General features: G+C 41.3%; 2 protein-coding genes across 2 annotated transcripts; both read right to left on the bottom strand.

Annotated features, from left to right (window-relative positions):
* Positions 1-9,049: 9,049 nt before the first annotated feature.
* LOC134622658 (F-box only protein 41-like) lies at positions 9,050-31,929 on the bottom strand. The gene is made up of 3 exons (XM_063468050.1): positions 31,850-31,929; positions 10,207-10,982; positions 9,050-9,283 (listed from the first exon to the last, which is right to left on the bottom strand). The coding sequence occupies exons 2-3, from the start codon at positions 10,753-10,755 to the stop codon at positions 9,050-9,052; spliced, it is 783 nt and encodes a 260-aa protein (XP_063324120.1). The 5' UTR covers positions 10,756-10,982; positions 31,850-31,929.
* A 23,151-nt stretch (positions 31,930-55,080) lies between these two features.
* LOC134622660 (early growth response protein 1-B-like) lies at positions 55,081-56,986 on the bottom strand. Its single transcript, XM_063468052.1, has 2 exons — positions 56,830-56,986; positions 55,081-56,566 (listed from the first exon to the last, which is right to left on the bottom strand). Exons 1-2 carry the CDS (start codon positions 56,984-56,986, stop codon positions 55,236-55,238), a joined length of 1,488 nt encoding a protein of 495 aa, XP_063324122.1. The 3' UTR covers positions 55,081-55,235.
* Between the last annotated feature and the right edge of the window lie 3,082 nt (positions 56,987-60,068).

The following is a 60,068-nucleotide window of genomic DNA, read 5'->3' as shown; positions in this document are numbered from 1 at the left end:
GCCGGACCTCCCTCTCTCCAACCAACTCCTGCAGCTCATCAGGGGGAAACACCAAGGCGTTTCCAGGCCAGCCAAGAGATGCAATCTCCCCAGGATGTCCTCAGTCACAGCACCTCACCGAAGAGGCTACCACCTCAGCTGGCTCCTTTCAATATGGAGGAGTAGAGGCTCCACTCATCTACAGGAGGAAACTAATTTCTGCCGCTTGTATCCAGAATCTCATTCTTTCGCCTTCAAAAAAACTAACAAAAAGAACCACAATACTTGACAGGATCAGGCTTTTTCTACAGCGATGTCAGGGCTGCTGTTCCCTCTGGTGGCAGATGACTGAATAAAATTTAGGACACAACAATTTTCCAGCACTAGCCATCAATTAAAATGTAAAACAATTAGATTAAACAACAAGTACATCTGGTACTGACAACTGTGCTTTACAGATGGCTGTTTTAAATATAGATTCATCATTCAGATCGTGTTTAATTTGGCATACCTCAGCTAAACACCCCCATCATAGAAAAGCCTCTGATGGGGCTGTTTAGCAGATCATAACTGCAGCTTTTAAAATTACCACATTGTACTGTACAACATAAACTGTGAGAATATGTGACTAAAAGCAACTACAGACATTTAAAGTCATCGTGGTGAACACATGGGGTTGAACTCATGTGATTGTGTTCATGCATATCCTAAAACTTGGACAACTTGCATTAAAAAACATTTAAAGAGATGTGTAAATCTAAATGTAATCCACTTTCCTTTCCCAATATCCGAAAAGCAGATGGAAAATCTCACTTTTGTTGCCTCATTTCAAGAAAATCCAGGGTTCAAAACCACCACGTGGGGCCTTTCTGTGTGGCGCTAGAATGTTATCCCTGTGCCTATGTGAGGTTTCTCTGGGTACTCTGGCTTCCTCTAAGAACAAAGACATGAAGTTAGTGGGGTTAGTTTAATGAGTGACTCTAAATTGTCTATGGGTGTGACTGTGTTGTCTGTTTCTGTGTGTTAGCTCTGCGACAGACTGGGGATCTGTCCAGGGTGTACCTCTACGGCAGCAGGGATAAGCTTCATCCCCCCAAGATAGTTGGATGGATCACTTAAGTTTTTATTTGGAGCCCTAAGTAAACTTCTTCTTGATGTGTTTATGGTCTCAGTCACTTGTTCCAAGCCTTCAAAATTGCAATTCACAAACCAGCAGGTGAAGCCACAGCGGCTATATCAATGTCTTTAAAAAACATTTTGACTTTTTTGCTAGGACATCTGTTTTTAGACATAACAACTTGAAAACATCCGAGACAACATTGTCTCAATATAAGGTTTTTTGATGAAAAACAGCCCCCGACACACACTGACAAATATCTACCCTTGATGGATTCTTCAAGTACCTTATACTTGACCACACCATCCATCTTATTGCACAATTGTTAGTCCAACCTTTCATGTCAGTCTCAACATAATGAGAGGAGAGATGTGTCTACTGAAAGACCGGTTGCATCATCCTTCCTGATTCCCTTCTCCTGCCCTCGTGAAATAATTTCACCCAAACTCAAGGACACTCATGTCAGTCTCCTACATCTAATGACAGACATGAAAAGCCCTCTGCCCATAAATCCTGCCCTAAATGAAATCGAATGCACTAGTCTTGATTATTTATCATGCGGAACGATTTCTTGTTAGAAGCCACTTCATCCTCATCTCACTACAGGAAACCTGAAGCAGTGTCTACATACACATGCACTGATTTGTTCTAAGGTTGGATTACCACAACTCTTTTGTGCATTACAGCCCTGATAAATCCAACTGCAGACATTCAGTCCAATTAAATGGGCTTTGTAAGTACGTACCAGTGCAGAACTTCATGTTATTGTTCTTGTTAATGAACAAATTCCCTGAAATTAAAAAAAGAAAAGATCTCTACAGCACAGTATGTGCATGCATTTTTTATAACATAAAAGTGCTTGGAAACAGCACCAGTGTGTTTTCTGTCATTCAAACGATTTGCCTGTTTAAATGACATCCAATCCTCCAGAGTTTGATCAAATATTTCTTGACTGTCTTCAGACACACATCGCACCGATACTTCAACAATTCAAAAATGTGTTTGTTTATAAAAATCAAAACTACCTTTGACTTTGTTTTTTTCATCGTCACAGCAGATGCCCAACTTCTTTATTATTATTCAAATATTCCATCCTCCTAGATATTGTGCGTGTCGTGTTCCCTTTCTGATTCTTTGTCATTAGGGAGCCTTTGGAAGTCTTGCCATGTTTCTTTCTCCGAGACACTGCTGCTAATGAGATGAGTTCTCTTTCTGCCCCGACAGCTTCACTTTGCAGTCGAGATTTCCTGCTCAGTGAAATAGGCTTGTTTTCTGAAGGAGACATGGTGACAGCACATAGCAGGACTCTTCTGTATTTTGTGCTTCCTTCAGAGCCTCTGGGTTTTGAATTCTGCACAGACCAATGTTACTTTATCAAAGCTGGTTGTAGGAATAAATCAAGCCTGCAGGGTTAAGGCCTACTGCAGCAGGCGTGCGTGTGTGTGTGCTGAATATGATATGAAAACCTGGCAGCTCTCAGAGCTCTCTTTTGCTTTTCTATGCAGAGGGTGGACAGAATATTTTGAACACCTACACAGACATTAAAAATGCATCACTGCCTCCCCCCGCTGTTTGTACAGTATGTAAGATGAGTATGATTATGGATGAATGATACATTAGGTTGGTACAAACCAGTTAAGAAGTGACGAAACACAGATAATCTATCTACAACACAGCCTAATAACATAAACAGTACTGTCCAGGCACAAAATTACCATAATAGTAGTACTTTTCTGACACAGTCTCAACACTATAGTGTTTCAGATAATGGATGAATGGTCTATCCTACATGGGATTATATGAGGTCAGGAGAAGATTTACTTCTGCCTTAACCTCCTAGGACCTGGCATCCACATATGTGGACATGACATTTTGGGTTATTTAGACCAAAAAACTCAATTTTGCTCTACAAGCGCCTGATATCCACTTGCGAGGACATTATACTGCCACTGTTCTATCGAAATTTTAAACAAATATCCTCATATGTGGCTCAAATTTTTCTTAGAAACAAAAAAATCAGGTAAAAAAAAAAATTAAAAAAAATCAGGTAATTCTTTGTTTTTACATTCATCGGGCCCCAATATGGCCACATATCAAAGAGAAATTAAAAATGCATGCCGTGCAAGAGTTCGGGTGTTAGGAGGTTAATTAGGACTCAAAATGCAAAAACAAAACGCACTTCATTTCTTGTTCCGATTCATTCACATAACATTACAAAGTCAGTCCTGTTTCCTTCGTCTGCCTCTACATCTTCAAAATCCTTTGTTCAGTATATCCACTATCATCTGCACATGTGCAAACCATCTCAGCCTTGATTCTGTAACTTTGTCTCCAAACCGTTTAACCTGAGCTGTTCCTTTGTTAAAGTCATTACTTGTCTTGTCCATTTCTGGTCACTCCCAGTGAAAACCTCAGGACCTTCAGGTCAACCTCCTCTCAACTTCTTTGTCAATGCCACCATTTCCAAACCATACATACATAGAAATATAAATACCAGGTCTCACTACCATCTTGTAAACCTTCCTTTTCATTCCTGCTGCCAGCCTTCTGTCACAAATCACGTCTGACATTTGTCTCCAACCGCTCCACCCTGCCTGCACACTCTTCTTCTTCATCTGTTGCTTTGAATGGCTGAACCCAGATATTTAATCTCATCCCGCTTCAATATATCTACTCCTTGCATCTTAACTATTACACCTGTTTCCCTCTCATTGACACACATGTATTATTTTTGCTTCTACTGACTTTCATTTGTCTCTCCAGTGCATACCTCTACCTCTCCAGGCTCTCTTCCACCTGATCACTAATCTCACCATAGAAAGAAACGTCATCTGCAAACATCAAAGTCCACGCAAAAAAGTTGACTCTGTTCATCTGGATGTAGCGTTTCCAGTGGGAGAAACATATCGCCACTCATCCAAGTGACTTCCTCAGTCTCTGAAGAAGTCACTTGGTCAGTAAGAATTTGGGCAATAATACAGTTTTTTGTAATTCTGCCGCTGTAAAATCCCCACAGTGGTTTTTTTAATCAATCAACAACAGACTTTTAGACTGATTGAGTCTCAAATGTAATTGGGCAAACTAACATTTCTGGACAGTTTTTAACAACTTTGGATAAAAATCTGTGCAGTCTATGGCTGATTCAAGTCTAGGACCCATGGACATCAGCAAATCAAGCTTAAAGATGAAGTTCAATAAGTAAGATCTGGATTCACTCGTCTGCCTGCATTCTTGGGTGTTTCAGCTGTTGGTCTGTTCTTTACATCACTTTTATTTTCCCACGGTGTCAAATTCAATTCAGTCATCACTCTGGTCCAGTCTTTTTGTTGACTGCTTTCTGTGAACCAATGACGCAAAAAGTGTCTAGACACTGGGGTGGGGGTATTATTTACCACAGGACATTGCTGAGGTCCTGTCCTACTTCCTATCTTCATTGGAGTCCACTCTGCTAAATAGCCCCTGCTAAGCTTATTAGTCAAACTCTGCATTTCAATAAATCATGTTTACTTTCTCCAAATGATCTCTCCTCATTGTAATGCTGCTTTTTCTCCTTTGAGATGCTCTGAAAGGCTTTCGCTGCAGCTGCCTACAGCTACTGTTTGTGTGATCCACTGTGGAGGTGTACACATGCATAATTACAATACCTGTGGCACTGTCCAAGCACTTACGGACTTACCTGGATACATGAGAGAAAACAAGGAAAAGCACAACAGGTTCACTTTTAACCTAAGTTGAGCACTGGACTGTAATATTGCACAGGTCTAATTAATACTGCATTCAGCCCCTTAAAATGCTGCGACTTAAGCATACAGTGTTCGAGAGGCAGGCCATCACATACTTGGCTGTGCATGATCACCATGTATTACAGTCCATTATTAAATATTACAGAAACGTTTGCTCCAAATACCTCTTTAAGACCATCTACTGTAATCATAACAAGATCATTATCATAGCAATGAAATAAACCCACATCATTAAGCAATCACAGATAGTTGGAAATACTCCAATGACATTTCTGAGACAGACACAAAATGGAGCAGTTTTCTCATTTGAGTGATTCTGTAACAGCTGAAATGATGGAGATAACCGTCCCATCATTTTTCATTTCTCCTCGGGCTCCAGTTTCTGCTGATTACAGCTGCTCTCGTTTATTCCAGCTGCTATTAAACCACTTAACAGGCACGCTTCATTCAGCTCTGACCGCTACAGGCTAGCATGCGGCGGGTTTTTTTTCGCTCGTATTGTTTGTGAATGAATTATTCCGCATGCTGAGTAACAAAGTCTAAGCTGAAAGGAACAACTGCACCTGAGGCGTTCTGCGCACTTTTTTTTCTAATTACAGGGATATTAAGTGCAGGAGGAATTATCAAGGTCACTGTCATATTTTTATGCATGGCACTGCTAGAAGCAAAAGAAGGCTCGTAGGAGTTTCTTCTGGTCGCTTAGCAACCTTCGGTTAGGTGACTCGCATTTTTCAGCATTTGACACAGCTGATGTAAAAGCACGATCTCACACATCTCCTTAAAGGGCTTTCACAGAGCCTTTAAAGTCGCTGGATTCTTTTAGAATTAAACTAAAAATCATCTAATAGGCTGTTGGGGAGACGTACGTGAGCCAATAAGTCGCTTTGTATCTGTTGACTACGGCTTTCACATCCACCCTGCTGAACATTCACAGACTGTGATGCTCTTTTTCCACCTCAGACCTGCTCTGTATTTTAGACTCTGAATGAGCTTACTGTTTCGCTGCCAGCTTCTCCTCTGAGAGGCAGAAAGGCACAAGAATTGTGTGTGAGTGTGAGAAAGAGGGAGAGGCTAAGCTGCTGACATAAGTAGGAGGTATTCACACAGCCCAGGCAAGGATTTTAAGCCCACAGCATGACCTTCCCTGTCTGATGTTGCCAGGTTTGAGATACGTGACCACAGCTACTGTAACCTTTACAATAGACGAGCAGAAGTGAGTAAAAGAACAGGACATCTTGTGTGGGGGTTTTTTGTACATTAAACCAGATGAAACACTCACGCTCAAGATCAGCCACATCTGAAAACAAAGCCGTTTGGGTAATAAGACTAACGAAAAGTATGAACGGCTTTTCTTTTTTCAAGCTGAGTGAGAATGAAAACACTTCTGCTAGTCAAAAACCTACGATGTTTGCATTTAGCACTAGAGCACTGCAAAATGAAAGCCAAACAAGGCGATTTTAACAGGTGTGAGGTTTCGGTGTGGTGGATATCTTCAGCGGACAAATTAAGTATGCTGAAGGCATTATCTTGGACACAGGGAAACTGTCAGTACTGACATTTTAAAGATCAAAGATTTCTTTGAAATTATCTTTAAAAGAATTCAACAGATTAATAAATAATGAGTAGTTGAAGTGAATAAATGTAGCTGAAAGCAGCAACGAGGGAGGGCAAACAGTTCATGAGGTGGACAGGTTCGAAAATCTGAGATCTATCCGGTGACTTTTGCAAGGTTGAATTTTAGTGACCACTGAAAAAAAAATGTTCTGCCTGTATTTAAAAAAGAAAACTTTTTCATTAAAGCCAACATTTAATTTTTTTTTTCAATAGAGCTTATGGTTCTGCTTTAGTTCCATTAGTGGTACTTCAGTGTTCAAAGTAAAGCAGTCAGTAAAATTACATTTTTATTTTCACTGCTTAAAGTGAAGAGGTTGTTTTTGTAGTTGCTAGTGCCACAAACTGATCTAAATCAAGTGGACAGAAACTACAGTTTTTAAAAAACACTGTAGATCAAAGAATCCAAGCAATATTTCAACTACATTCTTATGTACTTACTCTGTTTGCAGAGCCTTTTTCCTTTCTAATGCATCCAATCTTCCTTTGTTAACATTTGCAAATATTAAAAAGGAAACTAGATGGCATGCATCCTATAAAAAATTTTAGTTTGACAGCTTCTAGTGTGTCAAACTAAAAACAGCACAAATGTTTGGAGCGCACAATAATTCATCCTGGGACTCATTTCAATAAAAGCTCTAAAAATCTGAAAATTAAAGCCTGATCTTACTCACGCTTTGAGCCATGCTGCGGAAGAGCTCCAAATCATCCTCATCTATCTTCATAAAGCTGTGATTGGCATCCAAGAACTTAGTCTATTTACAGCAGCCGTACTTTAACTAGTTCAAGAAACAGCATGGCAGCTTTATTGAGGGACTGGCAGGATGCTGTAATCTCTACTGCCAATCCAGCTGCTCCCATCCAGCCCTCCATTCAACATGAGCAACTGACCAGCCCTGGAGGACACTGGTAAATCGCATTGACAGTGGGACAGATGCAGAACACATCTGGTGGGGGGGTATGATGGCAAATTACACTATCAACAGAGAGGGAGAGGTGAAGGAGAGGAGGGAAGAGGGTGATAATGTGCTGCCGTGTGCAGTCCAATGACACTTTCCAACTCAGCATGAACTAATCAGAGCGCCTCAGACAATTTCAGAAATTAAGCTAATACTCTGACACTGATGGGAGGTTAAACTAAACACCAGATCTTCATCCAAAATGCAGCACACAAACAAGGAGACTTCATATTAAAGCAACCTTTCCTTATGCGTTTAGCTGGAGGGAAGACAGCTGCAGTACAGTACTGCAGAAATTGCTGACAGGTAGTAAAATGCAATCGTGGAATCACGGGAAAATGTTTTTCCAAGGACTCCTGCAGGTACTTCAACACCCACTTTTTTTGTTCCTTATGCAGAGCTTCAAGGAACAGATGAGGCACGTGCCCATATAGACCCCATGTGGTGCTCAGGCACCTGTCCTTTTAACTTCTTACTTGATAAATGCCCTTTTTGCAGGTTACTTTTTTTCTGTCATCTATTTCACAATTTTGTATGACATTAATTTCAAATTAGAAGCATATGAAGGCCAACAATTATATTTTTATAATTCTGCTAGATCACACAAGCCACATATCCTCTTTTGATTTTTGCTGTCAGCCATATGCCTGCATGCCATCAGAGCGCCCTGAGGAACAGCATGATGTCTCTGACCTGCCATTACCCTGCCAAAGCAAGGTTATGATAGCGTTTGGCCAGCAAATATTCAGATGTCAGAAACACCTGCTCGGCATATCCATCTAGAGTCATTCATATCAACTTGTATGGAACTGATGTTAATCTTACAGATTTGTCATCGTATTTATTGGTTATAGGTGCAGTCAAAAATTATGGATTCAGTGTTGGATAAAAACAAAGTACAGTAGCAGTGTGCGTGCAAATCTGGAGCTGTGGGAGCTCCACGAAGAAGAACTTACTGCTTGAGTGGAGGTCAAAGTTTGTGTGCGAGTCCGTGGGACATAAGTATCAGCATCTTGTTTGTGTGTGTGTGTGTGTGTGTGTGTGTGTGTGTGTGTGTGTGTGTGTGTGTGTGTGTGTGTGTGTGTGTGTGTGTGTGTGTGTGTGTGTGTGTGTGAGACCTGCTACAGAGGGAAAAAGTAGCTTGTATAATTATTTCTCAACTACTTTGCACACTTAGTTAGCTCCAAGAGCCTTTGCCTTAAATATTATTTTAATACATATCTAATCCTTAATTATGATGTGTAATATTTATTCAATATGTAGCACAACAGCAAGAAAGGACGGGTTAAGAAAATAGAAATAAAGATAACTACAGCAGGGCAGCAGCTCTCTTCTGTCCTGGATCAGACCATCTAGCAGTGAAGTCGATGAGGGAGATCAATAAATAAGTATGTAAGCAGGTAAAAGCTGTGCTATTGTGTGCAGATGTCTTTTAACATATATATTCTTATGTGACCTGTTTTTGGCTTTAGCACCTCCACACACTTTAAAATGTTTTTTTTCCAAATTTTTGGTTGGACTGCTGTTTGTACTTAGCAGGATGTTTAAGTGCACTTAATTACACTTCTGTATACACCAACCCATTCAGATGTGTTATAAAACTGGAATGTGTCAAACAGCAGAGAACCAGTATATTTCACTTACTGCTGTTTGTGGTTCAGCTCTGCCTCCTTGTTCACCAGGTCCTGCTTGAGATTGGCTAGCATCTCCACGGAGACGTCCACCTGCCGAGAAAGCTCCGAGGCCTTGTCCTCCAGGTCTTGTTTCTCCTGGCTCAGCCGTTCACTCTCCTGCTTGGCCCGCTCCAACTCTGAGCTCTTCCTCTCCAGCTCCGCCTGAAGACGGCCTACACGGGCCGCTATTTTCTGCTCCACCTACAGTTGAGGAGAAAGTTTTTACCCCCCTGTGTAAAATTTAAAATGTTTTTTTTAACAGAGAATTTCTAAGCATACTAGTTTTCTTTAGAAAATCAGATCAGAGAACAAAATCATGAAAAAGCATGCCAAAAACAAAAGAAGTCAGTTTAGACTGGAGAAAAAGACTTGTTGATTCTCACAAAGCAAGAGATGGATATACAAAGTCATCACAGTGTATCAAAATGTCAATAATTGGAGTGAGAATTATCATCAAGAGTTATACAGTACAGAACAAGCATTGCAGAGGTAGAAAGTGAAAGATTTTGAAGACTGGTTAAAAAAAAATACAGTGTCTAAAGACCCCAGATCAACTTCCATGACACTAGTGAATGACTTAGCCAAGTCAGGAATTATAGTCTCAAAGAAGGCAATCACTAGAACCCTGCACAGGAATGGACTGTGAGGTTGCAGACCAAGAAAAACTTCACTTCTGCAGAAGAGACACTTTCAAGCCACACAGAAATATACTAATTACATACTACTTATGCATATTGGAAGTGCATCCTCTGGTCAGAAGAAAAGAAACTACAGCTCTTTGGCCGGGGAGATGCTGCTTATGTTTGGAGAAAGAAGGGAGAGGCGTGCAACCCAAAGAACACTGTCCCCTCAGTGAAGCACGGTGGTGGGAGTATAATGCTGTGGGGATGCTCAATCTCATCAAGGTAAGAGGAATCATGAAGAAAGAAGGAAATGTGAAGAAGTGGACTAAAAATTAGTGAAAAAGCAGCCAATGTCCAAGGGCTACTTAAATAATTCCAAGAAAGTCTGGCTCCTTGGAAGCAAAATATAGAGAAATGAGAGGTGAGTTGTTGCACAGGACTGTTTATGGACACAATTTCCTGATAAAGTTTATTCTGATTTTGTTGGCTTAGTGTATTTACCTCTTCAGACAGCTTCTCCAGCCTTTCATCCAGCTCCAGCCGTTCAAACGCCCGCGCCTTCAGCCTGGCCAGGCCTTCCTCATACGCTGCTTCGACTGCACTGGCTGCTACATTAGCTGCCACCGCTACAGCTGTGCTGGGGTTTCCATGGGGACCTGGATCTGTGGATGTCATGGCTTTTTTCATAAAAATCTCCCCCAGGGGAAACTCCACATTAGGAATATACCGGGCTGCAGTGTTGGAGTTAGCTGGGGTCAAACTCAGGTCGTCTGCACAAGGAAGCTCACGGCAAGGAAAGCGCCGCTCCTTTAAAGCTGAAGGCCGAAGTGGCTCAAAAGGGTCGTTATTATTGGCGGGTGCGAGCAGAGCTCCCTCGGCCACTAGGGGTAGCAGAGCAGCAGCGTCACATACACTGTTGGATTTGGAGAGGACGTAAAGGGTCTCGTACGTGTGGTTGTACTCCAGGTGGGCACGCAACGACGACAGGCTTCGGAAGCGCTTGTGCTCCCCGCAGCGAGGACAGCGGTATGGCAGGTCCAAAGATGCCATTCCGTGCAGTAACTGCCGGAGGAGGGGGGGGCGCTCACGCAGCACAACGGTAGCGCCAGTCTGAGGGCACTGAGCTCGAGCACCTGGCGGATCCTCTCATGGTGAGAACAGGGCAACTACCGGACATCAGCAGGAGAGAAGAGCCAGGTCAGTCACATGACCGCACTGGGTGGCAACATTCAGCTGGTCGTCTCACTTCATCTGCCATGGTTGCCTTTCCTAAGGTCCTAAAGAGAGGGCGAAAATACAAGTTAAAGTTTGTTGGTTTCATACAAGTATAATTCTAACATATACTGAGATAAAGTCACTCAAAGGCAAAAATCAAGTCAACTAAATAGATGCCAAGAAGCAGAGGACAAAGCTAAAACTAAACCACCTGCCAAAATACACAAGGGAAAAAAAACAATGTGCCTTTTCCAGCAACACTACACAGCTTTTCCCTGCAACAGGGCCACATAAAACTCCCATTTGAAAAAACAAACAAACATATTTTATTCACAATAGAGAAGTGAATACAAATCAGTTGTTTAAACTGAGACATTTTCCTGAGACATGAAAAATACTGGCTCATTTTGAATTTGATGATAGCAACACATCTCTAGGAAGACAGGGATGGGGCAACATAGTAGGTGATGCTAAAAAGAAACCGCTGGAAGAAGATTTTGCAAGTAATTAGGTTAACTGGCAACAGGTTAGTAACATGACAGAGCATCTTTTCTCAGCAGCAGAGGTGGGCCGAGATGTAAAATACTATGTCTACAAGAAGAAGAAGAATTTTAATATCTCATCATCTACAGTACATAATACAAACAACAGACTGAGAGAATCTGGAGAAATCTCTGTGAGCAAAGCAGGCTTGAAAATCAAATATTGGATGTCTGTGATCTTTGGGCCCTCAAGTGGCACTGCATTAACAATATGCATGATTCTGTCATGGAAATCACTGCATGGGATGAGCAAGACTTCCAGAAACCACCATCTATGAACACAGTTCACTGTGCCACTCACAAATGCAGGCAAAAGCAAAGAAGCAGCTATGTGTGAACATGATTTATCTTCTGCAGACCAAAGCTAGTTTAAAGCAGACTGAGGCAAAGTGGAAATGTTTTCTGTGGTCAGACAATTCAAAACTTCAAAATTTTTTGGGAAAACATGGACGCTGTGTCCTCCAGACCAAAGAAGACAGAGATCATCCGGCTAGTTAACAGTGCTCAGTTCAAAAGCATCTCTGGAGATATGGGGAGCATCGGTGTTTATGAAATTGGCATCTGGAAAGGTGCCATCAGTGCTTTAAGGTATATATAGGTTTTATAGCAACATACACTCCCATCCAGACAACATCACTTTCAGGGAAGGCCTTGTATATTTTAGAGAGAAGATGTTAAACTACATACTGCATCTATTACAACAGCATGACTTTATAATAGAAGAGCCCGGGTGCTGAACTGGCCTGCTGGCAGTCCAGACCTTTCACTGAAAGCAGAAAACATTTGGAGAATCTTAAAATTTAAAGAAAATACCACAAAGAAGACCCAGGACTGTTGAGCAGCTAGATTCCTCTATCAGACAAGAGCAGGACAATATTCCTCTCCTGGAGGCCCCCCGAAACTGGCTTTCTTCAGTTCCAAGATGTTTACAGACAGATGTCACACAGTGGTAAATATGGCCGTTTCTCTTCATTTTTTTAATGTCCTAATGTGAATAAAATATGGGGTTATGAGATCTGCAAAACATTACATTCTGTTTTTATTTATATTTTACCCAACTTCTCTGGAATTGGGGTTGCAAATCCTGGTTATTGTTACATTTACCTAATCTTTATTACAATATTAGAGAACAGTTTTCCTAATGTCCTCACTGCAGGCCTCTCAATATTTACTACTCCAGCTGTCTGAACACTGAAGAAATCAAAGCCTGTCTCTCTCAGCTGGAATCATAATCCATGAGTTTAGTGGTCAAGAAACATGAAACCTTTACTTCACCAAGGATTAAAAAGCAAGCTCTTGCACTTGTACTCGGGAATGGTGGGGAATTGGAAATGGATCCATTAGTGAGAGTGCTTATTAGTGCCAAGGTCATTTTCCAGTCTTAGTCTAAGAGGTCAGACTGGATAAGGCTAAATCCTTTACAAAGGGATCTGGTAACCCACAGTAGTAAAGAAAAAAAAAACCCTGATATCTTTTTTCAGAGTAACAGCCCTCATAGATAATGAAGACAAGACTAGAACATGTAAATGCATAGTAAAACTTTTCCTTGGATGCATTTCTGGGTAAAAAACCCCAAAACAAAACAAACACAGTTGCATTCAGAAACTGAAGTTAACTTAAGATATTCAAAATTATTTTTTGATTACTTTTTCCCATTTGCTATTCAGATGCAGAGCTGTGTGGGTCACTGCAAGAACACTGAATTAGTTTTTTTATCCAATTACCCAGAACTTGAAGCCCCTGATGAAATAAAAATTCAGCACACCATCCTTTTCTGGTTTCCCTGAATCAGCTTCTCTAATTACTGTAAAGCTCAGTGTTCTGTAAGTCTTAGACACCAGTGCACTGACAAAAAAATACTGAGCTCTTCACTCTGAGCCTACACAGCTACTAAATAACATCTGTAGCAAGGTCTCATTTAGAGTCAAGTCCTGCTGTGATTCATTGTCTTAATAACAAATTCAGTAAACTCATGTTCTTGGATGTATTTGTTTGCTACATTTTATTTTATAAAACTTGTTTTAAAAAAACAGTGCTTAAGACTTCAGTCACATAGAGCCTAGCAACCACCAGTTGCTAGGAAAAAATTAATATTCCCTGAGCAGTTGGTGAGTAGTTGCTGAAGGTTGCCAACAGTCACTGTGGTTGCTAAAGTCAGGCCAGGGATCCCCTAGTAACCACCGGTTAACTTCCACTCTTTGATTTGCTGCTTTCTGTTGCTAGGTGAAGCTCCTCACAAAGAGGTATGCAGTGTTGTACTAAAAACCTCCTCACGACTGCAGACTGCCACAAGCACGCACAAATATGCACGCAACTCAGCAACTTGAAAAAGTGCGACAGAAAACCAGAAACAGAGACCGTTTGCAATCAAAGTCAAAGGTGCACCTTTTAAAACATGGGCGAGGGAACGCCAGGCCTCGAGGGCCAGTTTCCTGCAGGTTTTAGACGTATCCTTGATCCAACACAGCTGATTCAAATTGCTAAATTACCTCCTCAACATGTCTTGAAGTTCTCCAGAGACCTGGTAATGAGCTAATTACTTGATTCAGGTGTGTTGACCCAGGGTGATATCTAAAGCCTGCAGGACACTGGCCCTTGAGGCCTGGAGTTGCCCACCCCTGTTTTAAAACATGTCCGTTTCACCAGTATGGCACACTCTTTACTTTGACAGCAATCACTTCTTATTTTGCTAAGTTTTACTATCGCTATGTGGTTAGTCAGTGAGTATTTGCAGACAAGTTGGCATCTTCCATGCAAATCACAGGCAAACACAACAACCTACGAGCAAGCAAAGCAATCAAAAGTTTTTTTTGATCCCTCTCTGTGATCAATTTACAACTGCCAGCAACTTCCAGTAGCCACTCGTCAACCAGTCAGGAATACATTTTTCCCTAGCAACCAGAGATAACCAGGGTCTCTAGACCCCTGTGACTGAGGCCTAAGCCCGATGCTTCCTTACATATAAAAGAATTATTCCCAGCTTTTTCAATTTAAGACTGTTTAAATGGATCTGTATCAGACTGCTGCATCCCATTTGCTGCTGCACTGAACACCACTCCCCTCAGCCACACAAAGCCCACTGGAGACACGGCGGTGGGCGATGCCTTTTTCGGTCACACTTGCCAAATCATTACCAATCTGTAAATTTGCAGTCTAGAAATAAACCAGTCATAGTTCCAATCCCAATCATTACAGAGCATATCTTTATTAGGAGTTTTGCTCATCCAAAGGTGAACATTTCCAGGCAGACTGTGATTTATAAATATAATACTGTATATTGTGTGTTGGTGTTTTTGGCTTTAGCGTGTACTCACATGGGTACTTTTAGTAACGATCCTGAGGAATCTCCATAAATCACACCCAAGGGTATTTTTTAGGAAATGTTTCCCTATTGACAAGAAAATCAAACTAGCATCATTACATGTGGACTTTATTAATGGTATCAGTTTAAATACTGGGTAGTGTATTATCTGCATTTTCAACATAGCACAAGCTACTTTCTGCTATAAGGCAAGAACCATTTTACAATGACTGTAGAGTAGTGTTTCAAAGCCATAGAAAGCTCATGCTTGAAGCAGGGATTGTTTTACCAGGTAGTTCCCACCAAACCAGCCTGTTCTCATTCCCAGGAGTCACGTATTTCCAGTCTGTCAAAGGCAGTGGGGTCTCACAGATTTGACAATGTGTCCTCTGGGACTGGTGCCATAACACAGTCGTTTATGCATCGTCACACACCGATGGTTGTAAAGGAGTTATATTTAAACACTTGCCAGCAACACGAAGGGTTAATGTTGTGAAGAGGCACATTTTAACCCAAACCACAATGTTTTCCTAAACCTTGCCAAGTAGTTTTTAGCTCCTAAATCTAACTAACAAGTGAGAGTAAAAACCAACACTGGCACTTGAACTGGAACCAACTCTCAGAGATCTCCTATCTCTCAGAAGCTTCTACAACAGCTATTAATGAGTGAAGCAGCAGGCACTGGAAGCACAATCACAAATCCCAGATGCAGACCATTCTTCACAGTGGGCTCATACACTGGAAATCCCCAGAAGTCGCACAGACTGTTATTAGACGTCTGGTAAGGCTGGATCAGGGAGTGTACTGGCAACGCGTCCCCATTTATTAAAGGAGGAGGATTTCACAGACACAGTCACTGCACTGCAGTGAGCAGGCATTCCCATCTGCTTAAAATTACTCAGTGAGGTATTTAAACAGGCAGGAAAAGGAAGGAAGCGAAGCTGCTTTTAGCCACATGTCACATCCTGTCAGTGGAGCTCAGCTGAAATATTGAAAAGAAATGCATTTAATTTTCTTTATTGTGGACTATTGAATAGCAGACATTAGAAATACAAAATAGAAACTATTAGGAAGATGATGTATGATTTACTTTACTTCATATGCACAGAAAGCATATTCAGGCCTCAATAAATGGACATCATTGAAGAAACACAGTCGCTATATGACATCAAACAGAGTAAAGATATAAAATTTTATTTGTTTGCTTTAAAGTAGGTGGTAGCAGTTCAGATGATGAATAATTTCACCATCTCGTCTCAATCACTTTTATGCTATGCTCTTTTTTTAACTCATCAACTCCACTTCAGTGACCATCAGTAACAACAAAAAGCCATCGGTCCCATCAGATCAGCTATCCCATCTGCCTCAAACATTTTGCAACCTTTAACTGCCAACTGAAAGGCTGTGTGGCCAAACACAGATCAGCTTTACAAGCTGTCCTTTAAAACTGAGTAGAAGCACTAGAAATGTGAGGGAACGCTTTATGATAGCTTACGTTCTCGTAACTGCACTGATCACATCTGCAAAAACCTCAAAGCTACAATTGTATTTCAGTACTATTTTGGGATTCGAGCATATTCAGAATGGCTCCATAATAATGATCCCACAGAGCAGCCACGCAGTGCAGTGGCAAAATATCGCTGAGAGAGTGCACTACTCAGCATCAAGCAGCACAGTAAGCTTGTGTACGGTATTTACAATACAACAATCATATTTACAGTCATACTTTCACAAAATCTTTGGTTTTACCCTCACAAAGGGTAGCGAGACATATAGACAGATCACACATCCTAAACAGCAATTAATTCCTAATAAAGTTAATAATGTAGAAATTTAAAAAAAAAAAAAAACTGCCAATATGCAAATGTGGTTAAATTCATCTTATTATTGTGCATTTAGACAGTTCATTAAACAGTTGAGTTAAATGCAAAGGCTCCAAGCCTAAATGTACTTCCAGAAGGGTTAGTTTTCACAACTATATTACTGATATTGATAGTTATAGTCACTGATAGCTCAGGCACAGTGCGGTTGCCTGCTGTTGTGTCCCATCTGCTTCAAGGTTTGACGTATTGTGGGTTCAGAAATGCTCTTCTACATACCTTGAGTAGAATGGCACTATACCAAGTCCAGTCCATTTACCATTTATATTATAAATATATATTTCAATTCAACAGTCACTTCAAGGCACTTTATACTGTAAGGCCTAGAGACTACAATAAACAGAGAGAAAACCCCAAAAGTCAGACAATGATCAATCACTTGGTGACAGTGGGAAGGAAAAACTCCTTTTTAACAGGAAGAAACCTCTGGCAGAACAAGGCCAATTTTAATTTAGCGAGGCATCATTTCCACAAGCTTATGCAGCGTCACAACATTTATTTCTGTCTGTCTGATCTTGTCACAGTCATGAGAGAGTCGCTCAATTTTTATAAATTAAATTCTTCGAGTTGGTGACTTTTCTTTTGGCCAGGCATTGTATTTACAGTTTACTTAGTCAAATATAATAAGTTCTAATAAGTTCAGTTATTCCATATTTACAGTACATAATAACGTACAAATATCAGTAAAAAACTAAAAATCAATTCAAGTTACAACCAACATTTTTACTGGTGCGATGGGACCACAAATATACCCTTTACTGGCAGTTTTGTAATTCTTTATTGAGTAATTCAAATGGAGAGATTTAATGAAAAGCTACTTTTTAAAGGGTTTTTTGCTGGGAAACAGTAACAATCTCATTGTTAAACCCACAGAAGCTTTCAGACAGTCAAACAAGACGCAAAATAAGTCCAGTCAACAATCTATAAACCTATGACCTATTTGAGTGTAAGAGGGAGGGCTTCATTTTGTGGTCCTGTACAACAAGGTCAAAGACTGAAAGTTATGGTATTAGGCATAAATGACTCTTTATTCATTGCTGTTTGCATTGGGGTGGTAATCTGAAGTCAGGGTTTGTTTAAAAGTGAAACGTGGTCTACCCTCCCACGGGGATTCTGCACATCAAGCAAGATGTCAAAGGTGAAAAGAGTCCAATTCAAAGAGAAGATAGAGATAGATATAAAGATATAGAAAAGTAATAATAAAGAATAAGAAATCTATCAGGACACACAGAGGTGTGAGGGTGGGTGAGAACAGGGCAGATAGAGGGAGTGAAAGTGTTTCTCAGCAGAAGAGGTAATAACAGGTTTTAATACTGAAGTAATCTGCAGACTAGAGAGAAAAGCAACCGGGAGGTGTCAATTTTGAGCTTTGATTAGAAGGGGTTGTTTTTAATCGCAGGATTGATAACGTATAGTGCTTAAGAAATCTATTAGACCACCATTCAATGTAAGGTTTTGGACACAGCTATCCCAAAATTAACAGTATTGGTAATTACTAAAATCATTTGTTATGTTTCTGTAATGCTTAACCAGCCAGTATGTTCAAGTTCTTTGAGCAAAACGGGATATTTTGAATATTATGTTGTTATCCATGAATTTTCAAATTCATATTTTACACGAAAAGAAAAAAATATGAAAGCAGAACATCATTTTTTGATAAAAACGTCAAATTAAATTTATTTAATTAAATTCCTGAATAAAAAATAAAATGCATTAGTGGCTGAATGTTATCCTTGATTCATTTCTGACCACTGTGCTCAAATTTGGATATAAAACCATGAATTCAACTGTTATTTTCCTAATAAATAAAACAATTATTTTTAGTTTTAAACACATTTTCAGTATAAATTGTTACGTGACATAAAACTGTCATATCGTGATATTATTTTTTGTTTATTTTTTTTGTCTGTCCCATTTGGTTCTTTAGCCGTCAGAATTGTTGTCTGAAGACCAACAAGGATACCAAATGGATTTATTTTGCCAAATGGATCATCATGGCATTGCCGTATTGGTCCATTTGATCAAACTTTGTTGTTATTATTTATTTTATTTTCAGTTGTTACAGATGGGACAGACATGACTGGGGGATAGGAAAGGGAGAAAGAAAGAGAGGAAGGAAAAGAAAAACAGAAGGGAAAAGGGACAGTGAGAAAGGGCACTTACAAAGACAAAGAGAGAAAAAAAAATCTCCTGGATCACCTGTTGAGAGAAAAAGAAGAGAAAACAAGCAAAAAAAAACCAAAACAAAGCAACATACTAAACACAACACCATCACGTTAATCTAGCTAAGTGTGAACAGCAGTAAATACTAAATATTGAATGTTGTTGTGCAGCACGCAGGACAGACAGCGCACAATGTGCTTTGAAGTAGCGGCTAAGAAAGGTGTAGTTTATGTCTACGAACAGTGAACACCCGTGTGCAAACCTGTGTGGATCAGCGCGCTTGTATACAAAAGGTTTCCCCATGTAACGGTCTGCTAGAGGGTGTGGAGGGCCATAGCCCCGTCCCCCAGGGCATGAAGCAGGCATGGAGGAGATCCAGGCTCCAGACATCCAGAGGCCCCAGAGTGCGAGAGCCAAAGGAGTACCACCGGAGGGGCATCCGTGCCACCCTCCTGGGAAGGGCTGAGGAGATCCCCAGACGAGGGGTCACCCAGTAGCCACGGAGTAGAAGCCAGAGGGGGCTGCACCGGCGTGCCCGCCGGCACTGCCGGCAGCCAGCTGTGCCAGAGTGAACCAAGTCGCAGGCCCCGAGGCCGGAGGCCCGAGGGCCCCCTTTGCCCCGGAAGAGGCCTGACCGAGCGACAGGCACCGGGAGTGAGCTGGTGCATACCTGAGCGCCCAGCCCCGGACACCAAGAACCACCAATGCACCAACCCCTGAGGGCATCAGTTACCGGCACGGAGTGTGGTGAGGGGAGATAGGCCTCCACACTTTGGAGGGCCTGGGAGTTCCCAGGGAGGTGGAGTCTAAGACCTGACATATAGACACAGACAAACAGGCACACACAGACACAAACATGCTTTCCCACCCTCATGCACACATATACAAACACTCAGCACTCACCCAACGTAGGGATAGACATACATGGACATGTACACACAATCATACTCCCCAAACATACTCTATATCCCGGGTCCAGGTACCCTCACCCCCAGAGGGGGAAACGGCACCCAGACCCAAGAGAAGTGACCCTTTCCCCCGGGGTGGAGGCAAGCAGACTGCCCCAGGCTCCGCAGCAGCAGGGAGGCCAATCGGACAGCCAACACCACCTCCCAGTCCCCCGCCCCGATGGCTAGTAGAGAACGGGGGTGTGTGAAGACCCCATACCTCCCTCCTCCCGCTCATGTGTAGTGTTGCTGCGTGTTGTTCTAAAGTGCATTTAAAACAAGGGAGGGCATGGTGCTGCTGCCAGAGAGCAGCAGGTGTTAGCACGGCCCCTCCTGTGATATTATTGCTATAGCAACACCAAGTGTTTACATTCCATAGTGCACACAAGCTCGGGCATGTCTGAGAGAGCTGCAAGAGCCACGTGTCAGCCTTGTATGACAATTTAGTATCTGAAAATAGAGCTGCTTTAACAACCTCCAACAAGTACTTATATACGCAAGAAAACTTGCCGTTAAAGGTGGAAACAACAAACCTGTTTCACCACTTGAGGCAAAAAATACATCATCAAGTATAACCAGGCTAAAAAGGAGAAGATAACATCCCAGTAGAGCTGGGCGATATAAGATTTTTTCATTTCACGATATGTTTTTTTCATTTCTGGCGATAACGATATATATCACGATATAAGCCAAATAACTACATTTGTAAGATTTAAATGTGCCGTTGCTCACAAGTAAAATGTGAAATAATCTGCAGCTTGTTTTAATTTAAATATTTATTTCCCATAATAAGTTCAACAGGGTAGATGTACTTAAGGAACATGAGACTTCAGTTTCAGATAAATAAAGGCAAATATTGCAAACTAGAGCTGGGCGATATAAGATTTTTTCATATCACGATATGTTTTTTTCATTTCAGGCGATAACGATACATATCACGATATAAGCCAAATAACTATATTTGTAAGATTTAAATGTGCCGTTGCTCACAAGTAAAATGTGAAATAATCAGCAGCTTGTCTTGATTTTACTATTTATTTCCCATAATAAGTTCAACAGGGTAGATGTACTTAAGGAAAATGAGACTTTTTCAGATAAATAAAGGCAAATATTGCAAACTACACAAAAGGCAGCCGCTAAAGCGTTTAAGTTTCAAAATAGAACAAACAAAACAAACTACTAAATTGTCAATTCCACTTAGAAACAAAATATTAATTCTAAAAATAAATCTTAGTTTGTTTTACAGAAGAACAGACAAAATTGACTAACTTTTGTCAATATCAAATAAACTGAGAACTAAAAGGAAATTTTCAATCTCTCCTTGTTGTATAGCTTAGCTTTTCAAACAGTTTTAACAGTTACTTTAGTCTGACAAAAGCCGAATGACGAATTAGCGCTTTCAGTCAGAGATTGAGCATGCACCGGTTTATTGTCTTTCCAGACTTGCTTTCGGCACAATTTACAGTGCACGCTACTCTGTTTTTTGTCAGACTTGAAATAGCCGAAATACCTTCACACTACGGAACTTCTATGGCCCTTCCGTTGGAACCATCATCGGGTTTTTCTTCGGTAACCTTCGGTCACGCTCTCGGTTGATTTTTCTCTAGTCGGCACACTCATTTCCTTCATTACCTGGGCAGCCCGGCTAGCTGCTTCCCAAACAAATACACATGTGCGCCTTGGCACTTGTGCTGCACGTGACAAGTCACGTGACGTGACGCTGCGGCTGTGATTGGTTCGGCTCTGCGCTACTTAATTTGGATTGGCTGTTCTTTTTTTTTTTTTTTTTTTAAGAGGACAAGAGAGATGAGGCCTATCGCAATAGTTTAATTTTTCTATCGAGAAAAAGTTATTTCGCAATACATATCGTTATCGTTCTATCGCCCAGCTCTACATCCCAGGTATAGTTATTGCAGGTTTGCTTGAAATATCGAGATATAATTTTGAGGCTATGTCATCCATGTCTAATTCCAATGTGTTTTCATATTATCCTTTACTTGAATGATCTTCTTTTAACTATCTATCATGCTTTAAGTGGGTTCCATGTGGCTAATTAACATATCATTACATAAGCAAATTTTTATAATAATGATGGTTATGATAAGAGATAATTATTGTAACCACTTATTTTTATGTTTAGGGAAGAGCAACCTGAATTATTTTCTGTAGCTACAATTTCAATGTTCACATCCTTGCAGTTATGCAATTCAGGGCTGTGGTTGGACTGGAGGCGATCCCAGTTGTCGTGGGACGAGAGGTGGGCATACCCTGGGCCAGGCTTTTGAAAGGCTAACACAGAGGGATTTGTTTAAACCAACAGCCAACTGGAATCACTAATTAACCTAACACACTAGTTGCTGGACTGTGTGAGGATGCCGGAGGGAACCCACGCAGGCCTGGGGATAACGTGCACACAGACAGGCCCCAGCTAGCTGATGGATTCAAACCCAGGATTTTCTCGCTGTGAGATGACAGTGGTACCAAATGCACAACCATACAGCCATACAGCCAAACAGCTGCTGTGAGCACTAAGAGACATGTAAAAGTACTTCTTTGAAATGACAGATCTTTAAGGACACAACAACTTAAAGGATTAGTCTTTGCTAATTAATATAAAACAGATGAAGTGAGCCTGAAAGGTAAAGCTAACAAAGGAAGTTGCTAAATAATGAAATATAAACTAGCAATTAACTAGCCTGCCACAAGATAACCAGGTTGACCTAAGTAGTGTGAGGTGAACTCTAACTTTTTGGAGCTACACCCAAATTTCTCTGCAGCATTTCCCCCTTGCTCAAAATGTATTTTTGGGGGGTGAGTGTAATCACTACAATTTACCAGGGTTCCCTAAATGCCTCACATGCAGGCAATCGGTAGCTGTCGTGTGAAATGTCTACAACCTCAATGCTGCAGAACAGATAAAGAGCAGACATGCATGCATTTGTTTAGAGAGATAACAAATGTTAATGCTATTTTTCAAAATCTAACAATAATTGAACAGGAGGGGATAACTGCTGAAAATAGTCCAGATTGGCTAAACCATCTCTGCCACTGACGAGACCTGAGAAACAAAGAAACTGATTGGCATCAGCTGCTGCATTCAGGCCTCACAATAATTGCCTTATTCACATCAGCAAATCGTTTCTAAGCAGGTGTACACACTTCTCACTCTGCTCTATCCAAAGCCACAACATCCTGTTTATGTGCTATATTTTTGTTATTGTTGATCAAGCTCAGGTTTAAACACCTGTTTATGTGTTTATTACTGAGGATATTGTTCCAACTGTACAACTACTTTCTATTAATGCTCATTATGGTCCTTGTAAGTGATTTTAAGAGTCTCTGACTGAACTGTGTTTAGCGTAGCTGGAGTTTCAAACTCCTTACATTACCTGCATGAGGACAATGAACACTGCTGCAGCGACTGCAACAGAAAGCTCAATCTCTGCACCATGTGCATAAATCATGAGCTGGCCCTCAGGCTGCATTAATGATATGCCTATTAAAGGTTCAGCTCTAAAGGATAAACACCAAATGATGGTCTGAATTCATTTATAAATAATAAAAGCGACCAGTCACAAGCGAAATACCCCCTCAGTCTCGCAGTCTTTGTTTCACAGGCTGTCACTGGGGTTCTATCACGCAGTCACTTCAGATTTATTTCTGTGTGCTCGCGCTCGCCGACAAAGATTTGTTTCTCTCGGAGGTGCGAGGAGGAGAATGACTCAAGGTGTATCACAGCCTTCATGCCAGTCCTCTGCAAAGCATCACTTGGAGATGCTGTAGCGCTGAGCTCGAGCTGGTGCAAGCCTCTCGGAGAGGTGCGACACGATCATCCTCCTCGACCCACGCTTTAACAATGGAGCCGTTATCCCTGCTGGTATTTCTCCTTTGGAAAATGTGCTCCTCCCACTACAGTTAATACCATGATAAAAACGCAGAGCAAAATAAACAAAGTGCGACAAAATGTTTCACATCACCCCGCCCCAGTGCTCTGCGTGGCTTCCAGTTGTATCAAGAATAATTAAAGGGGACACGGATGAGAATCCTTCAGAGTTTTGACACGTTACAGTACACTATAGGCTCCTTTATAAACTTAATGAGAGGTTTAGTGAAAGCTCCTAAAGCCTTTTGGGCTACATGACTACATCAAAGTATGTTAGCCCTGAGTAAGCCATGGGACTCCCCTGACAGGACAACCTCATAGCCTTGGGCCTATTACCTGACAACAAAGGACAAGCCTAATCGCTTATGTCGAAAAAGACTTGGTACACTTCAGTTATTACTCGTCTGAAGCATTTCATCTCATGTCACAGTATTACTCAAAAACCCTTTCATTTTTGTTTTTAAACTCTTTCTGGATATCTGGTCAAAAACAAACAAGCAGATACATGACATTTTACATCTCTGTAGCATCAGAATCAATTAAAACAAAACAGGACATCAAATCAAACTTTTTTTCCTATTTTAGCATCTAAGACCAAGTATGTCTATGAAGTTTCTCAGTCATCCAAGTCATCGTAGTCTAAGGAGCTTGGAAAGAAAAGCATCTGGACTTCTTTAAGTTGCTTGAAGACGTGTCACCTCTCATCCGAGAAGCTTCTTCAGTTCTAAGAGTCAAATGGTGGAGAGTCCCAGACTTAAACCCAGTGGGAGTATTGAGATGGGAGTTTTGAGATCCCTTCCCAGACGCCTTAACACCCACTCACACCCTGGGCCATCTGACCTCAGGAAATCACTTGATAGGGTGGGGCCAGGTTTCACAATGAGCTCACCCGAAACCCTGGCTGATTGTGACCCACACCCGTCTTCACGTCTTGGCTCATGTGATTAGGTAGAGGATCATCAGGGGGTCCTTTGTCCCTCTTTGGGGGGATACTCCCACTGGGTTTAAGTCTGGGACTCTCCACCATTTGACTCTTAGAACTGAAGAAGCTTCTCGGATGAGAGGTGAAACGTCTTCAAGCAACTTAAAGAAGTCCAGACGCTTTTCTTTCCAAGCTCCTTAGACTAAGACCAAGTACTAACCACTGCTGTGGTAAGCAACAAGCCCTAATAAAGGATGTTTATAAGCAAGCTAATAGTAAGAGTGATGTTAACTATAGGTTTGTGGTTTCCATCTGGTGCTAAACTACAAGCTAGCAAGGTGGATCTATTGACTGTATTTATGCCTTGTATATACTCTATATACTTGGCCACTTTAATTTTTAGTACTTTTTATATTTACTGTGCATAAAAAATAATGCTAAGATTTTACACTGATCAAAATAACTGGCAACAGTTCTGGCAGGGAATACAGGATATCACCAACTACACATTTTACAACAAAAATCCGTGGACAATATGAGACATCACAACAGAACTCAGTCTTTTCTTCTCAGCCCCCTCTGGGCTCCAGAGCCCAGACGCTAACCCCACAGGAACATCAAGGTAGAGGAGTGTTCAGGTCAGTGAACATGAGGAATCCTGCTGCTTCCAGGTAAAAGCATGTGAATACTACCTGTCACATGTATATATCGGTATATTCTACTACTCCCTGAGACAAGCCCTCATCCCTCTCCGTCTGAAATCTGTAGCAATCATGATCCACCGAAAAGCCATGACTCTCCATCCGCACTGTGCTGATCCACCTAGAATACCAAGGGAGCAATGTGAAGATGCTTTTTATTTACTGTAGCTCAGCCTTCAGCGCAATCATCCTGCAGATTCTAGTGAGCAAGATGTCCAATTTAGGTTTGACTGGATAAAGGACTTTCTCACAAATCAGCCTCAAACAGTGAAACCTGTTCCCCACTTCTCCGCCACTCACTGAGCACTGGTTCTCCCACAGGCTGTGTGTTGAGTCTACTGCTATTTGGCCTCTACACCCAAGACTACAGTGGACCCCAGTAACACCATCATCAAATTTGCAGATGATACCACCTCATTTCAGAGTGGTATGTCTACCTAGATGAGATGCTGAAAACATCTTCATCTCTGCTGACCTATCCTGGACTGCGAATACCCCAGCAGATAACCAAAAGGCACAGCAGCGACTTTACTTCCTGGGAGGACTCAGGAAGAACAATCTGGGCCAAAAGCTGCTTGTGACCTTTTACGGCTCCTCCATAGAGAGTGTACTGACATATTGTATCACAGTGTGGTACAGGAACTGCACAGAAGCAGAGAGAAGGCTTCAGAAGATCATGAACACAGCTCAGAGGTGCCTGCAGGACTTGTTTACCTCCAGCTGCCTCAAAGGATCTCGCGCATCCTAGTTCTCACCTGTTTGACCTGTTGCCCTCTGCCAGGCACTGGCAGTCCCTCAAATCAAGGACAAACAGACTCAGAAACAGTTTCAAGTGCCATAACAACACTGAACCTCAATATGCAGACTCTCCACCGTCACTACCACCTCCTCTTCCTGCAAGAATTTCTTTCCCGTGTAATATCACATCGAACAGCAAAACTTGCTCAATGAGCATATCTCAAAGACTTATAAACATTTACTCTGCAAATGACTGTTCCCCTTTGCATTGTATATTGTCAATGAAAGCCTGTGTTAAACACCACACAAACCAGCTCCTAATAATATCTGACAGCTAACTGCATTAATAAATTCTCAAAAAAGGACCAACAGTTGAAAGGGCCAAATTAATGACTTAGCAAACAGCAGTCTACTAGCACGTGTGTGTTACTCACATATGGGCCACACTCTTTATTGTTATATCCATAAGAGGGGGGAACTAGCTAACACCAAAACACTTTTTGTACGAGTAATCTTGTTTATTTCTGCTCTCACATTAACCATGTGGCAGTGTGCATGAACTGATTAGCTTTTGCTTGTTTTTTTTTTTTTGTTTTTTTTAACCATCTTGTAAAGTTTCTTTTCTGTTTCAGAAAAGACCATTATGCAGGATATGCTCTGTGGCTAGCACCTTGTGATTGACAAGACAGATATCTGATTTGAAAACAGATGGTGACAGCGAAAACGCTCATCAAGAAACTTCAAAACAGGACTAACAGAACTTATGGTGATACGGTAGTGACGTCCATATGTTATACTGTCTGTTGTTTCATTGGCTACATTTATCGTAGGTATTAGGGTCAATATTGAAGCTGAGGCTGGCTTTGTAGAGAATTTCTTTTCACCGTTTGCCATCCAGACCAGAGCTTTACCATTTATGCTCAGTGCAATCCTTCACCACCTCTGAAACGTCTCTTTTAGCAGCAATGACAAAAAAGCCCTATAGGCATCCCTGTGAGCAGCGTACACTGAAGACACACAGACAGACATGCACCAGTTGCTTGGAGAGCATAATGACCATTTAGTAGCTAAAGAGTCAGCTCTTTAATGCAAGAGCTGATAGAGACCAAAGACAGCTACTTGTTGTGCTAACACCTTGATTCCACTGATCCTAAAAACTGCCAAAGACATCTGATTTTGTGGGTTTAAAGTGTATATATATATATATATACTTACATGTTCTAAACACAGAGCTTTAAAAAAGCTAAAACTAATAAAACTATACCTTCTACTGCAGTGACTGAATAGCTGCCATTGCACTGCAGCTCAGGCGTGTCCCCTGGGAAAAAATTGCTTTTAGTACCCCATTATAGATGATAGCTTCACTGTTATTTCAGTCCTCTAGAGATCTGTGCAAACTTAGAAAACTGATCAGTTTTTAAGCAATAATGCCAAAAAGGCTCTGTTAGCATCTCCTCAAATGTAAATATTTCAAAACATTCCTGATTTTCAATTACCAAAAAAACTAAAAACAAATAACCACCCAACTATAAAACGCTGTAGTTCACACAAAACCAAATAATTTTAATATGTTAATTTGTGAATAAATATTTCTGTATTTCTGATAACTGGTAAAAAAAAAAACAACAACAAAAAAAAAAAAAAACCTACGCATCAGATTGCATTAATAAAGGAAAGTCATTTATAGTAGTACTCCTGTGATGGAATAATACCACTTTGCTTGAAGTTCCTTGTGCGTTTACTACAGTGCACACAAAAAAAGTGGTAAGGAAATGTAATAAAGTTCAACAGATGTGTTCAGTATTAAGATTTTGACACATCGGTCCTTTTTACAACTGGAGGATAGGATGTATTAATCAGAACTTTTCTTCTGGTGTCTGGGCAGTTGCCCACTTTACTCTGATGAGCATCGAGCTCGGGACAGGACAAGGCTGCGACAGTGCATGAGATGAGAAGCCTCTCGCCGATCTGAGCTTATGAACAGACTCATCCTCTGGCTCGCCGCTGTCTGCTATTGATCCAGACAGCTGTTCACTGAAGCAATTACTTCAAGAATACATGTGTACATACAAGCATGCCAAGAGGATGTTGTTAGGCACACTAACGCCACAAGTCCATGCTCATTATGTGGGCAAATCTGTGCACTGTACAAATTCAATACTGACAATGTAGGCACATTTCTATTCTGCTTGTTCGTTTCCCCAGAAAATAGAGGGGTTTTACAATAAATGTGGGTATGCTAATGAGGGAATATACAAAAATGAATTATTTCTGCAAATTCTTAACAATTAATAAGATCAATTTATACGTCATACGCTTTTTTTTCAGCAATTAGTTCATTTAAACAGCTGCCTATGCAGATAACACATCTGTCACCTCCACTCAGGGATGTTACAGTATCCTGCTTTCTCTCCACTGCGCATCTTCTCTAAAGACAGCAAGCTTCTTACTGTATGTTTGCACATTAAGCCCCTCCATGCCTGCCTAAACAATAATGGGGACGAAGCTCCTATAGAGGACGTCAGGAGGAAATGATGCAGAAAATGGTCTCTGTGATTTGTGGCTGCATTTGGACTGTCTCTGAAGTCCTCTTATACTCATTAATCCTGGGCTTGTGGTGGCATAACATGCAAGTTGCAGGTGAAGAAGTGAGGGTTAAATATTTAAACAGTGTTCATAACATTTTTAGATGTCACTTTTTGATGTTTTAAGTTTAAAAACCTTAAAACAACAAATGAAGATAAGTAAATATGGCACAAGAATCATTTCTACATTAGGGTCAATACACTCGTTGATAGTCACAAGCCGTCAGAATGCTTAAATGCCCTGGGACAGAGCCATGAGTCTGATATTCGATCTGTACTTGATGGCCAGACAAGTACTTTGTCCAGCAATGCAACTTCAACTCCAGTGTTTACAACACTCTCAGTGCTGTCTGTAGCACGCGTAGCAGGATTTACAGTCCTGTGAAAAACTGCTTCAATAGGAATTAATCAAATGCACTTGTATGACCACCTCTATGAAAGTAGATGTTTTGGTAGTTTGCTGGTCTGGAGCATACAGGTGTGTGTGTGTGTTAACAAAAGGCCAATCTTCCCAGGAATGGACTTCCCAGTAAATTCACCCAAAGGTCAGACCATGAGTACTCAGAGAAACTGCAAGAAACCCAAGAGCTACATCTTAGACTCTAACAGGCCTCAGAATGTCAAATGTTAAAGTTCATGATAGCACAATTAGAGAAAGACTGAACAAATATGGCTTGTTTGGTAGGTTACCAGGGGAAAGTCTATTCTCTCTAAGTGTCTTGCAGCACTGCTTAGGCGGTGCATTTAACAAAAACAGAGCATATCAGCACTGCTGGCACCGTGTTGGACGGGTGATGATTTGGTCTTGCTTTGCAACCATAGGACCTGGGCACCTTGCAGTCATTAACTCGACCATGAACTCCTCTGTATACCAAAGTATTCTTGAGTCAAATGTAAGGCTATCTGCCCAACAGCTAAAGTTTGGCCCAATCTGGGTCACGCACCGGACAATGATCCCAAGCACAGCAGCACATCTACAACAGATTGGCTGAAAAGGAAAAGAATTAAAATGTTGCAATGACCCAGTTAATGTCCAGACCTCAAGACGATTGAAAAGCCCTGGCAAGATCTTAAAAGAGTCGAACTGAAGCAACACTGTAAGGAAGAGCAGGCCAAAATTCCCCCACAATGATGTGAAAGACTGATAATGTCATACAGAAAACAGTTGGCTGGCTGTACCTGATAACTGTACATCTGCAGAAATAAATAAAAATAACTAAATAATCTACGTTAAATTCTAGAAATAAAGTACATAACAAAACACAGCCAGGAGAACATGTTGAGCTCCAGCACCAAAAAAAAAAAAAAAAAGTGTGTGTGTGTGTGTGTGTGTGTGTGTGTGTGTGTGTGTGTGTGTGTGTGTGTGTGTGTGTGTCTGTCTGTCTGTCTTTCAAGCCACCTTAGGCATGGCTCAACCCACACCTCATGGCTGCTACTCCAAAAAACTAGCAGACATGCTAAAATCTTACTTTGTTAATGTCTTTAGCGCCAAAACACCTATTTAACTAAATTTGTTCTTTCTCATTATTAAAACATCTCAGTTTGACTAAAGCAGATGTCACCAAGACAGCCCCAGCAAACACTTGTTTATTTCCCTTACAAGAAGCTACTTCATTCAGCTTTACATCACATTTTTCAGTTTGTTGCTCATAGTGACTCTGTCCCACCAGTGGGACCCCACCCCTCAGTTTGAGAACTGCAGACTGAAAGGATGCAGATTAAAATCTTTGGGAAAACAGCAAAGACGGTGGCAGAAGTGTAACTTCTGTGGTAGTTGGGGGACCTTTTTAAAAACTTTGATGAAACTTGGGGCAAAGTCAATGAACATTTTTAAGCAGTTTTTACCTGGACATGTCCATTTTTAATGTCCAAATAATCAATGAGATTTGAGTTAAAGATTAATTTAAGTTTAGATAATCCTTCAAAAAATATTTTCCAGAGGAGTGCCTGGAGGTGTCACCATGGCAAGACCTGCATCAAAGGATCCTACCAGATAGATAGCAGTACAGACAGTAAGTATTGTGCATCTGTATAAATACTTGCCTCACATGTGATCAGTCAGAAAACCATCTGTCTGCACTGACATTTGCATGACAAATGGAAACTGATGACCGACTATGCTATAAACTTGACATACTGTCTGCACACAAGCATGTTGTATATAACTGCATTGCAGATAAAGGACACAGCTCTTCCTTATATAAAATGAGCACTCACAGGCCCTGACAGCTCTGTTTTCAAAAGAGTTAAATCTACTTCCACCCTGTACAAACTCAGCTCTAATCTTGCAGCCATCCCTCTTTTTTCAGCATGACTGCCCCAACTTTTGTCACATCAGATTTCTACAAACACAGCAGCAACATAAAGGCTAAGGCCCACTGACTCTGAGATTTCTCCAGCTCTGTAGTCATATGACAGTTTCCCAAACTCTAGCAGCATGCTGCCTTAAGAGCTGAGGGTACATCAGGGGAGTTTGAGGAGTCCTTCGGGTATATTATTATTATTAGACCATGCATACAGAGTCATGACTTCCTTTGACACTTTCCTCATGAATCCAAGTGTGCTCAGAGGAACAGCACAAATCTGTGCAGTGAACACTGTATAGGCTATAAGGGGGGGAAACATGCAGATTTATGCTCAAGCTGTGTGAGCACATTCAATAAGCAAACACATGCAACTTATAACAGATAGCATCCTAATATTTCTACATACAACCTGTCCAGTTCCTACAGGCCAAGGCCGGCCAAAGTCTCAGAGCGATTCCTGAAAAGCTGCATGTAGCTGTCGCCTGACAGCCGCCAGCGACGTGACAGCAACCACTGGATCATCCGGCGCTGACGATCTTTGATCCTCACATTTTGCACCGCACATGGATCAACCACAAGCAGCCGATCAAGTGGGTGTGGACGAGCGGCACCACCAAATGTTATCTCACAGCCACGAACGCCTCTGCAAGCGCGCACACATATACACACAAGCCTAGGCCCGGAGTCCAGCTTAATTCACACCGATGCTCGTGACAGCAGCCGTGCACAACGGGGAGGGGACAACCTGGCGTGTACCCGATTTTCTCCTGTGTTTTCACGGCAGCACTGGCTCCTTGCTGGACCCGGACTCCCGACGTTGCATAAAATTCGTTGCACGGGAAGAGCGGAGCGGCAGCAGTGAAGCGACAAAGCATGCACACACACACACACACTGACACAAACGTGATCGGAAGACAGAGGGACGTTGGAAAAAGCAAAAGAAACGTGCGGTCTCACTCACCTCCTAATCTTCTCCCCATTTTTCTCCCCCTCCTGCTCCAATCAAGGGACCGCTCCAGCCTTCAGTGACGTCACGCAGCCCGTCTCTGCAGCAGAGAGCAGCAGCAGGCCTGCAGAGGACGAGCAGGGAGGAGAGGAAGAGTGAGGAGGGAGGAGAGAAGGAGAAAGAGAGAGGGGGGAGAGGAGCAGATGCAAAAATGTGAATCATTAAGAAAAAAAAAAAGCCCTTCTGTCCTCAGGATAGGGAGAGGATATTGTACCAACTCAGGCTGTGGATGTGGAAACTGATTAGACATCATATTCATCCAGCTCAGCAGCTCTCCATCACAAACTGAAAAGACAGTTTTGTCCTACCAGCTGCCTGTTTGCCTATTAATTAACATCAAGTAAACATGGGTAAGGTAACATCTCTGTCATCCAGGCAGCATGTTCACGTGTCTTTGGTCAGAAGAAGACGGAAAGGGTCTTTTAATTCAACATATGCTGAGATATATTTCTCCCATACTGGTTTCTCTTCATTGGCTTCCTGTGAAATCCAGAATCAGATTTAAAATTATTCTCCTCACATACGAGGTCTTGAATAATCAGGCTCCCTCTTATGTTAAAGACCTCATAGTACCGCATCACCCCAGTGGAGCACTTTGCTTACTTGTAGTTCCTAGGATACTTAAAAGTAAAATGGGAGACATTTTACAGATTTTCAGAAACCAGCTCCCAGTTTGGATTCAGATGATAGACACCCTCTCTACTTTTAAGACTAGGCTTAAAACATTTATTTCTGATCAAGCATACTGTTAGGGCTGGATCAGGTGACCCTAAATCCTCCTTAGTCAGGCTGCTAGAGAGGTCTAGTCTGCTAGAGGCTTCCCATGATGCATTGAGGTTCTTCACTCACCTTTTTCACTCTCTGTGTGTTTATACACCACTCAGCATTTAATAATTAGTTATTATTCATCTTTGGCTCTTTTCCACAGCATGTCTGCCTCTCTCCCTTCAACCCCAACTGTACTTGGCAGATCACCGCTCCTCTCTGAGTCTGGTTATGTAAGAAGTTTGAAGGTAGTTTTTCCTTCCCACTGTCGCCAAGTCCTTGCTGATAGGGCTGACTAATGATAAATCTAACAGTATTTTGTTTGTTGCCAATCATTAGTCAATCCACATAACAATTAATTATCAGCTGTTTTGATAACTGCTTCTCAATTCAGTTCAACTCAATTAATTTATATAGCGCTTCTTATATTGCTCTATGAGCAAGAATTTGGCGACAGTGGGAAGGAAAAACACCCTTTTAACTGAAAAAACCTCCAACATTTGAAGAGACAGCCATCTGCCATGACTGGTTGTTTTATTGTTTTGTTCTCTTTTTTTACACAACTCTGCATCACCCAGATGTCAACACAGGTCCCAAAAGTGCCAGTAAATTAATAACAGCTAATTTCTTTGAGTTTTTATAGAATAAAAGTATATGTGTTTAAGTTCACCTGCGATATAAAAAATTGAAGATGCTTGGTTTCAAAGATAATCTATACATTTTTACAGCAAAACACATAATTTGTAACAGTTTCAGACAAGATGTGTATCTCCACCTGATAAATGTATCAGTGGCAATGTGTTTAAAGTTAGGAATTAGGATTCATGCAAGCTAGAGATAGAATCTGTGAGAAATACAATTTATCAATTCAATTAGGATAATGTAAATTCAAATAATATGACTAATGGATAATTTTGGTACATTTTCTTTGAGAGACTTAGAGAGAGAACATAAGGATTTTGGATGGGCTGCAGTCACACAAGTGTTTCTTAGACATGCTTTATAGATGTAACGACTAAGGGCCGAGCAGCCAGTTCAAAGATTTAGGGACTGTTCATGTTTAAGTGAATGCATTAAATTTACAGTGTAGTAACAGTTATTGGAGCTATGATGTGTTTGTCCTCCATTGTTGTTAATTTATGATGGGATAGCTGGTGTATTTATGGCTCAAGGTGGTGCTGAGTTTGGTTAGTGACTGGCCAGCATGAGCCCCACACCACCATGGTAATCAGTCACTTCTGGCTATTGTTCCCATTTAGCATATTAATGCTAATAAAACTGTGTTACTGGGGCAGAGTAGTGTATAGATCACAGGAATAACAACTGGAAACTGAGATCTTTGTATCATGATTATTTCATCCATTTGGATTTGCCACCATTTCTCTGCAGCTGTCTTCCCAACCATCTCAAGGATTTCACAAAAACTCAAAAAGATTCAGCCTTCAGGCCCGCTGTGTCACAAACAGTCTGTCTCAGGATCTGAGGGACTTGCTTAATGCAGTTCACCATTCACTGGCTTTTGTTTTAGCTTTGATCATAACTTTTATGATAAAGATTAGATTTCTTTTCTTTGAAATTATGTCAAGGTTTTCACAAAACACTGCTTCTTGTTGGGTTTTTTTTTTTTTTTTTTTTTTATCTTTTTGGCTGTGCTGTTTTAATCTTGCTGAGATACATTTTGGGCTGCATGTGGACAGCAGCACGCAGAACTAAACTCGGCAGATTTCACTTTCTTTTGTGCTCATTTCTCCAGCTCTGATGGTTTCTTGCTGTTTACTACAGGCAGTCGTGGTAAACAAATCACATTTTTTATGGGTGGTTCTTTGATAACACAGAGTTAAAGAATGTTCTGGACCTTTGAATGCAGTGTGTTTGTGTGTGTTATAATGGGGGTCATAACTCTTCTGCTAATCATACAGTAGGCTTCTTTGTGGTGACAGAAAAGAGAAAAAACATAATACACAAGCAGAAATCAGATTCCAGGGATTTATTCACCAGCTGATGTTTGTCCCATGCTTCACAGCCTGTGGCTATATTCTGTACTAATGGGTTAGAAGTAGCAATCTGCAAACATGAATTTGTCTTTGTCATCCACACGTTATAGCTTTCTTTACTTTACATGCGTTGCTTATATACATTTGATACAAAAACACAAGCATCCGTCTTGATTTTGACTGGTTCTCCTACAGAACAGGACTCGCTCAGTAACATTAACAACCAGAAGGGCTAAAACTGTCTTTGTGGACACTCACTGGCCAGTGTATTAGGGACATTTTGGTGTGTTTTGCTGCTGGAAGCAACCATCTGAAGTTAGGTACACAAGATGGGTATGATCAGCAACAAAACTCAGGTAGGCTGTGGCATTTAAGAAAATATCCCCCACACCACTACACCACCACCAGCCAGAACTGCTCATACAAGGCAGGATGGATCCATGTTTTTATGTTGTTTACACCAAATTCTGACCCTACCATCTGAATTTTGCAGCAAAAGCTGAGACTTATCAGACCACGTAATGTATTTCCAGTCTTTTTATTTCCCGGTTTAAGTGAAACTCTGTTAATTGTTATGATCTTTTGCATATCTTGGTTTTAATGAGTGGTTGTTTCAGTTAATGTTGTCTTACCATCAGCTGGAAGCAGGTCTGTCCATTCTTCTCTGACCTCTGACATCAACGAGGCATTTTCTCACTGGATATTGTCGCTTTTCTCTCTTATTTTCTTTTTCTCTGTTAACCCTAGAGGCGAAAAATCGCAGTAGACCAGCAGTTTCTGAAAAAAATCAGACCAGTCCGTCTGGCCAACAGTCATGCCATGTTCAAATCACTTAAATCACCTTTCTTCTTTCAACACGTGTCTATACGCCTGAATGCACGGAGTTGGCTAATTAAATATTTGGGTTAAGAAAGAGTTGACCAGTTATATGTAATAAAATGGCCGGTGAAAGAGAATAGTACTTTAACAGAAATGGAGGTATCATTACACAGATTTAAATCAGTGTAAAGCAAACAATGATGTTTTCATCCAGTCGGTGCTACAATAATAAAAGCTGTTGTGTTTTAAAGGCTGTGAAATCCTAAATCTCACGCTGTTGTAACTCTGTGTTCCTGATATTAAACACATAATCACACAATGATGCAAATTGATCCACTTGAATGATATCATTCAGTGTTTGCATGAATATGTGTTATTCGAGGCACATGCAAACACACTCTTTCTGATAATAGCTGACTAAAAGGGTGCATTTAATTAAAGGAGGTCATTAAAACCTCAGCATCAACTCAATCAATATCCTTTTGGTGTGGAAGAGGCTGAATGCCTCTTTATGTGGTGAAATTTTCAGCTTTCACAAGCTGAAGCTGCAGACCTCAGAGTGAATGCACTGCCTGGTGTTTTGATTTGATTTCACCGTAGCTTAAAATGAACACAGCCACAACCAGAGGTGCTCTTATGTGTTTGCGCCTGTACGCTTGACTGTGAGAGAGAGAAGACTTTAGGAGTGACTGAACGTGACGCACACAGCACATGTATTCATACAAACACACACGATATAGCGCAAAGTCAGTATGTGAATATATTTCAATCTTAACATTAACATTTAACAGAGAGAGAGAGATGCATAAGGTCCATTCAGGAACTTAAGCACCACTCCCTGGTGAAAGATGAGAAATGCACTATGTGCAGGCTGAGAATACAATAAAATCAAAGACAATATATTTTTAAATATACTGCATCTAAATAAAACTGATAGACTATCGGAAATACATTTTTTTGTTTAAAAAGCAGTTTGTTCTGGACATTTTTTTTAAATTCAGATGTAATTTTTTTGTTGACAGAGACTGAAATGGTGGTGTATCATACAATCTCAAAGTTATCATCAAAATGAAAAAAATGTAAAGATTCACAAACAAAAAAGAGAAAGAATCTCTTCACCTTTAAAAACAGAAAAATAAAACTTTTATTGTGGGGTCTGATGAGGAGTAACTTGCTTTTATTCGACATTGATTTACTGCATGTGGAACCACTATGTAAATATATATAGATATGTAAGTACAGTGATTGATGAAAACCTGTCATGGGACTAAAAATACTGGTGTAATGTACTTTTTTTTTTTTTTTAAAGGATTGCAACATTTATACTTTATGCGGAAGCTGAGACAGTTTGCCGTAGATAGACATATACTGATTTTTCTGTTGAAAGCCTTCTGACTTTTTTTTTATTGACTGGTATTTTTCACTCTCTGTGGTTAATAATAACAAACTCAATACTATTATAAACATAGGCAGGAGCATTTCAAGTCACCCAACTTATGAGAGGTGGCAAAGGGACAACACATACACCTTACATCTTGTGCTCAGAGGTCTTTGATACCTTGTAGTATACCTCTGCTAAACAGTTAATATATATGATGGTATGTTGGTACGTTATGGTGTAACATGGTTGCAATGAGTTTTTGTGAGTTTTTGTGGTAGCTGTAGTTATGATATCTTTACCGTTTTGATTTTCTGATTGTCACAATAAGGCACAAATGGAAATTCCAAAAGAATGATAACAAATTTAATCTAATATGATCTAATATACACTCACTGGTCATTTCATCAGGCTCACCTGATCAGCTGTTCATTAATGCAAATTTCTAACCAGCAAAATGCATGGCAGCAACTCAGTCTATTTAGACACGTGACTGAATGTGGCATGGCTGTTCATGGTTCTGAGTATTTCAGAAACTGCTGATCTGCTGGGATTTTCCCACACAAGCATCTCTATGGTTTACAGAGAATGGTCTGAAAATGAGATTATATCTAGTGAGCGTCAGTTCTCTGAGAGAAAATGCTTTGTTGATGCCCGAGGTGAGAGAATGACCAAACTACTTTAAGCTGAAGGCAACAGTAACTCAAACAACCCACTCATTGGAAACCAGGTATGCATCTCTGAATGCAGATGAGCAGCAGAAGACCACACTGGGTGCCACTCCTGTCACAAACAAGAAACCGAGACTACCATTTCCATGGGCTCATCAAAATCAGACAATAGATTAGAAAAATGTTATCTGGCCTAATGAGTCTCACTTTCTGCTGCAGCACTCGGATGTTAGGATCATAATTTGATGTAAACACCAAAGCATGGATCCATTCTTTGCCTCGTATCAATGGTTCAAGATGCTGGTGGTGGGAGACATTTGGCACATGTTTGACCCCCTGAGTACCAACTGAGCATCTTCTGATGGCTGCTTCCAGCAGGGTAGCACACCATTTCCAAAGCTTAAATCATCTCAAACTGGTTTGTTAAACATGAAAACTGGTTCACTGTAGTCATATGGCCGCCACAGTCAGCCGATCTCAATCCAGTAGAGCACCTTTGAGATGTGGTGGAATTGGATGTTGGTATTATTGGATGTACAGTTAAAAGAAAATCTGGAGCAACTGTGTGATGCTGTCATATCAATATGGACCAGAATCTCTGAGGAATATTTCCAGCACCTTGATGAATCTGTGCCATGAAAAATTAAGGCAAAAGGTATATCTAAGAGTGTCCATTAGTGTAAATATACCAACTACTGTAATGTATAACACATGAATTAATATTGAAAAGCAAAGGCTCTAACCTTTTTTGATGTCTTTTGTCTTTTCACTAATTTCAATTTGAATTTGGCCCACTCAACTTTGGATTATTCTGAGCAAGCATGCAGAACATTAAAGTGTCAAATGGGCCATAATTCAACACTTTCCCGCAACTGTCAAATTATTCATGCCAAATGTTAACATTTCCCTCACCAGTCTTTCTCGCTGACTTTCTCAGTATAACTCGAAGGAGATCAAAGCCTAGTGAATTCTCTGTGGCCAGTAAAAATGCACTTTTAAAGCTGATGTTACAGCAATGAATAGATAGAAACACAGCGCAGAAATGTGATTATCGTTGAATTGATATGTCACGAAGGGAATATTTAAGATTATTATCATTGATGTGCTTCTCTGCAGTATGACAGCGACCCATAGGAGTCACAGTAACAGAGATCTATCTGTAGTTATGAAAGAATGAAGGTGTCTGCACCACATTATGTGGCCCCTGAATGTAAATTTTCAAAGACTTAGGTGATTGGATATAAAGCTAAAACAATCAGCTTACTCCTTATGTCATATGTGGGTGCAGAAAAGGATCCAAATACACAGTTCTTGAACAAAAATCCATCTTTTCAGGTAGAAACTTCAAAACAACAAAACAAATGTTTTTCCTTTGGTCTGTAGCGCCATTTATCCGTCCACATTGTTTTTGGAATGACTTGCCTATTTTTTGGGAGATATTGTCCACCTTCTCTTGAATATAATAGAACTAAATGGACCTCCACCCCCGACCATACCTTGTTGTGGTAGCTATTTTCTTACCGAACAACACCCACCAACCGCATTCCTTCTCAGAAGTAAGCCTGCATCTACCTGCGATGAGAGGCTCGTGACAGGGTGACAGGATGTAAAGATTAATGGTGTCTCGCCTCAGCTGAGCTGTGCTGTCAGCCAGCTGCACAGTCGCTTTGACCTGGTGGATGCAGTTCAGTAGAAAGAAAATACAGACTTCGTGGTTTGTTTATTTATTTATTGTTTTTCAGAGTAACCAGGTCATGATTTCTAGAACCAGATATTGCTGCCGGGTCTTTCTAAGATAATTTTTGGTGCTTTTTGACCACCACAAGGCACATGCTATCTGATTCCATTACATTCAAGAGAAGGTGGGCGATATCTTCAAAACTGAGCATCTCACACCCAAAAAGGGTTTAGGTAGGATTACAGGAAGACTGAAAATATGTAGCTTTAATAGGGGGATGAACTGTCCCGTTAAACACAGATGCAGGTACATGCATTCTGAGGAAGAGGAAGCTATTTATTTGACTACGATAAAGATTAATCAATTAATAAAATTCCTGCTTTGCATTGTTAATCTGAGGTGGTCTGGGATCAAGTCTGCTTTGATGACACTACAAGTGCACTCTTGATGAGTGTTAAGTAAAGAATATGTAACAGTGAGAGTGGTAATTGGAATATAACTCTGAATATTTAAGGAAAAAATACCCCTCAGATATCTGTTTCCCTTTGATTTAGCTGTTCTGTCAGCTATATCTTTCCCTGCATCTCACAGTAACAGCTGACACCTTCTGGCTATTTCTTAAAGCATGTAACCCTTTTCATTATTTAAAAAAAAAAAAAAACACAGTAAAAACCCAAACCTGTTACATCAATCTCTACCCCTCTACGCCCTCTACATGCCGCACTCATCCAGTCATGACAGGGAAAGACTGACACACAAAAGCTTAAAAACTCTCTCCCTCAGGAGATTTTGATAGGATGAATATGATGCTGGGCCGTTTTCTCGTTCTCACGTCAAAAACCGTGGCAAATTTAGACCGAACACCTTTATCCATCCCTCCTTATTCATATTTATGAGAAGTGACTGACAAACTCATTGTTGGGTAATTACAGTGTGGTGAACCTTCATTGTCTTTAGATTGGTAGAGACTGAGACATGCTGTGCTTTGGCTTGCTGCACTAATGCAAACCTCTCCCATGTAGATATTATTAGTCGCTGTTTGCTTAGCAACCACAACACATGTCTGACATTTTTGTACGATGAAAACGCTTCGCCTGGAGTTTATTTTATTTTGGCTGTGAGAATGCTTTTTTGTTTTGTTTTTTTAATATATACAAAAAAGGTGACAAAGAAGAAGATGGCTAAGAAAACAAAGGCAAAGTCTCACATTATAATAATTATTATTAACAATATGATTATTATACCTACGCGTTAAAGCCAGAGATTAAGCATGTTGACGTTATTTAACACTTGTGTTTTTAACTAATGCCAACACCACATGGGAAATCAGTGGAGGAGGCAACACCTACAAATAGCAGTGGTAAATAATTCATCCTAATGTAATACCTACAATATATTTATGGAACAGGTGTGATTATAGTCCGAAAACAAATCTAACTCTCTTTGTGATCTTAAGATAGTTAAGCTGAATTTTACAGGTCACCTTAGAATAAATATGCCATACCTAAACAGATCAGTAAGCCAACAAAACAGGGGGGGAAATGAAGGCAGAGAAGGTAGTATGATCTGCAAACAGCAGGGGGCACCAGTAATATGCCTGGATTGACTGAAGTGCTACTGACAGAGAAAAATACTTTTTAATCATCAGAATGAGATCAAATCAAATATTTAAACTGTTTACAGACGCACTGTCTTGATGTGTCTTGATGCTAATTATTCCCTTTCTGGCAATTCAAATCAACGTAATCTTTATAGATAACTAGTCAGATGATAAGAGTATGGAATACAGAATGATATAAAAGCTTAAGTGTGTGTGTGTCTGAGAGAGTGAGCTGCCATATTATCCCTCTGTAAATGTTCACCAGATTTTTTTCTTCTTCTTCTTCTTTTACAAATCAGTTTACTCACTGACCAGCGACCACACGCTGTGCAAAATGACAGCCAGCCTGGCTTTCATGAAGCATGAGAAATTCCTGCTAAATCAGTAAGTCAAATGGTCTTTTGCTGTCTGTTAACACTCAGGGTAACACAACGGAGCAACGCACGAGCCCGTGGGAGCTCGGCCAATATCAATATATCACCTCGAGTGCCAATTATACTCATTAAAGGGATAAAATGAGATGGAACTGCAGGCGAGCAGCTTGAAATTCATCATCACGTTCCCCGCGCAACAATGCAACTCCACTGCAAAGTGTGCAGTTTATTGTCGAGCAGTCCGGCCACGACAATGAACAATCTGGAGCAAGAGGCCAAATAACAGGCAAATACAAAAACATTTGGAAATCACTCGAAGACAAATTATTCATTTTGGCAAACGCTGCTGTTATTACTTGCACTGGCTCTTAACACATCTGAGCACTTCACATCCAAAAACAACAGAAAAAAATAGCGAGAGCTCAGGGATGTCATAACAGCTCAGTTACTGAGGAATTATAGTTTCATTTCTCTTCTAATACAAATATATGTTTTGAATTTTATCAGCTGTGTGACTTAGATCAAGAGCCATTAAGTGATTGTAGGGTGGCGGGGGGGAGAGAGAACACAGTGCCATCTTTTGTTTTCACTAAAATAACAAGAGTGGAAAGTGATGTTGTTTTGGCTCAGCACTTGTCAAATTAGAATGCACTGTACACGCAAACATGAGCAGAGCGAGGTTTTAGCCACCTCCTCAGAAGGAAAATCCCCTCCTCTTTATCACGCTGTGATAAAATTATTGTTTTGTAATAGGTTTTGTTCTTTTTCTTCATTTGGGGTGGTTGGGGGGGGATTGCTTTTACAGTACCCAGCGATCATGCTCGCCCCTGTGCACAGCTACAGCCCAGCGGCCCTTACTGAACCAGGACGCACCGTGCATGATCTGATGAAACACTCAGGTTTACAGTGTGGGCCGTTGTGCACTGTCGCACCCCAATAAATCTCCAACTAACGCCGATCGTTGTCAGGAAAAATGAAAAAAATATCTGCAGAACAGAACGATTTTTCAAAAGAGTCATATTCTCGTGTACAAACTGCCACTGCACAGTCATTTCAGTTCAGTACAATGCCTGTATTGAAGGAGGGCAGTACATACATAGCAGTGATAGGTGGAGGCTTTTCGTGTTGCGGGCTGCTCAGCATATGCCTGCACAGTCATTGTTAAAATGCTTTCTGAATGGAAACCAGTGTAAGTCTGCAAACACATGTACGTCCTCATATAGTGATACACGGATTTTAAAGCGGGGTGTGGTGTGGGGGTGGTGGTGATGGTGGGGAATCTGTGTATCACAATGACAACGATTATCCAGATCTCTGCATCCTTAGCTTGAGCCATGGATGTTGCCATAGTAACACGAGTATGTCTTATCAAGTACAGCCCTTGTGATTTTTTTCTTTTTTCTTTTTTTCCCACTGCAACTTATTTAGGCTGTTCACTGTAGGTATGACAACAGGCTATTGAGTTGTTGCATTCATTTCCATGTTAATAGAGTTAACAGCCATTGTGTGTTAGCTTAACCTTTGATCTTGCCTTGTCAAATTGTTGTCAGCTAATATTAAATTAGGCTCGTAATAGAGGGTTTTTATGTAAATGATGTAAAAATGCTGCAAAACTATAAATAGGCGTAATTCAGCCGAGAGCTAATGTGACGGTCTCTGTGATATCAAAACATTTTTTTGCTGCGCTTTAATGATCGGAATCTGAAAAGCCATTTGCGATCCAGAGTGTTCAGAGGCGCAGAGGTTGAACGTTTAATCCCATTCAGCGCAATCACGGTATATCCTGGCTGCAGGAGTAGGACGGCTGCGTGCATCAAGGAGGAGTTTTGGGTTCCTTAAGAAGCTGAGCTTTCTTGTTTAAACATTAAAAGCTTCTAATTTCGCGCAATTTGCATCAAACCCTGTGTAAATAATCGTGAAACCGGTGCCAGTCTGGGGGCTTGCAGCACTTTGATCCCTGCAGCGTTTCTGCTTACAGGGAACAACCGCAAAGTGCAGATTTTATTTGAACTTGGGAGCCACTTTGCAGCTCCAGCTCGTCGCATACTTGCGCTTCCTCCCTCGTTGAAAATAATGAGGCTGTTTGATGTGAGGCCACTATGGGCCGTAATGAGAGGAGTAGACTGTTCAGGACACATGAAAGCTCTTCAGTCCATTTGGACCGTGAGCGGCCATTACGGTCGCGGGACCGAGAAACCGGGGAGGTCTGCTGACTTTAAGGGGGGGGGGGGGGGATTTAATGATCGAGGCAACAGCCAAATCTGTCACCCTTTTAACATCTCGCGGAAGGAGGCAGGAAAATGTTTCAGAGGTGTTAAACACAGGGAGACCCGCGACATCTGAGGGCACGGTGAATGGGCCATACGAACAGAAACGCGGTCACATTCTACAAAAAAAGGACTGAGTGCAGCCCAGCTACTGTAGGAGATCACAAATGAAGAGAATGTGCAACATAAATGAAAGTCCTTGATTGTGCCGGCTCTGTGACTGTTTAAGTGATTGTTCAACTTCAATCACACTTCTGGATTCGCTCACAATGATAATTTCTTTGAGGGTTATTCTTTCTGGTTTTTTTTCCTTTTGAAAGCCTGTTTTTTAATGACCCGCAGAGTGATGAGTCCATAAATTATCCGTTTCTCATCTAAAACAGGCAGGAAGCAGCTCATCTACCTCTCATCATATCAATCTCTTCCTCCTTTACTAGACACCGCTGTCAGTAGTGCCCAGAAGAGACGCAAACACAAGTGAGTGGATGAGTAGGAGGAAGGAGAAGCTGATGGTGATGGAGGGATCAGCAGCTCTTCATTTATCTGCAGGACCTGGAGGAAGAGCTCCAGCTGAGATGGGGTTAATATTTCCCCCTGTCCTCAGAACTTCTACAGGACATTGTGATTTGTCACCTGAGCAGTAAGCTCGCCCCACCTCCTGTCAAGAATATAGTTAATGGTTAGACACAGCATACAGCATCCTGCCACTTCCTAACAAAGGAAGGCCTGCCTCAGCCTCGGAGAGCTTTGGACCCCGTCACTCTCTTGTCTCCACCGAAGATGGCACTTCCCCGTCAGTTAATGGTTAACAGACATGTGGATGTATCAATCTTGAGGAGTGACAAGGAGTATAAATGCACAAATACACAGACGGTGGGAGCTCAATGCTGATGCTGTAAACATATCTTGTTAACAGGAAGCAGACCCTATGTCGCAACAGCATTGAGTGACAGGATCACAGATGACTAACAGCAACAGCACTCACTCTTTTTTCTTCTTCTTCTTCTTCTTCTTTTTCCCTCTCCTGTTTTCTAACCTAGCATTTTTGCTGCTCAATCTTCAAAGCATAAATTAGCATCATTTTCTTGATCAAGTCTTTGCCGCAAACCTGTTTTAAGAAAGAATATTTACTGACCAAAAGAATGTTCAGTCAGAGAATAGGCGAAATGTACATAGATCATTCAGCAAATTGTGCCTTTCGTAAATTTAAATCCTCCAAAGCTGCTCATTTTCCAGTCTTGCCTAGCCATAAGCTCTCTAAAGCAGTTACAAAAACTACAAAAATCACACGACAAGTGAATTCTACAGAGAGAGAAAGTGTTTTGATTTTTAAATGAGCGCTGCTGATCTGACTCATACATATGAAAGCCCCCATTTAAAGCACCGAGAATCAGAGGAAAGGGACAAAACATGTCTCTTTAGGTTTCCAACACCCTACAGGTTTGAGATCAGAGACAGCTCCTGTCTGATATGTGGCTGGCTCTTTTATGCCTGGGAAAGCATACTGTATCGCATACGCCCCTGTGTGACCCCGGCATGGCTCCTACACACTCAGACAAGGAGAGACGTCACTCTCTGAGCGCTCTCCTCTGGTAAAAGTGACAGTCAATCACCACCTTAAAGGCACAGAGAGGGGGAGAAAGAGGGGCAGAGCTAGCTATTATGCACTGCTGGGGAGAAAGCAGGGAAAAGGGATAAGGAGGTGAGGGGACTATAAGTGACGCTACATGCACCTCTACTATGTGGCTAACGGGAGGACAGCACAGTGGCCTGTGGAAGCAGAGCAGGCTGGAGAGAAAAGTATGTTTATATTTTGCTACCTTTCAAAAGAAAATGACCGTGCAGCTTTTATATTAAAAAGCTACAGTTACTAGATAAAGTTTAAATACTATGTGTGTAAAGAATTTACAGCAGAATGTAAGATGCCAACCTACGTTTTTGAGGAGGCCTTTGCATATTTAAATACGTCTTCTTTTTAAGTGAGACCAAAAGCCTTAAATGCAGCAAGAGCCCTTTTTGTTTGCCTCAATCCTATTCATTCATTTAGTATGGAATTTATTTAATGTCATTATTTTTACTCAAATAAATGACACTAATGGAAATGTGCAGGTGGTGCAACAAAAAGGAAATGTGCTCTTCTTGACTATTCTAGATGAGATGATTGCAGACATACTGCTACAGGTATAAACACTGAGTAAAGAGTGTCAGACCTCTTCTAAAGGTGACCTTTTACATAAAACATCAGCAAGGCTCATGCATGACAGCACGAAAGAGGCACATGGAAAGATCAGCTCAAGAATGCTGACATAGATTCAGTTCAAATCTGTTTTATTTATACAGCACCAAGTCACAACAAGGCACTTTATACTGTAAGGTAAAGACCCTACAATAACACAGAGAAAACCCCCAAAACCAAACAGCACAGTTTTGAGGAGGCACTTGGCGACAGTGGGAATAAAAAACTCCTTCTTAACAAGAAGAAACCTCCATCAGAACCAGGATGAGGGAGGAGCAGCCACCTGCTACGACTGGTTGAGGGTGAGGGGAGAAAGACAAGACAAAAGACAGTGGTGATGTAAAGATGGATAAATGTTTAAATATATAGATTACATACATCAATAACGAGACTTTGCAAAACACTAAGAGACTGGGTGCCAACTTTTACATAACTAAGCATTAAAAAAAATAAGCACGAGAGTTGTCACAGATTGATTTTTGGCCTAAATGTGACCACAACATGTTCAATTCAGACTTCAAATACAGTTTTATTTATTTCACTTCTCTCTATTTGGTGAGGTCTCACTAATTTGAGGAGGCCTGCATTGCTCAGGCAGAGTGGAGTCTTTTGGAGAATGACAGCCTGCCTCCTTTCTGTTTGCTGCTGTCTGTTTTGCCTCTACAAAGAGGCCTCAAGGACAGCCTGGCTGCTTGTTGACAGTGCAGACACTCAGTGAGTTCCCTCAACTGGCGGGAGGCTATAAAGAAAACCGTGTGGACGGATAAACTTCAAAACCAGATGACCGTGCTCGCTCTAGCATGCACTCATCTCTCGTCTCCTTGATATCAAGTTGTTCCATAATAAATGTATCTATATTTCAAGCTATTCATCTGCATGGTTAAAAAAAAGCACCTCTTTATGATTTAGGGCACTTATGTGGCTGACAGAAAGTAATGGGCCTTTCTGTTTTCAGTTATTCTTCCCTTAATGGCTCCAATCCACAACTGTCAGAATTCAGCAGGTATTAAAACAACGGTGGCGGCGGCAGTGGCAGAGAAAGCAAAAGCTGCTAATGCTGAAGTATCGACATTTTGCATACATTTCATGGAGCTCCTGAGAGCCGCGCTTGATTTCGCTGGTTAATTTAGATGCAGAATACGTAGTGTAGTTGGCGTTGCGGCTGGGTGTGCACATGCAAATCGTCGCCCTGCTTGACGGGAGGGTGCACTGTGTGAGCATGTTCAGCCACTCATTTTTTTTTTCATTTTTTTTTTCCACTACTAGTCTTCATGTCCCAGCCCAGCCTCCTCTCTCTCCCAGTCTCTGATTCCATCTTGGCAATGACAGGCATGTATACATACACACACACACACATACACACACACACACAAACACACACTTCAAACTCAATCGGCCTTTCCCCACTCACTTCTTCTCTCTTACTGAACCACACATGCGCACAGTTTTCTCAGACTTCGACACGTTCCCTCCGCTTCTTCTCTATGGGTGAGCCATCATTATCTAGAAAGAGTGCCAGTGTTTGGCCACAGTGTGCCTTCTTCCCAGCGTTGAACTGAACAGCTGAGACATCGGCTGCTGGTAGTGACACGGCTGTCAGAGGACATGCCTCATTACTGCTGCTGCAAATGTCAAAGCACCAAAAGTAATCGCTCGCAGCTCAACTGGACACATGGACATACGATAAATTATTTCCAAGGGAAGAAGGGGTTAACCGTTGTGTGCGTGCGTGGTGTGTGTGTGTGTGTGTGTGTCTGCATATATAAATGCTGAGGGTGCAGAGATTTTAGAGATCTTTTTACGTTTGAGGTAATTCCCACATGCCCTCATGCTAATGTGACAGCAGATTTCTGGTTATTTGCAACAAGTAATAGCATGGTGGAGGGTTTTTTTTTTCACAAACTTCCTTCAGAGTTATTACTGCCAATCCAGGGATGCTTTCAGCTACTTTATATATGCACCTTAAGTTGATTTCCTCCACACATAGTCGCAGTAAGCATTTGTGCTGGGTACTTCATATTCCCAGCTTTTGTTGGGATGTCCTTCAGGTGCTCACCAGCCTCAGCGTGAGCACCTGAAGGACCAGCCATCGGCTGATCAGATTAATGATTATGGAGGAAAAGCTAATCATGTTGGAAAACATGCAGTTAATCTGAAATAACTGATTTTTAGGGACTTTTAGGGAGTGGAGTTGAAAGTTGCTGACACGACATCGGCAAATCATCGCTTTATACAGTTGCAATCAGAAATGTGAACCTCCTTTAACTGATGAGATATTCTAGTGATGTGAATAAAAGGTAATCAAAGCATATCAACTTCAATCTGGTAAACAGCCAAAGAACGCTCCAAAGTACATATTAGAGGGATTTTTGGAGAACAAAGGGTTAAGCTTAGTAATGCTGCTACAAATAAAGAACAGTTCTCCAAAAAAAGCCCAAAAGCCAAATTACTCACCACCCGAAGTCAGTATTTAATAACAATATCCTCTTTTTTTATGACCGCTGATTAATGTTTCCAGTAGTTTCTCACAAGCTCTCTTTGTGAGGATTTAACCAGGTCCTAGTGTTCCCAGCTTCCTTTGCTGCCACAGCTTTCTTTATATCCCACTAAGGATTCAATTCCAGACCACTCAAGGACATTTGAGGAATGCTTCCTGAACCAAGCTTGGGTTGATGCTTCAGGGTTGCTGTCCAGTGATTACCAGTTTTCTGTTTACGCACTGAGGGCATCGCATTCCTTTAGATGCATGGCCTTGGTATTTTAAATCCAAGGTGCCAGTCACATGGTCAACTTTTTTAATTTACTGCAACAGCAAAGCATCATTCTTCTTGCTTTAATGTTCTACTACTGGTCCATGACTCCAAACAGCTCCAGTTTAGTCTTGTCACATCATAAATGATCTCGCAAGTTGATTTTTTCATGTTTTTGGGCACAAATTCTGTGCCTGTGTACGTCTTGTAGTCTGTACTGATAGTTAATCACATCCTCAATGTGTCTGCTCCTAGCAGTTGTTTTCAAATTTCCGATTTGAGAAATATTCCTCTTTCTTTCACACCCCGTGCTGCTGCACCATGAGGTCTTAGCTTACATTAGATGCTGCCAACTACAGTGCTGTGTAAAAGTCTGAAATATGTAGAAGCATAAATGGAAATACACAATATGAGGCAAAAAGAGAGTTTGTACAATTGTAAGAAGCTTGAAAGTCAATATTTGGTATGACCACATTTATTCTTCAACACAGCCTGAACTCTGTCAGTCAATCTTTCTTCTGATTTATTTAGACAGTCTTCAGGAATAGTTCTCCAGGCTTATTGAGGGACATTAAAAGGTCTTATTTGGATGTTGGCTGCCTTTTGTTCTGTCCTCTGTCAGGAGGGTCCCACACTGCTTCAGTAATGCTGGGGCTCTGGGGAGATTGTCAATGACTGTTTATGTTTCTCCATCCATTGAATCCATTGGCACTGTGTTTGGGATCATTATCACACTCAAACATTGAGCCATTTCTAGATGGTATTGTATGGCAGATCAAACCTGATTTTACTTTTCTGTGTTTTAAGAAGGTCCCCAACACCACTGACTGAATTGCAGCTTCACACCGTGACAGAGCTTCCACCATGTTTTATAGATGCCTGTAGAAACTCACTGTTGTACCTCTCCTTACGTCTTCGCTACAGTCTGATGAATTGAACCAAAAGTTTCAAATTTGGTTTCATCACTCCATCACAGATTTTCAGTCCAATTCTTGTTTAATTTAGCGTACCTCAGGCTTTTCTCCCTGTTTCCCTTCCCTAAGAATGGCTTCTTGAAGCCACCCTGAAACTGAGACCATTTCTGATAAACAGATGGATGTGCTGAAGGGCCAGATGCATCTCTCAAGTCCTCTATCAGGTCTTTGCTGGATTGTTTTCCTGTTTCTTAAGGACATGACTGTTCATCTGCTGTAGATAGTTTTTAGGCCTGACACTTCTTCTTTTGTCCTCCACTTGTCCACTTTCCTCAAATGTTTTAAGGACAAACTGCATACTTCACTGAGAAATCCCATGTATTGCCAGTTTTCAGCTTTTTGGGACTCACCTCCTTGGTGGAAAATTACATTTTATGTCTGTCACATTGTGTTATCTTTGGCATTTTTCATGGATTCAACTAAAAAAAATGGGAACAAATAATGCGTTTTTGTGACAGGCTGCCAGTAACAAAATGCCTAAAGGTACAATTTAAAATTGGTTCTTTGCTGTTTACTGTTATGTGTAAACACAACACTGGTTCATCCCTTGAGTTAGGAGCCTTTTTTATACTTGAATGAGTCACAGGTAAGTGTTAAAGCATTCCTCTGAAAATGGTCAGGTACAAGGACTCGACTGAAAATGAAGTGAAAAAGCAGCCCAATGTCTAAAGAAATGATTTGAATGCCCTTCAGAAAGCCTCAATAACCTGCTCAAGACTGTCTGCTTGGAGTTAAAATATAAAGAAGTCTTATACTAGATATATCAAGATTATGTCATCTTAAACAAGTATAGCACCACCTGTTTTACATACTCACAGGTAGAGATAAACATCAACATTTACATCATATCTCTGGCCATCGTTCTCCTTTTAGCTCTGCTTTTGGTCTCCACCTGTTCTCAAGGTAAATGCCTCCCTTTAGCTGTTTAATATTCCACTGCTGTTTATCAGCCAGCTGCTTTTTAGCTGTCTGCTTTTTTATGCCAAGCTGGGAAGGTACAGTGGGCTTTCATAGGTTTACTGCAGAAAACAGCTGGATGTTGCTTCTGTAAAAATTACTGCGAGTGTGGCGATAGCGGATAGAAACAGCTGCAGCCACAATCCAAACAGTGAGCTGAAAGATGTTTCACTGACCTATAGAGAAACTCACTACACAGTATCATTTGTTACTCATTAAAGCTTTTTTTTTTTTTTAAATAGATCATTATTTATATTCCCTAACTCAGCTAAGGTGAAGCAAAACACATCTAAACCATAAGGTTCAAAAGATTTTGCTATGTAGTTATGAATATGTTTGCATGCTCTGAAAATATCATTTACACTGACTTTCCAGATTTCCCCGAGGTTGTCACAGTAAACACGCAGCAGTGCCACAGCAGCATTGTAAGGCCTAAAACTGGAATGTTCCGAGGGCAGCTGTAAATTTCCCACGTAATTGAACAACTATAAAGTCATTCATCTAACCTGGACGCATTCACCGCTTTCCATTCACCTCAGGTGCAGCATAACGCCTTTGATGTAGATATGTTGCTCACTGGATAAAAGTGCTAGACTGAACTCCTTGACCCAGAGTTGACTTACCAGTTATGAAGGAGCAAGGAAAGAAAAGTTCTTTTTTTCTTCCCCTCACTTTTCTGCTTCGCCTGATCAGTAATACAAATGAAGAATTTCGGAGCCAGAGCAAGGGAAAAGAATTGGGCACTTTAAAATGTTTGCATAACAAGCACCTTCTCACTGCAAAGGTTCTCTTCTTTTTAATCACCTGCACTCTCCAGACCACCTACACCCTTCTTCATGATCAGATACAGGACTGACTGGCTGATGTACGATCCGAGGAATTAATCTGCTAAGCCTGATTGCCATTACCGCCATGCGATTATGCACCTTGATTACCGAGCCCACCCCAAGGACCGTGACGTGCCCCGGTGCACATTTTAAAGGTGCGCATAAAATTATGTGGTGATTACCCCACAATAGATCAATCCACAAGCGAATGAGACTGTGTGGCCATATAGACCGTCTCAAGTAGGACTGTGATTATTAATAGGTACTTGAGGTGACCTGATACCTGAAGCTTGAACCAATGAAACTGCTTCTGAACCTTCATATACGCAAATAAATTCCTTTTCATACATTCTGAAAGTCATTATTGGATTATTGTTGTAGAGGCAGAATTGTTTGGAGTTCAAGCATGGATAAAAGGGATGTTGGACTCTTCAGAGACAACTAGAACTGTACTTATCCCTCTCAAGATAGGCTTCAGACATTCAATGGCAGTACAGCTTTGGAAGGGCTTCACACTCAGGAGGGTGGTGGGATGCTTATTAGTCTATGTCATCATATAGAACTAATGGAGGTCAGTGTGTTGTTGCATGATGAAAAAGACTATGAAGAACAAATGATGTACATAAAACAAACTGCTATGTGCCAATTGGGGAAAAAAGAGAAAGCTGGTGATTACAAGTAATGAACATGTAAGTACAAATCATCCTGTAGTGACACTTATCCTCAGAATTTGGGCCTATCTAATCCTTCGCTGTCATTTTTTAGGATTTTTTTTTATCCTGAGCCAAAGTACTCATTTGGTGCAGCAGATAAATAGTACCATTGACTTATCCAGAAGCAATCCTACATCAAGCGATTAATTGGATGAGACAATAAGGCAGTAAAATCACATCAGTTCATGGTTTTCTCCTTGGTCACATATGGAATATGTTAGTCACACAGACGTGCTACCTTGGATAAACTAACCCCCCCTCTACACAGTGCAACAGTTTTTGTTAACATGTTTGCATTAGTAATGCCCTGGCAAGGATTTAATGGACTTGATGTGCTACAATTCACAGTGGTCCACGTTCTTAGAAAGCATGGTACTCTGTGGCGGTCATGTGCCCTCCCTGCACAATTACTTAATGGCTTCAGCAATTATGCATATCTACAGGAGTTTTTAAAAAAAAAAACAACAACACACACCCATCAGTCAGGGGAAAAGAACTGATTTACGTCTTTTGTTAGGAAGACTTACAACATACTAAACATATTCAATAAAGGCACCGCTGCTGAGACCGGGCTCACATGCTGCAGATACATCAGCCATTTACAGTATGCAAATGTGAATTTGAGCTTACAAACGCACAATTGCAGAAATTCCATCACTGGCCACAGTTCAATAACTCTTCAATCTTCAAGTGTCTGGATAATGGTCACCGTGACTGCACATCGCCGCAATTCAAAAACCTCAACCATCCATCACTGGACAATGTTTGCCACTAAAACAACACGGACAAGCGGGTGCGTGCCGATGCCGGTTGGGCCACGCGCTATTGTAAGCAAGGATGAGTGATAGACAGGAGAGGATGGGTACATACTATTCACAGTGCTCTGTGTGGCAGCTTGCATTTCCACACTGCTACAGTATGTTTGTCAACCACAGACAATGCAGGCACTTGCGCACTGCCGTGGGCATGCAAAGTAATGATCTGCCAGCCAACTGCGTCACGGGCAGTGTACCACCGCGGAGACCCTCATACATGGATGGCTCCACGGTTTGCGGTGACAGATTGTGAGATTTTGACATGTTGAAAAATGCCTCTGAAAATCGTATGCATGTACACAGTAGAGCAAATCAGTGTTGTAGTTGCTTTTACTTTAAGCATTGCTCGTACGATGCTCTCTTCTTTACAGAGTGCTGCTTTAAAAAAAAAACACTCTAAAGATTACAAAAAGAAGAAATGGCTTTCACCACAGCTTTGAGTCACTCTTTCCTTTTTCTTGTAGAAAGGTCTGAAGGCACAAAGATTATTACCTGCACTTACAGGAATGCAATGGGAAGTTTTGACAAGAGGAGGCTAAAGTTCCAGCGTTATTCAAAAAGAAACAAAATCACGATAATAGAATATGATCGTGTTCAGTGCCTGGGTTGAAATTAATATCCTTCTGTAGCCCCAAAAAAAGAGGAAAAAGGGGCGAGTGAATGAACAAAGGAATGAATGAACACAGGGCTTGAGATCATCTCATTGACATGGCAAGAAAATGTCCTTTTTAACAAGATTACCGTGGCACACGTGGTGTTCACATCACGAGAAAATCTTTTGAAGTCAACAGGGATTCGGGGTGAGGTATTCACTGTAATGTGTTTGAGCCCCGTGAGTCACAGGGCAGAACTGCAATGTCTAATGTTAGGGCTACAGTGTGGTGCCACAGGGGGCCCGTTATAATGTTTATTTTGGGTAAGACACACACTCATCTGAATGCTCCGACGGGGGGTCTCGACAGCGCACGATACCATTGAGCAAAGTGAGATCATTCCAAACCACACACACGAGAAACTTGCTGCTTCCAGAAAATTTTATTTTTGTTCATAAACTTTTCATAAAAATAACAACATCGATATTAATTTAAAGTATTGTAGAAACTGTATATGTACAAAATCTTTACTTGAACAGTTAATATAACTTAAGGCGAGTTAAATTACTTTTTGCAGTACCCTGTTGGTGACAGTTTCACCAAACTCTGAACATTTTTTTTGTTTTGTTTTGTTTTTTTTACATTTTTTTGCTAAAGTGTGAACATTTTCAGCATACAGTATCTCCAGCAAAAGATACGAGGAGTCAAAAACCCTTTCATCGCCAAGGTAAAGTCTACAGAAACTCGCAGCAATGTGTGCTACCTGATTACTTAAAAGCAATGTTTTTTTTGTTCTTTTTAAATATGATTTGCTAGGTTTTTTCCCCTAGCGCGAATAAACATACCTCTGTACATACTGTAAAATGGCTTGAATTGAAAAGCCGTACCACAACTAGAGTACATTCCCTTTTTTTAAAATCTAGATCAACAATTCAATGAAATAACTCTCATCGTACCAACAATGGGATGAAGTGCGAAAAGGTTTCCGATATCAAATTGTAACATTTAAAATATTGTATTACTAAACAATAGCCCTCAAAAACCAAGACATTAGTTATGATTTAGAATACAATTCACCTTAAAAAGGACGCTCAAATATACTTGTAAAATATACAGTTGGCTATAAAAATACAAAGAAAGTACAGTAATACAAATATATTTATTTCCCATTTATGATATATCTTTCACAACTGTAATAATCCAAACAATTGTAACACAACACAAAGACCAGTGACAAAAAACACTGACAGCATAATGATAAGAAGATAAACAAACACTAAATCTGATCAAAGGTGGGCAGCTTTATGGTGAGAACCATAAATATGTTAGTCTACATTCATGTCAATAACCCCTCACTGTGGAGTGAACGAGTACCTTGACAGTGGTTGATATTCCAGCCAAAGGAAAAGAAAAAAAAACACTGACATAAACATGCAAGAATTTTTAAGAAACATAGTCCAAACAATTGCTCTAAGAATGCTAAAAGCAGAAAATAAGAATCTTAAATGGAGATATTAATAATCTGTAAGTGCAATCCATTCAGTGTGAGAGGCGAATGGAGGTTGGAGCTGTCCAGGTGAAGGAGGTGCTGAACAGCAGTCATGCAATTCAGGGCGGAGAGGTTTGGCTTTACTGACAGTAACAGCAACAAGTTAATTGTTGATCTGTTTACCGACTCTTACAACTTATGCACTTTTTTTTTTTTTTTTTTGCATAATAGTCAGCAGCATCGGCAGCCTGCAATAAGGCCGAAGCAGCAGTCCTCTTCCCCTTCTCTGCTCCTCAAAAACTCGTAATATTCGCAAAAACCTCTTACGTTAGGTATTGGCTCACCAGTCAGACCAACTCAGACATCAACTTGTAGTCAGCTGGTTTATCTTCCAAGACGGAAAGATCCTAACATGTTATGTGTGCACACGCGGCCTGGTCTTCAGATCCCCTCGGGAAGAGTGAACGGCCACGCGCCGGTGGTCACCTGTGGCTTAATTTCCATTTTCTCCTTTTGTTTCAGATGTACGCGTCCGTGCCGTTTTCTCTCGTCGCTGCGGGCAAAGCGTTTGCCGCACACGTCGCAGGAGAACGGCTTCTCCCCGGTGTGAGTCCTGGTGTGGGTGGTGAGGTGATCGCTACGGCTGAAACTGCGCAAACAAATGCGACACTGGAAAGGTTTGTGGCCTGTGTGGATGCGGATGTGCCGGTTTAACTCGTCCGAGCGAGAGAAGCGCCGGTCGCAGCTCTCCATGGGGCAGGTGAAGGGCTTCTCTTTGGCGGGGCCATGAGAGGCGGCAGGGCTCTTTCTGGCCCTGGGGGGCTTCGCAGCGCGGGTGGTGTAACTTTGGGCAAATGAATCTGGCAGCAAGGAAGAGTACAGGATGGAGTCTATGGTGCTCGGTAAAGCTGGTGTTGTGTATAAGGAATCGCACTGATTAGATGGCTGTGGAGGTTCGGGGAAGGGTTTCAGGTTAGAGGAGAGGCCCATCGGCGGGGGTGGTAGGTAATTATTGTACATGGGGCTGGAGTAGCTCTGAGAGCAGGTGTCAGAGAAACACGGCTCCTGTTTGATGCCCTCCTCCACTTTAAACTCCATCTCCGGGTTGGGACAAATTGGGGGGAACGTGTCTAAAAGTTCCTTTACATCCATTTGCTGGTCAGGGGGGAAATCGCTCGACATCGGAAAGGTTTCAGTCTGGAAACTGGTCTCCAAACAGTCAGACTTATTAAGGGTCCCCCACTCGTAGCAGCTGCTCTCAAACTCATTCTTCACCACGACGGGGAAAGAAGCAGCCTCTGACTTTGGTTCAGCCTTCTTCTGGTTAGGAGCTCGGGATGAGCTGAAGTTGAGCTGGGAAGAGGACGGGTCTTGGACCTGGCCGCCGGCCTGATCATCGGGATACCTCGAGCACGTCTGATCCGGAGAGTACACAGGAGGAGTGGGTCCGGAGCACGTGTAGGACTGCCTCTTGGAGCCAGGGTCTCCAAAATTACCACTGCTGCTGTCCAGCGGCGCAGGCGACGGATAAGTTCCCCGACTGTTGCCGCTCTGTTGCACTTCTGAAAGCGGCAGCGTGGATATGCCCACAATCTCTGTGATCATGTTGAGGAGTGTTTCGGTGCTGCACGGCGCTCCCTGAGATGCCTCCACATAGAAACTGCCGGAGTAGGCGAGCGAGGAGGGGGTGTATGTGTCTTTTGGGCACTCGCAGGGGTTAAAAGCGAATTCTGAGTTGGAAGCTTCGGTTTTGAGAGTTGCAGGGGTTCCTTCTGTGGAATTAGAAAGAGAGGAAACTTTGTAACCGCGAGTCTTTTATAAGTGGATTAAAAAATGAGTGGAATTTAAGCGATTGGTGGGGGTGTGTGAAAAAAAATCTGCGTTACATAAACATCCGTGCGTATTTTGCCCCCGATACAGAGCATACCGGACTGCCCCGAAAATAAAGTCTCATCGCTTTCCGGTAATGCTCATCTTCTACGTTTTAAACGGTCATGCATGCAGATTCATCGACAGTGCAAACATGCGAACTCACCGTGGCCAAACTGGGCAGGTACTCCCCGCTCTGCATCGACATACACCTCCTGGTTATCTTTCCGCACGCTGTTTTCCATCCCCAAGGAAGAACTGTTGCAATTCTCAAACTGAGGGTAGAAAGAATCTTTCGCATTCAAATCCATATTGTTCAACATACTGATGCACTTAAAAGTCCGTCTCTCCCAGGGAAGGAAATAAAAAAGGTAAAAAAAAAAAAAAAAAGGGAGGGGGTAAACAAATAATACAGAAGCTTGTTTTCTTTCAACCCTCCTTTTTGATGGTTTTCAACAAGTGATCCAAAGTGGTCTGTGGTCAAAAACAGGAAAAAAAAGCAATTAACGGTATTCCTTTTCGTCTCTGCTCCTCGGTAGGTATTTGCCTGCTGTGGATTTCACATCAGCGACTTCCCCTCTCTCTCCTTATATACACTTTGGCAGCTCCCTCGGCCCTCCTCCCCATTCATCAGCTCCAGTGAGAGGATTCCCCGCTGCGTGTAAACTTCATGCCCATATATGGACAGAGGATGTGACGGTGTCCCCACCTCCCCTCAAATCCTCCCTCCTCCCATGCCGGAGAGATGGGAGTCTGACGTTGCAACAAGTGGCGGTAGTGTTCCTTAATAATGATGCCTTTTTCTTTCCACATAAACGAATCGTCTTTGTAATTAAAATGTCACAAAAGTGAAGCTAATCTTGAGCCATAAAGTCCTCTTCCCCTGGATGCATCCTCATCCACCGCGGAAAATTTCACACTGAAAAGAAACAATGTCAAAAGGGCTCCACAGTCCATGCGCCCATTTGTTTTGGCTGTGCGTGTCAAACGAGTATTATTCCTCTTGTTTAGTAGCCGAGAGGGACGCAGTTACCAATTAAGGATGTGTAAAAAAGAGTTACTCCAACTTGGGGCTATGAGCTTAAAAGACGGAAATGTCTCATTTGTTGCAGTAACTACACGTAACATGCAATACAGAGTACTAAATACTATAAAACAAGACATGACCAAACAGGCCATAAAGGACGTTTAAATGCGCGTAAATGTGCGAGATGAGTAGGAAATAACGCACATGTAGCCCAGCAGATATAACGCAAGGATACAAAAATGTCTATAAAGTCAAATGTAACATATTAAAGGTGTAACCAATCACATTAATTGAGACTTTGTTCTATTTAAAACCTGAAATGAATGAGGCTGGCTTCATGTGCTGTGACACGGGGTACAAATATCACTACACGCTTTAAATGCAAGCCTATGCACACCTATTCAGGTACTTTTTTTTTCCTCGGCTGACACCATCCTTTCTCGTGTCTGGTGCAGGATGTGTGATCTGGATGTTTCTAGTAGTGCACTGAACTCTCCTTCCAGACGCTCCACTGCTTAGATTTACTTTCACAAATTCACTTCCTCTCGAGGTGCCGCTGGAAATTGTGGTCGCTCACTCTATCAGGCGAATAACAGCACAGCCCGGTCTGAGCGAACCCTTGGCCTTTAAAAGCATTGAAGGGAGTCGATAACACCCCTGAGGTGTTCAGTGGTTGAACCCAACTGTTCACATGACATTTCAACCCCCCCAAAGCATTTTTTTTTCACTTTCGCATCTGTTGCCGGGTGCACTCCGTGGTCACACTTCCTATTACAAAAAGTCGATACTCTTTCATAGGACGCTGCAGTCTGCAGCAGACCTCTGGCTCCGGCTCGGAGGTTCAGGACCATGGATAGCGACGGTGCAGCGTTCGGCCGTGTAATCACACATGAACCAGCAAAAAGTCATTACTTTTTCTTTTTTTTTAAACTTCACTCTGAATGCTTCGTGTCTGTCTTTATTTAGGTGAATTGCATTATTTCTCTTAAAATCAATCCTATAGCCCGCAGAAGAATTCATACCGAAATCATTCATTTCCATTAACACCGTGGAGCTTATTTCTCTACAGATAACATTTCTTTTACGTGAGCAGGAGGCCCAGAGCTCTGAGTTATACAGCATTAAACTGCATAAGTGATACTCTAAGCCTCTGTACGGCCATAATATTCATGGGAAGATTTGAGTATTTCAAGTAAGATGCCTTATTAAGCCTTAAGTATAATAGTACTTCAAACATCTGCACTAATATTGTATTTAATTTCCATAGAAAGCAAATAACAGTTCATGAAATAATCTGCATGCTAGTATACTGAAAAAAAAACCAAACATGAATCATCAAACGTATTTAAGGGGTTAGAGGAAGATTGTGTTTTTAGACATGAAATGCTATTCATAATGCTACATTAGAATAAAAAGTGTTTCTTATATTTTGTCCTTCCCATTCACATTCTGTACATGAGGGGTCAGAATAACAGAAACTCCTCTTATTAAAAAGCTCAATAACTAAATGCTGTGTACCCTTAATGGTAAAGCGATGTACATAAATGGCACCGTGTACTGGAGTGCATTAAACAGCACAGGCTGACCAGGTAATGAAGTGGGCGCTGAGTGTCTGTTGGTATTTTAGCTTTTATAAAAGCAGACGGACAAAATAGGGAACACGCCTGGGAGAGAGGAAAGGACAGGGACCCCTCCTAAAATTATGCAGACTTCTCAAACTTCTATCTACCGCACTGTGTAATTTTTAGGGCTAAAACGTATTCAAATGAAGCAATCTTAGCAAAGGGAAATCGCTCTTTAATTTGACTTTTGCAATAGCTGTAAAGCCAGCAACACGGGGTCACAAGTGCACGTGGCTATACACGAGCAAAAATCTAACAAGGCAAGGGAAGGAAAACCAGAAAGCTGCTTCCTTCACGTACAACAGACAACTGCAAGGGCTCAGATCTCAGGCCATTCCACCTGACTCTAAGTGTGTTTTGTTACAGGTGAGATTAACCGAAGGTAAGAGAGATTGTGGACTATATGGAATAAAAGTTACTGTGTCTACTGCAGCACAAATGCAAAAAGGACTATTAGCCATAATAAACAGCCCGCTCACGCTAGACAGCTCAAATTTTATGTTATCTCCATCAATACTGAGCGCTGGAAAATGTATCAAAGGATCTCTAAGTCGCTACCCTGTCATCTTTTTAAGGTAGGGTATGATAATAGCATATAAGCTCTTTCATTGCAGCGGTGACATTCTCCGGAACAAATCGTTTTCACCTCAGCTATGCACTCTAATTCTAGGCCCAGAGATGTTTAGCTTTGAGGAACTGCCTCCAAGTAATCCAGAGTCTATTAAAACCAATCTGATCACACAGAGTTCAGATCAC

This window comes from Pelmatolapia mariae, unplaced genomic scaffold (assembly GCF_036321145.2).
Source record: "Pelmatolapia mariae isolate MD_Pm_ZW unplaced genomic scaffold, Pm_UMD_F_2 NODE_ptg000119l+_length_88887_cov_1, whole genome shotgun sequence".
Taxonomy (NCBI): Eukaryota; Metazoa; Chordata; class Actinopteri; order Cichliformes; family Cichlidae; genus Pelmatolapia; species Pelmatolapia mariae.
Note: the sequence above shows the minus strand (reverse complement) of the source record. Positions and strands in the feature narration are given on the sequence as shown.

Excerpts from the sequence above, each read along its gene's own strand:
- LOC134622658 (XM_063468050.1), bottom strand. The coding sequence starts at position 10,755 with ATGGCATCTTTGGACCTGCCATACCGCTGTCCTCGCTGCGGGGAGCAC. Across the intron at positions 9,284-10,206 it reads TGGAGAAGCTGTCTGAAGAG|GTGGAGCAGAAAATAGCGGC; the intron begins GTAAATACACTA and ends CCTCAACTGTAG.
- LOC134622660 (XM_063468052.1), bottom strand. The coding sequence starts at position 56,986 with ATGTTGAACAATATGGATTTGAATGCGAAAGATTCTTTCTACCCTCAG. Across the intron at positions 56,567-56,829 it reads ACCTGCCCAGTTTGGCCACG|AAGGAACCCCTGCAACTCTC; the intron begins GTGAGTTCGCAT and ends CTAATTCCACAG.